General features: G+C 40.6%; 1 protein-coding gene across 1 annotated transcript; it reads right to left on the bottom strand.

Moving 5' to 3' along the window:
• Positions 1 to 4,889: 4,889 nt before the first annotated feature.
• phf24 (PHD finger protein 24) lies at positions 4,890 to 32,874 on the bottom strand. The gene is made up of 8 exons (XM_070989188.1): positions 32,279 to 32,874; positions 21,840 to 22,267; positions 20,095 to 20,280; positions 14,671 to 14,749; positions 13,828 to 14,030; positions 12,377 to 12,543; positions 7,750 to 7,827; positions 4,890 to 6,337 (listed from the first exon to the last, which is right to left on the bottom strand). The coding sequence occupies exons 2-8, from the start codon at positions 22,263 to 22,265 to the stop codon at positions 6,241 to 6,243; spliced, it is 1,236 nt and encodes a 411-aa protein (XP_070845289.1). The 5' UTR covers positions 22,266 to 22,267; positions 32,279 to 32,874; the 3' UTR covers positions 4,890 to 6,240.
• Positions 32,875 to 55,510: the final 22,636 nt, after the last annotated feature.

The following is a 55,510-nucleotide window of genomic DNA, read 5'->3' as shown; positions in this document are numbered from 1 at the left end:
CAATAATAATAATAATAATAATAATAATAATAATAATAATAATAATAATAATAATAATAATAATAACAATAATAAAACATACAAAAACAAAAAGGAAACAAAAAAACAACAGCTAGGAAAATGGACAGTGCTGCTAAATATTTTTATATTGAAGCTGTAAATATACATACAGACATACATATTATGTGTGTATTTCCTTTAGGCCCATTATATAACTTACCGGCCATTGATAATGAGAAAAGAGTTCTTCATATTTACATCTGTTAGCTCATGCCAAAAATTTATATCAGCTGCCGTTATTATCATCAGCTAAATTCAGGCTCCGGTTAATAAGAAAACATAACATTTTTGTGCCATTCTTGGTATTTACTGAGTTTGTTCAGCAATGCAACATGCGCAGTGAATAAGTGCAAGTTGCCATTCACACAAAAGGTCTTTGGTTGCTCCTGAATGATGGAGGTCCAGCAGTAACAATGCCTTAAAAGATTACCTTCAAAATTTTGTTTAATGTGAGTTCTGTATTGCCATAAATATCATACTCATTACTGATGAAATGATGCAGAAAATAGCTCATCACAATTTCAGGCAGCCCAGTCTGATCCCAGGACAGTGCCAAAGCTCATACAGCTGCTGTGGTCACATTGTCCCTCAGCAGTGTTGTTGTGCCAGTGCACCTGTCAATAGATGACGCCGATATTTTGTCATGGCAAGGAAAGCACAGGTGTAATTAATGACATTAATAATGTTTCCATTTAGAGGCACCAGCAAGTCACAATGCATAATACCAGGGCTCTGTAAGTGACACACCTAATGGAGTGCAGCCATGATCGATGATATTAGTTACACCTGTGCTGGACCAGTTTGTCCATGTTCTTATTTCATGAGTATTTATTTAAAGTTGTTTCTTCTGCAGTGCAAGCTGAACAAGCTGCTCTGTTGCTAGCATGAGAGGGGTTAATTATCTTACAGTAGGTCTTTCACCTCATGGGATACGCTTCAGTGGCTTCTATTACAGTATTTTCTGTGAGCAGAGTCGTGTTGAGCTGCAGCAAAAGCTCAAAAAGTGTTTATTCATCTTTGTTTTGTTCCCTCACCTTCATTCCCAAACTATGCCCATTCTCTTTTCCTCAAACTTCGACACAGATTTAATAGAACTAATGATGTGCACCCCCGCACGGCACTCCAACATCCTCCAGACACAGGGGGCAGCAAATGCTAGAGGCTTTGGCACATAACGAGGAGCTAAATAAAAATGTGTCCAGCAGAGATGTGTGAACTGAAGGGAGGTTCGCTTCCACTGGACCGTTTAAAAACAAAAGAAACTACATTTCACGTGGCCCTATTATCGACAGTGTCACAGCAGACACAGCCCCAAATTATGGCCATGGTCACAGCTGATTGCAGTACACAGATGTCGGTCCACACCGGGTGTTCAATTACAGAGATTTAATTTTTCCCTTCACAGCGTTTATGCCTTGCAATAAACAGCATATATTGTTGCTTTCTCCTCAGATGGCTTCTAATCTGGCAGAAAATATCATTGAGAAACGTGAAAACAATAAGACTATTATGACATGATGCAACAATTTATATGTGCATGTTTTTTTGTGCAGATAAGAGGAGAAGAGAGGTGTGTGCCATACAACGCTTTTACCACAGCGCGTCAATATTTCACCACATTCAAGTTTTAAAAATCCAAGAGCCAGCCATGTTAGACGACCGTCCTGGAACCAGACGGCTGTAATTGGCTCACGTCAGCTGAGGAGACTGAGTGGGCTCCAAGGAAGAAGTTGGCCTGACTGGTGGAGGTGGGATGTGATGTTTTTGTTGCATGTGGAGGTGGATTTAAAAATGGATTGGAGGGATGGAGTTGGACGGTATGGCGTGTTGTTAGTTTTGATGTGTTGAAAATGTCGATGTGTCAGTTGGCAATGTTAGAATGAGGACTGAAGTGGGAGTGGGTAAACCCTGATACTGGATCATTTTATGACTTTAAAAGCCGCCTTTTCTTGTGCCAAAAAGGAGTAAAGCTGCAGCAAAAACTGAGAGAGCTCTCCGAGTTTCATTAGAAATCCTGTACTGCCTCACAGACCTGTTTATGAACTCCGTGATGTGACTGATGCACTGACATTTTACTGTGGCTCCGCTCTGGCACCACTTCCCCAGAGCCGTGATCACACCGCCACGGCTGTTTACCATTACTCATCCCTGCTGAGTTGAAGCCATCACACAACAGTGGCCAGCCGCACCACAGCACCTCGGCCAGCAGCTGGCCCTGATACACTCTCTGTAGGACAAGCCAGATAACCTTTATACTGAGCTCCTCTGGATTACACATGGGGGGTGATGACTCACACTTGTTGCCTTGGTACTATTGCAGGCTCACATCTGTGCATGCAACACACTTGTATTCATGCACTCTTCCGTTGTGAAACCCTGAATGGAAACTTGTTTTATTAAAGCCTTGAAATGGGAACATTATTGGATTGTATCATCTTAATATCTCGGCTTTAGTGTTATTCTGTGTTTTTTCTGACTGTTAACAAATCCCATGAGAACCAAAAACCAACAGTGTTGGATGTTAGTCCACATCTCAGCATGCTTTCTGACATCCCCACCTTTAAAAACAACCTTTAAACACTTTTTTAAAAAAGCACAGGAAATCTTGTTTTTTGAGGCGGATGACTAAACATTCAGTGCACTCATGAGTATTTACTGCAGCAAAATGGTGTATGAGGGATTGATTGAAGACCACAGTGGCCATGTTCATGATAATGAAGAAGGGAAATTATCAGCAAGTGCACCCCTGTTGCTCAGTGATGTGTTTATGGTCGCAGAGGAATCACCTACCACTTTGGCTGTATGGACAACACCTGTTGGCATGCTCAGTTCATTGTTGGTTTTGATCCTTTAATGTTATTTGTTGACTATAAGAGCAATGTTGATTATTGCCAGGCTTATCCTTTAACAGCAAAACATGGCAGCACAGATTCCATAACTTGTCTGTTTACTTAGTCTTTCACACTGCTTGCTTTAAAGCTTGATCGGCCAATTAGTCTTACACCTTGTCACGATTTGGCACGGTCTACTACAAGTTTAAATGAACTGGAACGTCTTTGTTGAACGGATGGTTCCACTGACAACGTCCATCAAACTGACTGGTGCAAACACCGCAGCAACATGCGCAGAAGATCGAAAATGGATTGTGTAAAAGGTGAGAAACTTTCGCTATTTTGAAACAAAAGAAATGACAGAAAAATGTCACTTGATTCCAGAAAATGCTTGAAATAAGTTGATTTAAATCAGTAAAATTTCAAAATTCTTCCACCATACTTGTTCATTTGATTACAGTGCACATTCTAATTTATTTATAGACTTTTTCAAGCTTTACCACATAGTAAATTAATAATAAAATAAAGAGAGAGAAGAAAATTAACAACGAAAAGAAACCCATTTTAATGACTTTCTCTGCTTTATGTGCTGCTGCTTTCATAGATGAAAGACAGAGCCACGCGGCTTGTCATCAAACTGGCAAGTCTAATCTATTTTCAACCCTGTTCAGTGTACTGGGCCTGTAGACTTAATCATACGCTGTATATCCCAAACGGTATAAGGGCTGCATCTCAGGGCTTAAAACAATCTTTCCCATTAGCCTAGTAATTCACAAGGCCGATTGGGTGGGACAACTTTGGACTAATCCAGAGCTCAAGTTTCACATTTGACTCAGCGTTTAATGCAGCAATTAGCCCGGTCAAGAACATCATCATTGTATCTGTTATGAAACAATTACATAACATCCTCATCTAAGCTGTTTTTCTCCCACGCATGCTCTTTCATTCTTTGTGTCCTTTTATCTCAATTTCCTGTTTTGTCTCTGTGCGTCTTTCTCTTTCTCTCTCTTTCGACTGCATGTGTCTTTCTCGCTCCCATTTTTTACTGTTTGACCTTCAGTTTAACTTTTGGGGAGATGCTGCTGCTGGACTTTATTTTACAGATGGTTAAAAAAGTAGTACAACCTTCAGGGCAGCAGAGGTTATAGCTACACTGTGAGTACAACAAGTATGTTTTCCTTCTCTGTTTCACTTTTTAAAGCTTTACAAGGCTTTGAGGCAAGGCACCGTTCAAACCGCAGTCTATGTCCAACCGTCTCTCTTCCAAACCCTTAAGAAGGTGACTTCTTGGCAGTATGAGAAACACTCAGCTTCTTCTGCTACACAACTGCCACCTCTTTCTGTCTGCCTTCTGACTGAGACTTCATGAGTTAAGTTTTAAGGGAAAGTCCTTTGCCCTCTGTGGAATGTATAATCTCTGCAATCACATTTGATGAAGCAACCATGTTTTCTGTCCAGCCGCTCGGAATACTCAAAGCGAGGGAGCTGATAACTGTCTGAATTTTAAACAAGTGGGAGGTCAGTGCTACTTTAGTGCCACTGTAATTGACTCTCCGCTAATCCCTGCCCTTGAGAGTTGGTTAGCTGGAGTGGACGAAGCTTTACATTTGCATTAAAGCAAACAAATAAGAAAGAAGACTGAGAGGTCTGAATACGGCATCTTATTCTCTAGTGTCTTGTAAATACTGGTGCCTATGTAGGAAAATACTGCCAGCAAGTGGTCAGATAATTAAATTCAATGCATTATTGTTGAGCAATTTTCAGTGGAAACATATAAGGATAATATGCTCATATCATTTACAAAATTAAGTTGTGCAATTTAATGAATCAATACAAAGAAATCTGGCAATTTTATATGTGATTTTGCCTATATTGGCATGTATTGTTAAGGAAAAATAATCTCTAGATTTCAACTATATTGTCCATCCCTATGCTGAATGTTTTTGTTGGAATTCTGCTTAAAAAGGGAGAAAAGACCCAAGTTTCTCAAGAAGGAGAGTAAATGTCATGCATTTATTTGAGCGTTGTGACATATTCCTCAGACAGTCAAGCTTCATGTGATAACCATACTTTATTCACTAAGAGGACCTGCCATTGACCCTTTGTTACATGGCATAAACACTACATGAAGTTGTACTTGTTACACTATGTTTCCAGTGATTCTGTGGGCAGTCTCATGTGCATTGAACTTGTTGTGTAACCTGACATTAGAGAATTCTCCCCATGTTTTCCAAAACAACTCATCAACAGTGCTTCTGCATACATCACATACGGCAAATGTTTGCACTACTTCTCCCATTGTCTTTCAGTACTTCATTACAGTGGTTATGTCACACAGTAGTCCATCTACATCTCTTTCCCACAGTGCAAATAATGACACTAGAACAGAGGGGCGGATGGTTCCACCTTGTCAAAGTGCAGCTCTGAGCACAACAGGAACAAAACAGATTATATGGCAGTATATACACGTCACTTACTGGGTTAGATTTCACTTCACATCCCTTTTCACAGTTAGTACTTCAGAAAAAACATAGATTCTTAGATGAGATTGGGGAAAACAGAGGATATATCAGAGGATACAGGAATAAATACAGCGTTTTAATGCATAATAATTTATACTGGTGTGAATAGCAGTTCTCATATAATATAATGTATGCGGATAGCTTTCATTCCTGTTTGGTATATGATCTGATTATGGCAGCTGAAGGGTTAATGTCCTCCCAGGTGCCTGTCCACTTGTCAAAAGTACCAATAATGAATCTGCATGTGCCTCTGTGGAGTGTGATTAACAATTTTGATGGTGAATAACACAATCCCATTACAGTAGCATGGAACTATTATTAGGACATGATGAGGCCCAAAGGAATGAATGCTTGAAAGAGTAACAGCCTGTCACACTAATGTACCCGCATGGAGAGCTGGAGGGCCATAGAGTGTGTGTTTGAGAGCTTGTCTGATTGTATGCATGATCTCTACACTCAAAAGTTTCGGAAATATCCCAGACTGACTGACTGGTCATGAGTGGGTAGTTGTCTTCCTCCTCCTATTTCTCACATTTGTTGGAAGCCGTCGGGTTTTGGAGTTGGGACCTGTGACAGCTGCTGTCACTTGAATCGTCGGTGTGTCAGTCAGCGTGCGTGTCGTCAGTGTTGTGGGTTTGAGGTGATGCAGAGGAGGAGAGATTATGTCGATGGCTTGATCTGCTGTCTCTCAGTGCTTCATCTAGTCCACTCAGTCGCCTTCCTCGTGTCATCGTGTCATCGCGTCTGTCTTCTCATCTGTAGACTATAGGGCACACTCTCTATCTCTGTCTCCCTCTCTCTGCTGGGGTGCAGCGGGGGATCCTGGACTATAGAGGCAGACGGATGTGCATGGCAGAACTATTGGGGCGTGCAGCCAAAATATAGATGGCACTCTCCCTTAAAAAGTCTGCCCAGGTCACTGGCCTGTTGAATAAAGAGAGGTTTATTATGGATAAGGCTGCAACACTGAACACAAGAAAAAGAGAATGATCTTGACAGAGATATTGTTTCTTACGGCTCCTATATTTTTCTTACTGTCAATAAATCTCATGGAAAGACCAAAACCAACAATGAAACAAATCTACTAACAAATATTGCCTCTGTAGCATGCATCTGATTTATCCCATTCCTCTGTGCCACAGACCTTCATTTTGTTCCTTCATTACCATGAACAAACACACTGAAGTTTATTTTGAGTCAGTCCTACATACACCATCCTGGTCCCATAAATGCTCACTATAGTGTGCCAAATGTGTATTTATCCACGGCTGAAAATAGTCCCCAACAAATGCAATGTTTACTCATGTTTGAGTTTGCTATAAACCACAGAGCCCATCTGTTTTAAGTAATTGCGTAGGCCTTTGAAAAAAAATAAAAGTAGATGAAGTATGTTTGACCTATTTTTAAAGATTTACTGGACATCTTTACAGGAACAGAAGAGCCATTTGACATATGGAAGCTCGAAAGTACTGAGAGACAAACAGAATAACACCAGCCATTTTCTGGCTACACTCAAAAATTTGATTCTGATCCTTATTTTTGCTTGTGACAACCAATATGTAGTTGTGCAAGTGTGATGCCACACAGCATACTCCAAAATTCTAATACAATACAGTGACTGAGCAGTACAAATTCTTTGGTAATGCCATTATAGTAAGTATCTGGCCTCTGCTCTGCTGTAATATGCCTCATGCTGCTTTGAAAATTCAGTTCTAAAAACAGTGTTTGTCAGACCTCTGTGGAAGCATGTTCTGCTAATTAGTATTCATCTTAATAAGACTCTCTTGTGTAGCTCTTTGTAAGTGTGGTTCCCTGAAGTCGCCTCCTGAAGTGCTGGTGCATTAGCTGAAATTATTGCAAAATGCTGTAAAGTGGCATGAAGAAGAGCCTCAAAAGTCATCGTATATCACAGAGGGCTTCATTATCTGGTGACAGAGAGAAAGTGCATTTGAGGTCATTTGCAGGGGCAGCCAAGCCTGAGGCAGGAAGGTTGTCACCATCCGTGCTACAGTCTACTAGTCTACTGTTTCACTCAGAATTAATCTCACTGTTGCTGCCCATACTCTCTTTGCACCTTGGGGTCACGACAGCCATATGTAGCCAGCAGGTCCAGTGGGAAAAGTCTATGCTTATTCTAACAGGGTGAACAATTTTATGTAAATTTCACTGCCAACTTGAGTCTGCAGGCCTGCAAAGCTAGTTACAGGCGAGAGCCTGTGAGAAAAGAGCTTCACCAAATTGGTATTTACTGCTATGGATGTTATAGTGTAAGGTGTCGCTAATAATTTTGTGACCCACCTCACACTCACTCACTGAAAATATAAGAGAAGACAAACCTGCTTTCATCAGTCTTGCTCCTTTCACTGCCAGAGCTGGCTGGACTGCTCTCGCATATGGGGCCAACATGACTTATACTGGACCAAAGGACAAAAAATAAAACAGAGGCAGAAAAGGACAAGTCAGCATTCAGACATTCAAATACAATCACTGGGATGGAATATTGTAAATAGACAAATTTGAGTTGCAGAGATGGACTAGCTGGCATTACGCTGGCCCCTCACTTGTTTTCAATCTTAATTCAAGCAATTCCAGCTGGGTTTAAGGCAGCTACTCGTAGCATTACCTCCACATCCAGATGGTGGAGATCGGACAGAAGACTTTCGTACATTAATGCCATTCTCTGTGACCTGTTTTTGTCACAACCAGTGTTTTCCAATAGTGTTTCATAACTAAATGACTTCAACATTCACATAGACTAGCTCCAACCGTGATTAACCCAAACACCTGCAGCATCTTTAACATGTCAGTCTAACTGCGTTCAGTTGCAGTCCGGAATGGCGACAACACTTGAGAACATGCAAGTCAGCCACTGCATTCTTCTCTGAGTCCAAAAATGTGTTTGATGTTTCACTGATCTATAATGTCTGTAAAATGTGAGATGTAATCATTACAGTTTGTCAGAGGTCATGAGGTGACATCAGATAACTTGTTTTGTCCACCAACGGTCTAAAATTCAAAGATAATCATCTCACTATCACAAAACAGAGAAAAGCATCGTTTGATCGATTGGCTGACATGACTAATTGAGCATCAGAATTGTTGGCGGTAAATCTTCTGTCATTATTAAGAATTATTGAAGATAGTTTCCTGACCAAAATCAGTGGGTTAGCACAATGTACACCTCTTTTTGATGCATAATCAGTGTATATTTTCAAATTTTCACATTTCACTAGAAACCCAAATGTCTTCCACACCTACATGAGTCATGAGTTTTTGATCCTTCAGATTCAGACAGAAGCTGTTCTGATGAACCTTTTGACTGACAGCTGCTTGAAAAACTCCTTTTCACCCTCACACAGTTGCTTGGTTATGTCTATAATGCAGCGATCAAAGGGAGCAGAGTTTTCTGACTCACTTGGTATTTGCCTTTTAATGGCTATGAAAGAGGTTGCCTTTTAGTGTTTAATGTGTGGACTTGACGTGCACAGTGCGCACTCACACCCTTTATATCCGCAGAGCCCTCTTACATTGATAAGTGAGACTTTTGAAGCAAAACTCCCCTTAAGTTAACAAAAGGCTTTCTTTTGATCCCTATAATTAGAGGCCAGCCTGAATCGTATCCATGCCTCAGTATAACAAGACCTAATCATATGAAGGGCTCACATTCAGCTCATTAAGCTTCATTCAAGGATGCATGCATCTGATTGCTGTACGTTCAGAAAGACTTCCAGTGTGGAGTTAAGAGGGTTCTCTCCCTTGTTTTAAGAGCGAGGGTTAAATTGCGAGTGAGATCTAAATCGAGGGGTTGTCTGAGACTACTTGAGGACTGCAGAGTGCTCGAGGGTGTTGAAGTGAGGGAGGAGGGAGACAAGCCGTGCAGCGCTGAGTCACACTCACCCACAATTCATAGGAGAGCAGAATTCCATGAGTCTGTGGGGAATGCCGCATGTTGAATAGGTGAGACGGATGGAATGGTACAGCACAAATTTGACAGCACAAGAGGTTACAAGCAGCAGCAAACACGTGCACACGCATACGTACAGAAACAATACATACACCCCAGTGGTGGAAAGTATACAATACAAAGGTACTTACAGGTACTTACACTTTCCATGTAATTCTACTTCATTCTCATTATATCATTTACTTCACTAGATTATTTTGTAGTTGCTAGATATTATGCAGATTGTGGTTTTACATTCAAACCATATGGTGAGTTTGCAAAATACAACGTTAAATGTTGCTTACATATTGTATGCATCAGTAAAAATAATCAGTAATAATAGTCAAAACTACTCCTGCAACACTCTCAATGGGGTCATTCTGCATCATGAGTACTTTAAATGTGTACTTTTACTCAATGCAGAACTTTCATTAATCAAATAAAATATTGTACATATTGCTCAGAATGCTTTTTCAACCACTGACAAACACACATAAACACAGTGGGTAAAAACAAATGCAACCTCATCAGAGTCAAACAGAGCTTATTTTCTTTGATGACCTCACTCTGATGAGGTCTGCCTGTGAGTATAAAAATGATGAAGAAGCGGTGATATTTTTTGCAAAATATCCAATGTATTGTGCAATGCTGAGTGTGATTCCTTGTTGCATGTTCTTCCTTAAATAGTAGAAATCATCATGTATAGACTACAGGAGATGGATACCATAAAAACAGCAACTGTGCAATGCAATCCAGTACAATTGGAATTCAGTAAAGACTCTTTTTTTGAAGATTGGGATGGTTGAAATTTGGTTAAGAATTTGTCAGAGAGGTGTTGGTTCAACTCTATGTTTTTTTTTTTTTTTGAGGCTGTACTATATCAGAGTTGCACCGGATTGCGTTATATTGTGAAATGCATCTAATATTTTGCCTCTTCTTTGATCCAGTATCAACAAAAAGCTTCACAAAGGTAATATTTGTTGCAAGGTTGTTGAACTGGATTATTCAGTCCATACCTTGTAGCCATGTCAGGCGCCAAAGCTTGACTGATCTCAGCCAAACAAAGCACAAACAGCTCAGCCTCAAGAGTCTTCCAAAAACATGTTCAAGTGAGTTCCATGTAAAAGTGAGCTTCGTCAATCTAATATGTGACAATTTAGTAACAGCAGGAATTAAGTCATACTCAGCATCAAACTGGCAGGCAGCTAAGTGCCTGCTAACATTGTGAGTAGCAGCACAGAATATATTATTGAATGAAACACATTAAGTGCCTTCAATATGAGAGGAGGAACTGGCTGCATTTGCTTTTCGTTTTTTACTATTTCTGATAAAAGCATGATTTAAATATGTTTGGCCTAAGAGAAGGAGAAACTCTATTTGAAAAACATTTTGTTGCTCATTACAATCCTTTGCTATTAGCAGTGTTTCGCTGCTGTGGGGATTTTTTTGCGTTCTGCACTGGTCGATGTGCCAGTCAAAAACAATGTCTGTGATTACTCGACTGAAGGCTCCTCTGCAGCAAGATAGAGAACATTTTTCAGTGTCACGTAATAGGGAGGTGAAGAAAACAGTCGAACTCAAAGTGACAGCCAGATCTCCAAAAAGGAAAGGAAAGGAAACACTGACACCTGCACATTCATAGCTGTGGTATTGGATTTGGCACACTCACCAGAGGACATGTTAAGTTATAAATGCTACTACCAGTGCAAAAACTGAATGAGGACAGGGTTGTTGAGATGAAGCTCATGTCATGTATAATATGCTAAGAGTGTAATTTGGGGATCTTTTTGAGTATTTACTCATTTGGTTTATGAATATTCTCTTCCCATTCATTGTCTTGAAATTGAATGCAAATGGTGCAATCAAGGAATGGTGCATTGGTACATATATGCCTGCATTAACTTTAATCTTCCTCCTGTGTCTCTAAAGCTAACATAAGCTTTGCTGCTTTGCATACAAAAACTAAGAAAAAACAACATTTTGTCGACAGTTACTTCAACAGATGCAGCAACTGAGCCCTGAGATCTCGGGAGGTTTTGAGTTCCCTTTTGATACCTAATTCATGTAGATGAGATTTACTTTATTGTGGTGAAATTACAAAAGCTTCTGTGTGGAAGCCTCATTGATGCACATTACTCCCTTTGTCAGAGGTCAGAGTGCATTGGTGAAATACAGCTAGTTAGTTAATTGGCCACCTCGGCTGAAACACAACATTGCCATCATTACCTTTGAAGTTGATATAATGAACTTGTAAGGAAACAGTTGCTTATTTACACATCTAGCAGTTAAGGAGCAGCATTATGATTCATAATGAGGATTTTGAACTTACTGAAAACAGCTGCCTGCTACAGCTAAAACAGCTGACTATGAAAACGGTAAGCGCAGCCCATGACTTAAAAAGTGGACCTGTGAAATCCAATTAAGTTGTGCCTCAAAGCCAACAGCAAACGTCTAAACAGGGCATTTTGACTAAGAGAGACAGATCTAGAGTCGTTGCTAATTTGGGTTCTTGCAGGTTGCAACTGGACAGAAGTCTGAACTGAACATGTTTTCTGTTGTTAAGCACTAATGCTGAAAACACAGAAGGCTGTCTAACTTGATTTTATCATATGATATATTGGGCAAGTAAAACAGTGCGTCATCTGCAAAGCAACGAAATTGGGCACTGTTGATGTTGATTATTAACTTGACCAGAGGAAGCATATGGAATGAGAAAAGAACACAGCTTGCTTCCAGTCTTTTTTCCCTCTGTCTCTACTCTCTAAGCAGCTAAACGTTGTTTCCCTCTGCCAGCTGAAGTTTGCAGAAAGACGAGATCCTAACTTCCCAAACTCCTGCCAGACTTATCCATAGACATATGCTTCCTAACTTCCCAAACTCCTACCAGACTTGTCCATAGACATATGCTTTTTATCTCAGTCTAGACAGAGAATACTTTTGTTTTCTCAAAGCTTTCAAACTACTGCTCTCTTCTTTGAATTTTTCGACATACTGACTGGACTGTTCTTTGGTGTGCTCACCTCACATTGCAAGACTGCGAGTCTTTGTTGAGCTTCTGGAACCAGGACTGCTGGGTCTGCCGGCATTCTGCTCTTGTGATCACGCCATCTTTATCCAGGGCCAGACCCAGGAACACTGACCGTGCCTTCTCTCTCTCCTTGCCGGTCAACAAACGCACCAGTGAGTTCTAGGAAAAATAAATCCAAACAGTGTTTAGGAGTAGGTGGCCTTGATGTACTCCTTCACTTATATTAATTCCATTCCCTTTTTATGCTTGTTATTGCTGTGATATTGCAGCCTGGAAAAGGTATTTTTAGGGCTGATTTCTTTGGTCTGAATCAATAATTCTCAATCACATTAACACAATCTGACATAATCTGCTAGCTGTGCTAGCAGAGTCACACATCATCCATAAATTGCACATTTAATCTCCCAAACCAAAAACAAAGCCCAATATTTAAACTTCAGTGTGGTGATCAAGTGACAATAAAAATGAGTAATTCTGGCAGGTAGATGCAAGCATTTGGCCCTGAGCCTTTCTATCAAATCAACCTCAGCATAATATATTCTTTGACCCATGTTCCTGCTTTCTCTGCAAGGCTGTCTCGACAGTAATTTGGCAGACCAGAGGAAGGTATGCCTTTGCTAGACACTCAGTCAACCAGGCTTTATGACACCTGCCTTCAATTGTAAGCTAAATTTAGAGTTCCGCACTAGGACATGACAGTATAACAACAACAAGTTTAAGTAAGGCTCTTCTCTTTTTGAAAAACACAGTGTATATTATGTAATGCATTGGTTGCTGTAGTCTCTGACACTGTACATGAAAGAATATAAACACCATTGCTATAAATATCTGCAACACAATAGTTTATTTTAGTGAGACAAGGCAAACCTCATCCCTCTTAATAGTTACTCTATACCACAGTGAATGAGAGAATGTCAACAGATCTACTATGAGTAATTCCATGGCCATGGATAGTCTGGGCCAATTGGTTAAGAAGGTGTGGATTGAGATTAGCAACCTATGACACAGGTGTGAGGAGCCTGGGCCTTATTTGGCTCATATTTGGCTTGTGAATCTCTTCTTGTTTAGCTTGATGTTGCCTCACAGTGCAAACAGCAGATATTTCAATACTCTGGAACCATATTTCATGGTGTTAAGAACAGAAAAGTGATCATAAATTTGAATGTTTCAGTGATTATAATGGATGATGCTTTGTATCTGGTTGTTCTTAGCCTCCTCTATAGTGCCTAAAAACACCCCAAAATCCCAATATTTTTGCTCCAGTTTGTTCTTGATATATTGCTTTGCAAGTCATCGTTGAAATTGAAGGCATTACCAATGAGGAGGAAATCTGATGATTTTCAGAGAGGCATTAGACGCTGTAGTGAAATCAGGGAGTGTATACGCTGTTTTCTAGTCATATTTTGAACATATCCAACTTGTTTCCTCATTCTAATGCTTTACCTCTGTGCGAAGCTTCCTCAACACTGCCAGAGACTCGAAGTAGAGGAAGTCGGACCATTCAATGTGACCCTTCTTCTCAGGATCCAGGGCTGCAAACTGGGCCAGGACTTCCTCCTCTTGTTCGTCAGTCAGGTCTTTGTCAAACTGCTGTTTGGATGCAAAGTGGCGGTACTGCAGCAGCTCATCTGAAACCAGGCATGACTCTGCAGTGGCAAGGAACAATTCATCACATCAGACCTAATTAGGCACCTAGCAGTCTACCAGATATAATTAACTTATGGTGACTCATTCTGTACAAAAGCAAGACCACCTCCCACAGATTGACCTCCATGCAAACAGTGTGTGAAAATAATGCAGTAACTCTCTAAATTTTTCATTTGACTTTGAAACATCTTTTATTTTTTTGAAAATAAAAACACAAAACATGAGGTTGGAAATAGAAGTCTAGGAGTCTACATTCTTGGTGGTTGGTGGTTGTGTGAGGCTGACCTTATGGCCATGAGCTGCATGCTCATGCTAACATGCTCACAATGATGATGTTAACATGCTTATCTTTAGCAGGCTTAATATTCATTGTCCATCATCTTAGTTTAGTGCGTCATTATTAGATTATAAATCAAAGTTTGATCTAATGATGGTGCAGGAGGAATATTGAACCGTTATCATAATTCAGATATATCAGTCTGGACCAGTGTGGTGAACTGTCCCACAGACGAATATTGCCATCATTAAAAATATATTAGCAAATTCCCTAACTGCCAAATGTTTAATGAAATGGACATTGTGACCACATACTGCCACACTTTAACAAAATGGATTTTCTACCTTGATTGAGTGGCTCACCTGGGATGATCTTGCACTGCTTGAAGGTCTCCATGAGGCTGTACATCTCTTCTTCTGTTAGGAGTAGATTAAGGTTATCCTGCAGAAAAGGGGGAGATGAGGGCAGAGAATTACCCTCAAAAAAAGTGATGCTCAGTTTCTGTTATAGTCAAGTGGTACATTACTTGATGTTTAATAAGTGAGTGCACTCTAATTATGTGGAGTCAGTCCCAGATGTGCCCCCCTGCAATTACCCATAAACATACGAAGTATTGGATTATGAATCCATTTTAGCAATATTCTGTTTCCCAGGTGATTCACATGGTGTGCTGCTCTAATTTTAACACTCTCTTCATGACTATATTATTAGTAAAAGAAAGCCAGAAACAAAAGGCTGAATTCCAGTTCATTTCAGATAAGACATTTAAGTTCAGAGTGCCATATGGTTTGATATTTGAAAAACATTCATGTCTGTTTAACTTACTTAAAATACACAAAACACTGATTTAAATCGAATATGTATGTAAATGTATCAAAATGTTATGTGGCTGAATTCAGTTAGTCTGCTTCAGTTAGAGCATTCAGTCAGAGTTATGGGTGCGCGGGTGTATGTGTGCGTACGTGCATGTCTGTGAGTCTCTATATGTCTATATATGTCTCTATGCATTTATGGGGGCGGGAGGGCTGGGTTTTCTTTTCTTTTCTTTTCTTTTTTCCTTTTCTTTTTTTTTACTGTTTTTAGTCTCTGTGTGGCACTTTGTGTTGCTTTTAAGTATTAAAAGTGCCATATAAATAAAGTTTGATTTGATTTGATTTGATTTGATTTGATTTGATTTGATTTGATTTGATTTGATTTGATTTGAAAATCAGCCTGAAATAAAGATGTGTGTAATATACTATCTATATTTCTTGTCAGTCTTGTATCAGGAAGTCCACAGGCAAGGAAGGAGAAATTGATCTAAAAATATTTGTATATTATTTATACATTATTTATCAGATAAGTGGCGCGATGAAACTTTGATGATCCCTTTGGGATTATTGAGGTAAGTCAATTCCAGTTTGTTTACATAGACTTCAACCACTGTTGTAAGCTGCCAGGACTTTATAAAATCCATGTTATGAAATCTACATGAAAATCCACAACAGCCCACCCAGAAAATAAATAATTAAATGAAAGGAAAAAAACACCCTCAAGCTCAGTAAATAACTGCAATGGCAGAGTGAATAAAAAGCAGATCATTATAGACAATCATTAGACATGCTAAAAGGATGCTCTGTGTGGACTTTTGGTGAAAGAAAATTCCAGTGCAACTGTTTGAGATGATTTCTTGTGCGTCATGTTATCATGACCAATGTAACAAAAAAAAAAAACATGACACCAACACTGAATGCTAGATTTTTGCTAAAAATACATGAGGTGAGAGTTCAGGGAGCTGATCAAAACACGATTCAAACTGAACCTCGCCCTCGCCCTCGCCCTCGCCCTCGCCCACGCAGTGCCCCTGACTGGACTCCACACCTATCACACAGCCTTTTCTCTGCAGAAACGTTTGATTCACCTGCAAACCAACAAGGCCACTTGGCCTCATTATAGCAGCCTCTGGGAGATGAGCATGTCTGCCAACAAGCTGTGTGATGTCATCCTGCATTTCTTCAACCTGTCATCAAGATCACAGTAACTGCCAATGAGTGCATACTGTATGTCTGGCTAATTATTCATTTATTTATTTGCACTGCCTTGCCTCTTTCCTGCTAATATCAGGGTGCTGCAAGTGGGTGGTTTTGCTAAACTTACTTAATAAATCTGAAGCACCGCACTTGATACAGAAATCTCATTCAAAAGAAACTCGCTCATATGAGTTTCCATCCATTTGTGCGCCCACTCGTTCAGGATTAACCGACACACATTCACTCCTCGTGGCCACTCCAAGGTCAAAGAAATCTAAAAATGAAATGGATAATATGCTCACGTCCTGTCTGCAACACTCAATTGCAGGGATGCAGTCTGGGACACCGTGTCCTTGTTTAAATTTTGATATATGTATGTCATTTTAACAGAGTGGCGCTATTAGTATGAAGAGCCTTAGCTGAGTGAGAGCTATGTCCACGAAGGGCCGCTGGTGTCACAGTGAAAAAGTCTATGCTTTCTTCCTCATTGTTTTGTACTTGTCCTCTGGTGGCTGCTCTCAGAAGTTTTGCAGTTTTTTCTCCAAACACAGAGGCTTTTGAACATGGACGCATTTCAAGAAAGGACAGCAAGTTCAGAATAACAAAGAGCCAGAGCTCCACCGATGACAATGCCTTCAAATCCATTGACCATCACAGCTTGAATGTATCTCGCTGTCATCACCAAACTCCTTCATTGTATTTCTTAATATTATCATTATTATATCTATTACAGTGCTGTGTGCTGCATCTTACTGATGAAGTATCCATGTATCTGTAGGTGTCTATCATTCAAAAAATGAGATGAGCATCAACAAGAACAAATAAATAATCGTGCTGTCATCAGGAAACTGCTTCCTTTCTTTGTTTTATGGCATTACTGACCATCTCTAAGCTGCATTGTTCTTGTGCCCATCAAGCATTACCCTGAATCATACCAACTGTCTGCTATGGATGCTATAATTATATTGTTAGGTCAAAAATGAGTAACCTTAAAAATGATTGACAACATCTAGAAAATTAGTTATCTGGGACAAAAAAGGTCCCTTGGGGAGAAAGTATAATAATAACAACACATTCTAATCTTATCCTGGCAGCTTCCATTAATAGATATTTCAGACTGTCCTGTGAAAGTGTTTGTGGTGTGTTCAAACAGCTTTAAATAATCCAAATTTAGGCTAATGCCAAAGCAGGAAGTTTAAAAAAATTATTCTTCTTATTGATTTCAAAGCTGCAAGAATCAGTTGATCATCACCTCCATGTGCAGCAGAAGTAGGTGGCTTTTTTCTTTTTTTTTTTTAAGCTCTGATAAGTTTGTATACCAGCTTCCCAGAAATCTTGCAGCTAAAGAGTCAGATATTTTCTGCAGGAGTTAGTGGAAACGAAGCAGAGCTAAAAGGAGCGTGAATATCAGACTTAAATCCATCATTGCAGACACAAAGAGCATTCAAAATGAATGCTTATCTTGCTCCATGCCGCTTACACATCCAGCATGTCCGTTATGAATGCACTTTTCAACTTTGACTGAAACATGACCCCAGGATCCAGCCCCAAGCATCCAAAAGAAGCCTGTCCTGTAAAGAAGGGTCACTTGTGGCCACGAAACCCTCCTGCCTCTCATTGACTGACACTGAGCCATACATGCAGCAGTCTGCTTTGAAGGCTGACTGTAAATCCACATTTAAAGGAAACTCAGTCCATCTGCCAGTCTCCAGCGCCTGTGTGAAATTAAATGTCAGATGCAACAGAAGGGGGGATTTGTAACAGCTGACTGATGTGTGCTGACAAAAAAAGCCGGTTTCTTTGGTTATGAGGACGAAAATTCACTATTTAAACAAAACATTTCTCTCTCTCTCACTCCCTCACTGGATTGTTTCCTTCCATTCCTGTTCCTCACACACCAAAGGAGGCAGCCAAACAAAGAGGACCTTTCAGTGTCCTTTCTCAGATTGTGCGAAAACATCACCCTCCAAGCACAACTCTGGCAAGTGATTTTGCTTCTCAGGGCTGGCGAAGGACAGCAAAGCCCCTGCTCCACATTGAAGGGTCCTCCAGCAAAAGCACCCTTCAGCTGTTTATGCCTCGATTAAAACAGAGTGCATTAAGCCTCGAACAGGGCAGTGATCACCAGAGAGTCATCGGTTTTGGCATTGGCCTTGATTTCCTGATGAGAAGCTGGATGTTTGTTTTTTTATTGTTTTAAAATTGCTGAAAACTGCTTACGGGATGTTATTTGAACTCTGGCTGATTTTATTTCCCAACAATAACTGAACTTGTGCAGTAAAATAGCTGCTGTCATACATGGAACATGTGTGGCAGCTCAACTGAATGCTAGAAAGCCAAATGAAAAAGCTCCCCGTGCCAGACACCAGACAAACACTGCTTGATGCATGACTTTCCAAAAAACCTTGGAACAGGCACACACTGTGTGCCAATCTGTTGCCTGTCACAGCAGGGATGATCCATATTGTCATACATTTAAAAGAAAATGTCATTTGAAAGAGTGTAATTTTCACATTGCAACAGCCACAATTCTAATTATAATTTACACAATTAACAGTACACTAACAAGCTGCAGCTAGCGAAAGTTAAAGGCAGCGGCAGTTGATTTGCTGCTACTGACGACTGAGAACGGGCAAACTCACTCAGCTGTGGCTCATTAATGTTGCTGACTCTGTCACTGACACTTTAATTCAACAGCCACTGTCAGTGTTATCAGTTCCACCTGTGCTCTTCCTGTCAAACAAGGGCTGCAGGCTGCTGTCTGTGCTCTCTGCATGTCTGTGTCTGTACGTTTACACCAAAGATGGTTTTGTCGAAGGAGAAAATCTTCTCTGTATCAGCTTTGATGTTTGAAAAGGGGATAGGGAATGGGCTCTGTCTCACTGGTAGCTATAAGGCACTTCAGCAGTTGTCTAGTGTCACCTGGTAAACAGGGTTTTTGGAATCTGCCAATGAAAGTTCTCTGTGAAGCTAAAGCGGCTACAGAACTGAGCTGCCAACATTCGGTGTCAGTCAAGTGTCAAAATGTCGTTAGACAGCAATTTGTCATTGTTATTAATTTGACATTCCTTTAATTGACTGGTTTAAAAAAGAACTCTGAGAGGACTTCAGTGACATGCAAAGTTGCATTTTATTTTATTTCATCTGGTTGTATTCATGCTCAGCTTGTGATTATGCTTAGGCAAGCATATTTTATTTAATACCAGGTAGATCACAAACAGACTTTGTTTAGAGAAAGTCATTATTTAATGTCTACTATTGGTCAGAAAATTCTCGTCACAATTTCATATTTTCATCAAATTATTCAGTCCCGTTGTGTTTTTTAATGACCAAAAGAACATTTTCATGAAAGAAAAAAAAAATTCTTATTTACCAAATTTAGTTTTTTAGTATTCTCTGTAGCATTACGATGTCTTGAGTCATGATGTAAAATGTTTTCACTCACAAGCTGCTGTAAGTAAAGTGAACATTTGCTCCTGATCTTGGATACGTGTGGCGATGAATGCTCCCAGTGGGGTAGTTGTCTCATTGTTTTGAGTGAGAAATGGGATGAAATGTGACAAAAAATGATCAGATCAAGAAGAGAGAGAAAGAATCAGGCTTGGGTTTGCTGATAACCGGGGGGATGATCATGATAACCCACAGGCCAGTGCAACAAATGTTAACACTGATGCCCACATGGTGTATTTTTTAGTATACATCCATGCGTTCACATTGATGAAACCTACATGTTTGTTGTCCAGCAAGAGATGGTGGCAGTGAGCAGTGCAGACTTACACAATAGTAGCAGCTCCAGCCAGTAACAGTGTGGGCTGTATCTCTCATCTCCTGCAGGGCCTCGGCACGCAGGTAGCCCAGCTCCCTCAGGCAGCCGTCGTGGAACACCCGAGTGCAGATCCTGCAGGGGTACAGGTCGTCGGCCGTCCACACCTCACACACGTCACACATCTCATCGCTGGGCGGCTGAGGTAAAAACATCAGATTGTCATATGCATAAAGATGTTTGTTGCAAACTTGATTAACCATTTGATTTGGCAGACATGAGGATTACAAACACACACAAACAAGCAGTGTTTTGTTTCCTATCCATCAGAGCTCTGAATGACAGGTCAGGAGGCATCATGCATCAGTGGTAGGAGTGTGGTTTGATGGTGTGGTTGGACGGCTACTGTATAACGTATGAGTAGTTTGTTCTGTGTTCTTTGCTCATGGTCTTTGATAGCCGATTAAGACAGCATCGCCCCTGATATGAAGACTGATATCTGTGTCCTTGTCTAACATGTTCACCGTCAGTCTTTCTCCTGTAGACTCCCTTTAAAGCCAGGATACACTCGGCTGTCAAGCCAGGAAAAATGAGTGCAGGATGCTTGACTGGTTAACCATGCAAAGACATTGTCAGTTTCCATCCTTGCTATTTTTTTTAGCTCTTTTTCAGCGGTGTACCATCAGCTTCACGGCTGTAGACACATAGTAGATGAGACCTTGCCAATTTTTCTCAGTCACAGCTTATTTTAAGTTATGGCAGACCTCTTGTGACTTAATGACTCCATTTACATTACACTACATCATCCCAGTCAAAATGAGGTCTTGACTTTCAACAGGGAGATTTCAGGTTTTTGTTTGTTTGCTTTAATGTTGAGGTGGAGCATTTATCTCAAAACAACACAGTGATGTACAACTGTGCGATACAACTGTGTCATCAGCGTAACACTGAAGTCACAATATGTCTATGGATGTTTATGGTTGAAGGAAGCACATATGAGGAGAAAAGAAGTGGTCCCATATGAGGAGAAAAGAAGTGGTCCCAAGATTGACCTTTGAGGTAGAGATGACAATTTAGTGCCAAAGCATTGGCCTAATAAGATCATAGCAAAATATTTCTTTACTCGTTTAGTTCAGGTTACAATTTTTTGTTCAGCTTCAGCCTCTCAAAATCCCCAAAATACAAATCTATTATCACTGCAAGGTATATGCTTTTATTTCTGTTTCTTTTGTGAAAGTGCATCTTCGGAATGTAACAAGTTGCCAGGCAATGTTTACTCTCTGCAAAATAGAAAACCTGATGGTGTCAGTGCTCCTGTGAACTCCATACCCTATTAGTCAGCGTCGCCCTGGATATGGTCACCTCTCTGAGCCAGCCAAAGCAGCCCGCCCACAAGATTCACGCTGTGAAGAGTCCTCGTGCACAACAGCAACACATCTCACAGCTAGTGTGGAAATAAAAAAAAGCCTTGCACTCACTTTCTCACCTTCAACAAGGGTTTTTAGATAAAGCTTAAGCGTCAGCCTGGCTGAACTGCTTTATCATAATGCCTAACTTGAGGGAGGAAAAGAGATAATACGCTGCTGTTGCCATGGAGATTCTTTGACATCTCGGAGACATCTCTTTAATCCCAGGCTTTGGGGATTTATAGCGTGTGTTTTGTCAAAGTGAAAAGTATTTTTACTATATCCCTGATTCAAATAACACCCTGGTCATGAATTCTCAATGACGCGTACAAAGATCACAAGCCATTTAATACCTGCTCTTTCTTCTCCAGATCCACCTCCACAGGCTGATCATCATCAGCTTCTCTTTTGGGCCTCACGAACGCAGGTGGTGTGAGCTGATGGCTCTTATCAAGATCTTCAGGCTCTACTCCTTTCCCATCCCGTAACCTTGACCAAGCCTCCTGGTTGACCTTACACTCATCCCTGGCTGACGCCGAGGCCTGCTGGGAGGTCGACGGACCAGCGGTACTGTCTGTTTCTTCCTGCTCCGCCTCTTCAGTGTTCTTCTCCTCAGGATTGGCTGATGGTTTGGCAGTGTCTTTGCCTTCTTCCACTTCTCCTTCTGCCTGTTTGGCTGTAGCAGGACGTTCCTTAATGCCCGCCTGGAATGCAGAGACGACAGCGCTGCATTTCTGCACCCTCTCCACCTGCTGCTTCTTTGACATGAGCACTCCCATGGCTACAGACAGATGGAGAGAGAAAGAAGGAGGGAGCAGTTAGACAAGTGCACTGCATTAACAATTTCTCATAACCTTGACTCACAACAGTGCAGTTCTTATGCGAGATTTAAGCCTCTGAAAACTTGAACTCTTTAACAAACTCAATATACTGTTAAATATTCATGATTAAATCAGCAACAATAAAGGTTAAACATCCCTGAGTATCATTTACTGGGAGATGAACCCTCAAAAAGCAGCTAATCTGCTTCATCAGGACTGCGCAGGTGGGGTTTGATCAGTAAGACTGGCACAGAGAGAAAATAAAAAACAGAAATCTCTCACACACCACCACCAGAACTGTTCTAATTTCAGCAGATAGTTGTGTGGGACCATGTCTTTCATAGTAAGAAGCTGATTGAGAAAGTAGGTTTTAAGGGAATACATGAATACATTACACCACCCCTTACAGATACAGCTGGTATGAGATTTCAAATCCGAAATAAGACCTTAGGGACCCTGCAATGGTGGCAAATGTTTAAGACAACATAAGCATGCCAGTCGATGTTGCCTTCACATACAAATGTTCCTCTTCATATCATCGTGAGAAAGGAATACTGTACAAATCGATGCAGAGATCGATATTTTTCTCTAATGTGTCTGTGGATTCCCACAACACATTATATGAAGGATGCCATGCATCTGAACGCCAATAAATAACTGCTCATCAACCTGCCAAACCTAAATCATTAAGATTTATGAAGGGTTGGAAGGTCATGCATCCCCATCATCTTGACAAATGGATGAAGGGAAAAAGAGAAACATTTAGGTAAGCACAAACAAACATTTAGTATATACATACAGGCTGTGTGTCTCTACCAGTTTGGGTTTATTTGTCTGCATCTCTTTCAGCTTTTAGGTGGTTCAAAATATTGAGTCTTTTTCAGTGTATGTTTGCCAATATCCAGTAATAGATACATGTGAGAGTAGAATAAAATGTCTCCTGAGCTGCACGCGGTCGTCGTCTTGCTTGTTTAATGTGTAGTGCGGTCCACAGTGCTGATGCGATGTCGCTGTTTTAGTGACTTTGTATAGCACTAATGACTGACCTCAGGCTGTTTGTGTATGAATTCTGAGGTTTAATAGTAGGAGTGGGGTGACACTGCATGACTTTAGCATCCTTATGAATAACTGGCTGCACTATCAGGCAATAATTGAATCATATCAACTGAACTGAATTTTAAGTGTTGTCATTAACATATGTGTGTGTGTGTGTGTGTGTGTGTGTGTGTGTGTGTGTGTGTGTGTGTGTGTGTGTGTGTGTGTGTGTATACATGTGTGTGTAGATATACATACATACATACATACATTCATGCAAGATATACAGCTATTCAATATGTATGTGTTGTTGCATTAAAAAGTCGGAAAAAAAGAAAAAGACTTGTCAGGGCCCCAAAAAACAAATGCCTGCCCAGTTCCTTTCCTCTGGCACTGGGGTTGGCCTTCATCCCAAAACAATGTGGGTAAATGGAATTTTGTTTTGTGGTGCTCACAGCACTGACAAAAGGCCAGCAGTCTGTCTTTCCACAAGCAATGTCACAGTTAGTTTCACTGGATCTACTTCCTACCAAAGAAATAGACCCTGGAAAAACGTAACTCATTGTCTGCGTTTCCAGCGCTGAAGATGAGACTTCATTCACTTCCATTATACTGAGTAGTGTCCAACATTTCTATAAGCCCATGTTTTGTTTTGTTTTGTTTTGGTTTGGGTTTTTTTTGTTGTTGTTGTTTTTGTTGTTGTTTGTCTTTGTTTCCACCAGTGTCTCAGTTCAGAAATGCTCAAGGGAGCTTCAATTTTATGCTGAGTGAGGTGTTATCCCATTCTAATTTCCGAACCAAATTTCCTAAATTGGTCAGGGATTCATTTTGGTGTGACCTTCCTCCCTGAGGTCACCCTCTCAACCTGCAGCCCAGCAAGAAACATCACCTGCTTTCCTCCTGCTAAATTAACCTCCATAATTATGTCAGGAGTCCAGATTCTGCTCACAGTTCAGAGAATCCCAAGGGAGCTAACCTTTGCTGTGTGGGCTACAACATGCCGAGCTCAGCCAGTCGTGGATGCACTCTGACATTACCTGTCCTCAGTTCCAGTTCAGCAAATGAAACAACTCAAGATAAGATTAGGTAAGATCAGCTTTATTGATTCCCCGAGGAGAAAATTAACACTCTCACTGAGTTTTCAATGAGTTTCTGCTGGTTTTCAAAGCAGATACTTGCCGCCTGCTGAGAATTTGTCTTAAACACTAAGAAATTATAATTTTGACAATGTTATTGTTAGAACTGTTCCATTTTGGTGATATTAGAGTGAGGTCTATCAATTCACACTGTATGGATGGAACAAGCTATGTAAACTGATATGATTTTTCTGGACCTTGGCACTCTTTCCTTTGACAATTCCTGTATTTGTAAGGAGCCACCAACCAAATATTCTCCAATAATTGGATAATTCCTAAAAATATTAACCAAGATCTGATACACTATACAGCAAACTTTGGAAGACAAAAAAAAAACATGCATAAATTGACTTAGTCCTCATTTCCGCTTAAGTGAGACACAACCGTGAATTCCATTATTGAAAAAAGGAGCCTGTCATGGATTCAAGTTGATTACATGGTACTTATGGGACATGTGTCTTTGCTCTCAAATGCAATCCCATCCATCCACGCTCCACATAAGTGCTTGTGTGAAATTCAATCAGGTTTATCTGAAGTGCAATGGGAGTCATTGCCGCTCTCTTCCTCCCAGGCTCAGACTCTAATAGTCTGCCAGCCCTTATGTTCTCAGTCTGCTGGTGGACTCATGCTTCATAGAGTGGAGAAGATGCAACACTCATTTGTATCACACAGACTTCAGCAGACATGGCACTGTCTCTGTTTTCAGACATTTAAACAATTGGGGGGGGGGGGGGGGACACCTTGAGATACAAACTGTGAAATCACAGTTACAAGAAATGAAAATTGAAATTTTCTTTATTTCTTTTTTCTAGTTTGGTTTCGTGATGCTTTATTGATTTTTGCACTGAATATCTATTGTGCCTGGAGTCTCTCTCGAAGGAGCTCAAAGGTATAGGAGTATTAATAGGCGCATAGCACTCCTGTTGGGATTTATCAGTGTTGTCCCATCAGACTAATTTTAACCATGTTTTGAGTATGTTGCATGTCCATACTGGAAAAATGACAACATTAAGTATACTTCGTGTAAAATGGCAACATGCTCACAGAAATGTGTTGTTGATGGCATTGTTGCTCAGTCCAAAATAATAATGGAGGAGGTCATTAGAGTTAAAAAATAATAATAAATAACAAAATAAATATGGAAAGTAATTGAAGAAACAGCTTTTACAAGGTCTCTGTATACTGTACCTACCAAGTCTTGCTCTGTGGAGACACTGGAACACACAGATTATCTTCCTCAAGGACAACTACTTCATCTAAAAGGTCAGTGTTCCTGGTAACTATGCCCTCCTGCAGTCTAATAAATTGCAGTAGCATGCCGAGAATATACAATGATTAAAAAAAACACATATGCAGGCTGTGCAGTGGAATACTCAGACTGTTATCCTAACTGCAGGAATGACAATCAGCTCAGTGGGTTTAGCACAGCTTAGGCTGAAAGGTTCGGTCCCATTATTTTAATGCAGGAGTAGTGTGGATTGGTTTTTGGGTAACAGGGAAAGGGGAAATAATGGAGTTCACAGCAGCAGCATCCAAATGTATCTGCCTGAAGTAGCGTCTCTTTCTGGAGAGTATCTCTTTCCAAAAATTCTGGTTAAACAATAATAATTGATCGAGAAGGTGAGCTGGACTGGAAACCTGTGGAAAGAGATGGGAGGGTGTCGTGCATCAAATGTCACTGGCTAGAGCTGATCCAGGAACATCATGATAACTGTGTATGGTATACAGTATGTACTATATCTTAACCTCTCAGCCACCCCAACATAACAATTTAAGCAAGAAATGTATGCAGACACAAAATGTTATGCAGAACTGCCTGCACATCTGCAGCCTGTGTCCATTTTGGAGTATATCCTTTTGGAGTATATTCACATAAAGAAAGCCACTGGTTCTTAACCTTAGGGTAGGGGCCAGGGGTCATAAGACACATCTGAATGCATAAAATAAAACCAAATGAGAGAAGACAAAGAAACACTTTTGGTCCTTTCTTTTTTTTTCTTGTGAGATACAGGGAGTTTCACCTCTTCACGAACATCTGAGAAGGAAGCATCACTCATGACAAAAGATCACAAAAGCATCACAAGTAAGGCCAAAAGGTTGGGAAGCTATAATGTAAACTCCTGAGGAAAGGCATCTGCAGATTTCATGGTAATCCATCCAACAAATTGTTGAAACCACTCTCTTAAAACTAATTGTCATGGAGGCACAACAGGAAAAGTCAGGATATCACCAAAGGGATGATATTGGGTTTCATTCTGTAGGAACCACGAATGTCTGTCATGGCAATTCACCAAGTACTTTATCAGTCTGAACCGAAATGGTGGACTGACTGACTGACCGCCAGACTGATACTGCTCTCCCTAGAGCCACACTGCTAGCATGCTGTAAAAAGTCAAGATAGCATTGGGTATTTTTTGTTTGAACTACTTGAATGTATAAAGCTAATACATTCACAGTGCAGGTCATCACAATACAAGATGGCACGATCATTGTACGGACTTAATTATCCGCCAATGTGACCTTCCAGTTCCGGCTCAGAGCAGTGCTGGCACAGACATTAGACAGCGACAGCCTTTAGATGCCAGAGATGCCTGCGAGGACCAGCTTGTAAACTGTCGCCTCTTTCAAATGAACCCAAGGAAAAATGCGTGTTTGAAAGCTTTCGCATGCTTCAAGGCCAGGCTTAAAACAATGGTATGGTTGATATATTCGATAAACGCTGGTGCCGCAGCTGGATCCGCAATTACCGTGCAGTGCCGATAATGGACCATGGCCTTTTAAATGAGATAATCAACAATAAACAAATTGTTCTTTAATAGCCAGCAAAGTGAATAGGCTTCATAAACAGTAGGGGGGAAATAAGAAACAATAACAATAAACTAAGTGCTATTACAAGCCCCAAGGTTTTGTGCGCTCTATCAAATCAATGTCAGGAATAAATAGCTCAAATTTCCTTGTCTTTTGAAAGTCAGGCGCTCATAACTTGAAGTCACAGTCTCATTTCCCCTCTATAGAACCAAAAATATATACATAGATCAAAAAAGCAATGGTTTGCCGCCTTCAAACAGAGCAGGAAGTGAAGCCACTGCCGATGAGATCATACCAGAGCACACAGACGACCCTGTCATTTTCAGGTTAACTTATGAATTTTAAATAAGGGTGCTATGTTGCTTTTTTTTCCTCCATGCACAAGTCAATTCTGACACAAATGGGTCAGTGCCTGGCTTTGATACCTCAGTTTATTAGATAGCACTGAGTAACCTGCCATTTACGGCTGCCTTGCAAGCCTGAGATCCCAAAGCTTTTGACCACAAACCTGTCAAACTGCTTGACCCTTTTCCTGCCTGACAGCAGTATCCGTGCAGCTCAACACCTGCGTGCACTTCACACTCACAGGAGAGACGGATGATGCGTTCGTTTTCCATCCATAACTCCACTCGAGTGAGAATCTACAGCAAATAGTTTTTGAAGAAGACGCATCTTTGTTGATCAAACGGGTTTTAAGAGCTGGAGTCTCACGTTTGTAGTTTTGGCTGTCATTCCTAGCCTTATAATGAGATTGTACTCGCCAAGATGATTGCTGTGATCTGACAACGCTAAAAATATACCTGAGGGGACAAGAAAACAGTCAGCTGATCATACATATTTTAAATACAGTACACCCCCTGTTTCGCTAAATTATTTGGATGATAAAATTGAGTGATTGTAAAACTGTAAAGCGATCATCCCAACTATCCAATGTAAACATCATTACACTTTAAAGACATTATATTTAGTAAGCAATATAGGATTTATTTTTTTCAGTAATGAGTAGCGTGAGGGATTATAATTTGAGCTAAGTAGATATATTACAGTTAAAATACTAATCCCAGAACTGCCGTGTTACTTTCATGGATGCTATCAGTTTGGTTTGTAGGCTAATTGACAGACAGCGCGGGGACTGGAAAAATGAGCGGACTGCTAACCTGCTAACTGTTAGCAGATTAGCTAGCAATTAAACTAAATTCATTTTGTTTAATTTAAACTCTGATATTTGAATTTTAAATTAAACTCAGACCTTTAACTTAAACTTCAATGCAAGTGGGTTAGTTAGTAAATATATGTTTGGTGTTCTTAGCTAGCCTGCTAATGTTAGCCACTGATAAACCCAAAGGGATTAATCATCTGGCCTTGTTCACATCTGAAAATGTGTTGTATTTTTTTAGTTTTTAGTTTTAATTTCTACACATTGATTAGATATTATGTGACATGAGGTTGTAATAAGGGATTATTCTAGATATTCTGTCAGCTTCAAATAAAGCTATTTCGATCATGAAGCTGAAATATTCCCTTGTTTACAACCTGTGTGATCATCTGACTGCTTGTGTTTTTTTCTTGATCCATCACACATAGTGATTTTTCCCACATTTCCTGATCTCAGCTTTTACTTTGGAGAACGCAGTGTTATCACAGACACAACACAAAGGACAATCAAGACGACAAAGACCAGACATAAGTTGTGACGCATGGCAAATGTTCCTTCAAGTGCCAAATGTATTAAAAAAGTGATGCCACTAAGGCTCAGCAGTCACCCACATTCAGCCTTCATATTACATTTGAGGGCAATACAGCCGAGGAGGATGGGATAAAACTCCCTCAGGCTTGACATTCACGAGGATCCTGCAGGAGCAGCTGCATCTGCTGCTCTGCTCTCCTTCCCGGACCCCTCTGAATGATTTAAATGCCCCTGGATAAAAAAAGATGTGGACCAAGGGAAGGAAAACAGGGCCAATCCTTGGGGCAGAACCTGACATGTATAGCCCAGAAAATGTTATTCTGTCAAGCTGCACTGAGACAGAGTATACTCAAGATGGTGAAGTACATCAGCAATCATTTTTATGTCTTATGTGACTAGAATTTTCCTACATTCATCCATATTCCAAAGTGAAAACACCAGTTTTTGGAGGTGTATACAGAGAAGTCAGTCCTTCATTTTATTTCCCTATATTCTGAAGCACTTAATATACTTTCTGCATATGAGTCTAATAAACATTTTAGACTCAATTTGCATTCAGGCTCATGATTCGTGTCAGCAATTGACTGTGACGAGCTCTCAAATGATGAAGCTCTCAGGAGCATCTTGGTTTAATTAAATATTGATAATTTCTGAGGGAGGTGGCACCAAAGTGCTCTTCAAATCCTTGTGATTTTTTCTGCTCCTCTGCGTAATCCTTTTGTAGACCGTCCACAGTTCACTCATTAATTTAACACTACTAGACCATGGCGGGTGAAACACACTCGTTCGACTGTATCAGCTCACAATGACAAAAGCATTCAACGCGCTGGGTTGACGCCCCGTCATGGCTGTGTTTATGAAATTCTTAATTCGACCTGAAGGTTATGCATCTTAGACAGATGATAAAGAAATCTTGTTGCTTTTGTCACACAGACTGGTGGCAAGAGCTGAGTATATTATGCTTAAACAGGAAATTAATCTTTGGTTTGAACTGGATCCATTTTCTCCTCTAAGCAGCGGTCTATTAGAGGCCAACAGGGACATGTAAAGGTTCATATTAGTATTCAGTCCTCTGCTGTCCAAGTGTCACCATGGGGATGTTATTGAGATCTACAGGAGCTCATATAACAGCTATTAATCAGTCTGCGGAAAAAAGTCCACTACCACTAGGAAATGTCAGTGTCGACACTTGGTCAGTCAATTCCTTTGCTGAAATATATTCTTCTTTCTTGTTGTGTATAATCTGTCGCCATTATGTAGAGGGTCCCTTTTGCCGGCCAGCTGCCACTGAGAAAAGAGAAAAGCGAAGAGGATATTGCTTTGAGATGCTGCAAAAGGTCACCATGATTACGTGACCGGCCGCCATGTTCAACAATTTATTTAAAATAACTTCACCTTTAAAGATGGAGGTTATAATGGAAAAGTTCTCCAAAGAAAACTGAATTTGGTGTGTTATCAGAAGAACAACAAAACGCAGGATTCACAAGCAATGGATGTTTTCTCCATAACTTATTTGGCAAAACAGCCATAAAAAAAGTACTTTTTAAGAAACAAGACTGCTTTATAGGGTATACTTTCAATAATCTCAGGAAAATGTGACTAGTGTTTCACAAAAAAAAGGCAAACTTAAAGTCAAGTAAAAGTTTTTTGTTCCTTCTGATCCCTTTAACCTTCTTGCAACTTTAATTTTATCATAGGGGCCTCTTGAGTTGCAGATGGCCAGGTTAGGAGGGGAACCTCTCCTTCACATGACATACAAAACTTTGAATCGGCAGTTGTCGGTGCATTATAGACAACAGATCATAAGAAGACCCCATTTTCAAGCCACATTTTGCCCAGCACACTGTTTTACATACATTCGTAGAAGCATGAGAAGGATGCTAATCTGTATGTGGCCTTACTTGCATGTTATGTGTAGCCTACTGTATGGTTCCCTTCCCAAAGCTGTCGGATGTCACTGTTATGTGGTGATTAGAATCCCAACCAGCCCTCCTTTTCAGTCCTTGTTTCAGAGGGGGGGAGCGTGGTGAATGGAAGCCCCACAAAGCATGCCTTTTCATGGGAATGAATCCACCCTTTAGCCGAAGATCTCACCCATGGACCAGGGAAGCAAAGACCTGGAACTAATTACACTAACGAGTTCACTCTGATCCCTGTAATAGCGAGTGAGTGGAATCATTAACAGCCATTTAAAAGATGCAGATGGACGTGCACTTGGACACATAGAGCCAAATAAATCAAACACAAGAGCTTAAGTATGGTTCTCTTGATGCCGTCTGGTCTGCACTGGTGAGATTCCTAATTTCTTCTACATGCTTTGAAACAGCAACTCTCCCTCTGGCATGTCATTGCCTCCTCTCCCGCCTGAGCACAGCAACATTCTCCACAAGAGCGCAAAAGGCTCAGCAAATGCATATGGGGGTTTTAAATTCAGCTTGTGAGCAGACCCCCCCCCCCCCCCCCCCCCAAAAAAAGTGTCTGAATGGAGGAGGAATTTAAATCTCAATGCATCGTTAGGCTGGAGACATCACGTTGGCATTCAGGCGCTGCCAGGCAGAGAGCTTGTGCCAGCCAAATGCTCTGAGAGAGTCTGACAATAACCACAGAGCAGGCAGCAGTGAAGCAGCTCAGGCTGCAGGGATCTGTCACAGACTGAGGAGCAGGGCTCACTCCAAGGATAACACCGAAACTGGCTTGTTTGTGCACCTGTAAGGGTTAGAATCTAACAACAACAGGGCTGAAAACAGACACTGGTGGAGGGCTTAATGGACAGCAGCGCTCCCCTTTGGGACAGTGCAGGGAAAAGTGGACAGAGCAGCTGGGGATGGAGCAAAGCACACAGCACGTCTGCTGCAGAGAGGAGCCTCAAATTCAGAATTATCCAGCCATGCCATGAGTTGCAGGATCTCTCACTGAAACAACTTACTCTTTAAGGTCATAGACAAAGCCTAGTGCTTTCACTATTATTCCCCCAATGACGCACATGCAACTGTATGGCCAAGAACTCCAAACCCTGTTGATGTTTCCCCCCATTTTTATTTGAAAAAAGGCAGCTAAAGCCACACAGAAGAGCGACGTGAACTCCTAACAACCGCGCATCCACACCCATGTGCACGATGACCTAAATATGCATCCCATACACGCATCTGTAATGAGGCTTCCCAGCATATCCACCTATACGAGTCCCGTCACAGCCCACGTTTGCAACATCAACACACACACTAAAAACTGGATGCAGATCGGCACGGTTTGTTATGTAACACAGTAGAGAGCAGTATAGGAAAGCAGGCTGCGTGTGGACTCACCGTAAAGAGTAAAAGGCTGCTGTTCTGACTTTGTCCTTTCTGTCTCAAGCCCGGCCGTCCAGCATGGCAAGACTTCGCTCGAATGAAGTATGTGCGCCTTTACTCGCCGCTCGGGAGCCCCGCGGAGAGATGAATGGCAAGGCAGTTTATTATTCCTTCCCCTCGCAGTCCCTCAGAGAAAATTTACAATCGGAAGCAGCTTCACCCTTGGCAGAAATAGAGACTTCTCCAGGAACGGCGGACAGCTCCGGTGCTGAAATCTTTTTTTTTTTTTTTTTTTTTTTTTCCTCTCCACCCTCCTCCTTCCTGAGCTACTCCCTCAGCATCTGAGGAGAGACAGCAGCCTGCTGGCAGTTGAGGCACAGACCTTGGTGCAGGCTCACAAGACGGCCACTGAAGTTATATCACGGATTTATAACCATCATATTTGCAGCCCCCTCCCTCCTCCCGAGAGCCCCTGCGAGTTGGTCGTGATCATCTGGGTTAATAACTTGTAGGCTCCTCAGTCTTGAACCTGGAGCGTCTTGATTGGACGCGACCACCGCGACCCTGCACTTGCACAAAAACAATGACGTGAGGAAAGATGCTTCCTCAGCAGCCAGTTACTTCACGCAGCAGCTGAAAACGCAATAGGGGATCATTTGGAGCACGGGGGAGTGCAGCTCCAAGGTTTCAACCTCATTTGTGTCACATATTCACAGCAAGTAAAGCCTGGAGTCAGGATTTTGCATGTGGGACATGGAGTGATCTTGTGCATGCAGAGCTGCATCTGCACAGTGCAGATTAAATGAAGCGCTGTGATGGTGAGAGAAGAGTGAAAAAGGTGAAAATCTGCCAAAGAATCGTATATGAGTTTTGAAAAAAGTGTTGTTCTCCTTAAGCAGCAGGAAAGATGCAGCATGTTGCATATCATAGTCCTTTGATGTGATTAATATATTACCACTTGAGCTACTTCTGGCACAGGCCCTGCAGTCAACAGCAGATGGGATCCAGGAAATTATTGAATAATTGCTGATTTGACTATCATCAGTGTTATTACTTTTGTTAGAATGACCCACTGAATACTGAACAGTGGCCAATCAAATAATTGATTAATAATGTAGATTGAAAAATATGGGTCCACAACTGATTATAGGCCATACTTATGCATTTTTTAAACAATGTTCTATTCAGTAACACAGTCAGTTGACAATGGGCTTAATATAAGAATCTCTCATATACATAGTACTGCTATTATTTTTACTACTGATTTCTTCCTCAGTTACTTTTTGGAAGTAGTTAGAAGTGTTCAACACCCAAAGATGTGTAATTTACATTGATATCAAAAAGACAACAGGTAAAATCCTGACATTTGAGAAGGTGGCATTCTTGCTTATTGCTGGTTATGAATAATCTGTGCGTCTGCTACACCATCAAACAACTCATTAATTTAGTGCTATGTCTCAAATACTTCTGCAATATAATGCAAATGTCTACAATCGTGCTTCTCAGTGAAAATGTCAACCCCCAAATGATATGTCAGTTCTAGTATCATACAAGGAGATTTATTTTGCATGAAATGTTATTTTTTTTGGCTCATCATGTTTAGTGATTATCAATCAGTCATTCATTAATGACTACACAACCAATGTCGGTGGAATATGCTTGCAATATGGTGGGTAAACTCGACTGCACAGTGTCAGGAACATTACACATAGGCAGATATCAACAGACAAAATCCACATGCTGCAAGGCAACAATTCCCAGACAGTATTTACAAGACTGATGCAGGGGACTTAAATACAGGTATAGCTACGTCCAGCAAGGTTACTGAGCAGTGTTCAGAATCCTTATTGCAGTGGGGGAACACCCGTTGTTAAAACAGGATGATTTGGTGGGCAGGGACCTATGACAGCTTGTACAGGGACCCTCCGTGCTGCCGTACCAAACTGTTATGGATGAGGTTGTGGTTGTTTTACTGAGATTTCTCTGAGCTGTCTTGGTCTTTGCTCTTTTTTTTGGTAATGTGTTCCATATTGATGGGTTTTTTTTGTTTGTTTTTTGTTTTTTGAGTGTGCTGCTGATGTGTGTGCCAAGAAATTTGAATGAGTCATTGATGGTAATGTGTTCTCCTGAGACACATATGGGGGTTTTGGTGAGCCTGAAATCTATAATGAGTTCTTGTGTTTTAGAGTGTTGAGCTGGAGGATGTTATGAAGGCACCAAGCAACTGCTTGGGTGACCATTAATACTAAACAGAATAGCATAGCAAGCCTGGACACATCCATAGAAAACAAATATGTATGTGTTGTGTGACAGCTCACAAAGGTAAAAGCTGAGTCAGCATTATTAAAGCAGTTTGAAAGGCGGGCTCTCCAGTGGCTGTCCACAGCAGGGTATATGGTTAATGTATGAACGACTATATGCACCATGTCCCACTGTGTTGTTCCACAGCCTGCTGGTTCAAATGGAAGCCTATGCATTATTGATGAGGACGTAAGTGCACACTGACCCATTGGTCTTGAGGTGCTTGGCCTCTTTTCTTAGCTGGAGGGAAAAGGAAGAAATGGCCAGCTATGGTATGTCACACGGGAAACCTGACCTGTCACCTGCCTGCCTGTGACAGTTTTTCCCTGTAGTCACCTTTGAGCTTCAGAACACGAATAGGATATGGATTTTTTTTCCACGTTTGTGTGAGCGGACTGCAGACTTCTTGTTCGACCAGGGCAACACAATAAAACAAGCCTAAGATACTTAACAAACTCTTCTTACAATTTCTGATATTCAACAACCTAGCTGTTGCTTCATCATGATTAAAACTCTTTTTCACTTTTTTTTTTTAATCTTTTTTTGATAGAAATGGGCTCTAAATGAAGACAAGTAGGCAAAGCCAAGCTTGGAACATTTTTAAAAGAGGAATTAGGCTGGGAAAGCAAATAGCAATGGCCCGAGTTCCTCTTTCAGAATAATGCTCTCAGTGGTGTAGTCTGCCACTATTAACAGTCCATTCACAGTCCAGGTTCATTCATACAGTGATGGCATTCCCATGGATTTTGGAGTTGGACTTCAGAGCACTGCAATCAGCGCCTTTTCAGCACTGAATTGCTCTCCCTGCTGAATGAGAACAATGGACATCATGGCACCTGATTGGCGAGCAGGATTGCACCTTTCACTTCACAGTTCCTGTGGTGATTCACCGCAGGGGCACCAATTGGAGAAATTAGTCCTTATTCTGTCATGTTATTTACCTCCACCGTGATAACATGTTGGTTCAATATGTAGGAAGGGTGAAGTCTTGCACATTAGCTTTTTAAATTATTTACAGTGCTTTCAGGTTAAGAATTAGTGAGCGTTGGAGGTGCTGGTGGGGTAGCCTGTCCCCTCCTTCCATTCTTTGTGCAAAGCTAAGCTAACTACCTGTAGCTTCATGCCTGCAGCTGTATATTTACTACAGCTGGGATAAAATTCTTAAGTACTGTGATTCGATATTACACGTTTGATTTTTTTAATACAAGACCACGGGAAAAGTTGAATCATGCACTTCAAGAGACTGTATGAGTCATATTTCTACAAACAATGGACATTATGTGGCAGTCATTGCTATATTATATTATAAATGGGGTAAATAAAGTATTTATGAAGAAAATGTTACATCTAGCTGCTCCTGCTCAAGCTAGTGTTATAAGAAAATAAGGATAATGATATTAAAAATGGAACGAGCCACTGAAAACTGCATGAATTTGAACTTTAAAATTGTTCTTTCACTTTGCACTAAACCAAGTGAAACTGAACCAGCAGTGTAACAAAGTCAGAATTATCATCTCAACGTTGTTCATGACATTATGTTCCCCTTTCCAGAAACACTGTTTTGATTTCACAGGATTCATTCATTTAAATAATAAAATACCCCAAAAAGAGGAAGTCAAGGAGGTGACAGTTCTTATCTAACATAGAAATATTTAAAAAAGTTGCAAAATACACACAGGACCATAATGCTTTTCTCATAAAATATATATCTACGGCATAAAAACTTTATCCATTCATTATCCTATTTCATCCAATATTGGTTTGTGTACACTCTTCTCATATTGCATTCCAGACGCTCTTGTTTCATTCTGTTTTCTTGTGAATTATTCATGACTTACTGTGGGTTCATGTATATACAGCATGTATACTTCCTGTATTGTGCTTGTATTTCTTTGCAGCTTTACGGGTGTCTTGCTGCATCCAGGAGGCTGCTCTTATCAGCACGGAAAACCATTTCAGCCCGACACCTGTCCCCCATCATATGACCTCAGTCACTGTACCACACTCTCTCCATAATGTGTTGCTCTGTGCTCACACGTCCTCTTGGATCAGCCTCTTTCAGGACATGAAAGGGGCTGAATATGTGACAACACTGAAGGGACAAACACCATTGTATTCCTTTTGGTTGGACGCTTAAAGAGAATAAAGAAGGCAAGTACTCCAATTCTTTCATGCGCTTCTGGAAACATAACAGGAGGTTGCACTGAGCTCGTCCAAAACCAAGGAACATTTCTGCTAACGCTGAGTGGGGTTACACAAGCAGAAATCGAGCCTAACATCTTGTTTGTCCCAGTACAGAAGCTAAGCAGCCAAGCAGGGTCATGTTAGAAGGACATAAGAGTCTGATATTATATTTTCTCCTATCACACTTCCAAAACATAGGTCATCAGTTGGTGAGGAATGTGACTTTTTACCTCAGATATGCAACTTTAGCCAGTTGTTAGCACAATATGCAGCCTTCAAGTGCTAATTTATTCATTATTTTTGTGTGTGCTGTGAATTTTGGCAGTAAATCTGCCTCAGTTGTAGCTGTTCACTGCGTAGGCCTGTGTGCCACACGAGAATGGAGAGCTTTACAAGCTCAGCATGAGTAACTAAGAAGGGGCAGGGCTTCACAGATGAATTACATCATAGCTACACCATGACAGCTTTCTCTCCTCTTCTTTCCTTTTCCTTTGAATATCCCACATTGTTAGACAGTGATGTTGTTCATGTCTGAGGCTTTCAAAAAGTCCTATTATTTCTGGACCGCAACGTTTTTTTATTCCACTCACATAGCCGAACAAAAAGCAACAAACAAGCTGAAAGATACACAGGTCAAACATGCTCAGTGCCCAAAGGCAGTGAGAACTGTGAATGCAAAATAATTTAGGTATCATAAGGAATATATTAAGCCGCATTATCTAAACATTTATTCAGCATTTTAGAAAGAGCTTGACTGCAGGGGTTCAGGATCAGGCAGAGTGAAGGCTGTGGGTGAAATTCAGCTTGGTTTGATGTTCCAACATGATCAGATTAACTGGAAGATGACTCAGCGCCTCGCCTCGGAACACAATGTGGATTAGGAAAGAAAGACTGTCGGAAGTTCAGGAACTATAAATATTAAATATAACTCAAATTATGAAATGTTTAACACTTCATTGTTTGAAAAATTTGTTGTTTTCTTATCCATTGCAACTTTTGGCCTTCATTATAGCTTTCATTATGACCTGTATAACAGCCTCATGATGCTAAGGAATATTTATTCATCAAGACACTGATGCTGTATCCATATTGTCACATGTCATCTCCCTCCGCATGGCTTTAAAGGCTGTAGGCTGGAAAAACCTGTTGATGCCAATACCAACACTGTTGCCAGGCAACTGATCAGTGTTGCAGCTGATTTCGATTCAGTCCAAATTTTCCAAATTTCTGCTCCAAAGTTTAAAAGTGTCAGGTCAAGATATTTAAAACAACTTGTCCTATACGTATTTGCCTCTCAGAGGAATAACACTGAGCCACTGCCGTCATGCCACTTTGTCATAGGAGGATCAGTTTGTGTTGATTTATCATTCCTGTTGTTTCATGTACGGACGTTGTTAAATAAACTTCTGTTCTGAAATTATGTGAGATGCACAGACGCCTTTGCAAAATTTACTGCTTAAGAATTGTACCATTTGCAAGCACAAATAATCTCACATTCAAACTGTCAGGACTCCAGATATGCTAATTGGGATGTCTCAATTTTGTTTGTTGGTTTCTGTTTCCATGGTAATACATCACATGTACAAGCCATTTTAGTGGAAATGAATTAACACCTCACCAGCTCCTGTTTCTGACCTTAAACTCCAAAATACAACTTTTTGTGCATTCTAAAATTGCACATTTTTAAACTCTAGCAGTAAGAAAAGAAAGCTTTGTGAAGCAGCAGACCAGGTTGCCATTTCAAAGTAAACAGCTCATCAACATGAGCAAAAAGCATTGGCACAGGTACTCGAATATCTGAGGGGGAGGCAGTTGTGAATATCATACACCTCCTTCTTGCAGGTGAAATCTGTATTCAGCATGTGCCTGCTGTATAGCTCATGTCCTTAAAGCGACAGGAAACAGGTTATTATGATATTGCAGATTGAAGCCTTATGGCCTCCTTAGATTATTAAAACTGGTGCTCTGCAAGTTGGAAATTGAATGACAGTTAAAATTCAAAACTTAAATGCAGGGTGCCACACAGATGGTGATTTCTGATCACCAGCATGATTGCATTACCATAAATTGGTGACATTAATATTAGCTGTTACAAGAAAGGGATGACAGCTGTGCCGATGTCCATTTCTTTTTTCTTCTATTTTTTTTTGCACAGAATGTAATTAAAAACATTCCAGCTGGGATTTTCTGAAGTGAAGTCAGGCCAGGTTATGATGCCACATCGCTGTATGTATGACATTTGGCATCGAGCCCTAAATCTAAAATAGCGGCTTTTATCGTGCCACCAGATGCCAGAAAGTCTGCAAGGAATGAGAAGCAATGACGTTCCTACTAGCCCCATCTAGGACCTATTTAATGCTATTTTGTCTGTACTGTGGCCTCCAGTCTCAAAGCAGCGATAAAAAATCTTTTCATATTACAGTAACAATGGATCACATGGTTAATGTACATTAAAAGGGTTGCTCACGGTAAAGACCCCACAGAGAATCAACACCTGGCAGCATTATAGCTGCTAGTCATAGCCTCCTTCAGCTTTCATTGTTCCGGTTTTCAAGCTGTCGTGTTTTGTTTACTCTAACCACTCACTGCAGCATTGTTTCTAGACTCAGCAGGCAGTTGATTTCAGTCGAAAATCCCCAAATGAAGGCTGCACATGGCAACTGTTTGCTATCGAGTTCAGCATATCAATTCTGAAAGTGATAATCTGTCAGCGTTTTGTTTACAGCTCGATTCTGTTGCAGCCAAGTGATCATAAAATCAGTTAATGCGGATTTAAAGACACATTTGTTATCATAAACATGTCTCTTCCTGCACATTTCTTTAGCAATATTTCTGCTGATTCACCCTGTTGACGGGGGTGTAGACATACAATGCATCCAATCAAATGGGGTTCTGCGGAGATGAACAGGCCTCTACAAGTGACGGACCTAAGCATTACCCCTGTCCCCAAAGCACAGCAGAGCCCAGAGTAACAACTTTGGTCATCCTTCCATTTTTTTTATGCCATCTCCAAAATCTTAATCAAGCCCTTGGCCATATCGTTGTCCAAAAGTTGTCCGATGCTGCTCACATATTTGTACAGCCCATTAAATCTTGAAATGTTCCATATTATCCCTGTATTGTTATTGAAATATAAGTATGGCTGTATTTTGTAGCTTTAAACTGACTTTTTGTACTCTTTAAGACTACCTCTAATGTCTCTCCTCTGGAGTAGCTTATCCCCTGCATGATATGATAGAATGAAGTGGTAATTGGATTTCCATCCACACGCTGAAATCCGACAGACTGCTGCCAAACGCTAATCTCTTATCTACCTGTCCATCACTGCATGACAGTATGACAAAGCAGAGATGAAGAGCACTGACTAATCTGGAGCACAGCTGCTCTTTGTCACTTCGTGGAGCTCATTCAGTTGCATGTGGCTCACCTCCTGACTAAGCACAGTTGGTGTGATTTTATCCAGATGCTACCTGCCATTTGATGCTCCTCTAGCATTCCCATCAAACTAAGGCTTCATCCAAACACAGTCCTTTCTCCTCCTTTTCAAACTGGATCAGAGGATTCACTCTGACAGACAGAGCGTTGTTTACCTCTTGGTTCAGAAAATTGCCCATCACGTGTTACAGGATTTTATCATTTCCTAAATTGAATTGAAATGGTGCACGTACATGGCCATTTCCTCAATCCTCGAGGTTGACGAATGATTAAGAGATGTTTTCCTTTCCTCAGACAATTTGACGTCTTCGTCTGACAATGTAGATTCATGACCAGATCTGACAGAGCCCCATTATTCAGCATCACTCCCAGGGGCTGACACAGTGGACCTAGCACCAAGACATTACGGACCGCAAGCATCCATTAGGACCAAAAGAGGGGGGGGGCAAACACAATGTCTGACAGCTTGAGCTTTTGAGTTTAATTAAATGTGTCACAGGTTTCTGCCTATTTATGGCCTGGATGGAGTAATAGGGACAGGCTGTAACTCCTGCAAGCACAGCAAGAAAATCTACCTCATTTATCTCCCACTGTGAACACAGAGCTGCATATTTTCAAAATGTGAGCACTCAGATGGCAGTCATGTGAAGTAAATTGTTCCAGAGAAGATAAGGGTGATAAGGAAGAATATTGTCTGTCAGCTCCTGTTAACAATATTGTAATCCTTAAAAGAAATGCTGCTTCATCTCTGGGATTCCTTCAAACTGGAACTCCAGAGGCAATATTTGCGAATAGACACCAACCAGACGCCACAGAGCCATGTCGCACATTTGCGTTGTCTTCAGATTGGACCAGAAAGATGCTCAGACCATAATAAATCGTAGGGAGGCTTTGTGGATCCATATTAGATTTGTCTGTGCATTTGCAATGAAATGAACTTGATTGTCTGGCAGCGATAATCAATCTATGCTGAAAAAAGGACACATTATCCCAGCAGATTCAGGAGCAGCATAAGCTTTTGTCTCTGATAAAAAATTGATCTGTCCTTAGGCGTACCAGCTGAATAATGTATTTGAGGAGTGATAATCATTCATGTCTTGTTTTTACATTATGGACTGCTGTTACAATTTGAGAGGGAAATATGGTGGGCTTTATCTATTTTTTTTTTTTTTTTTTTTAACATTCCCAACTTTTATGTTCTTCACTTGCTTTCCCTTTCTTTCACCCCTTTGATAGATGCACGTTCGCGCTGACTCATCCTCTTTTCCTGACTCGAATCTAGTTTAGCCTGGTTTGTATTGACAGCCTAAATTTGAAAGCTGCTTACTTTTCAATTTCAATTGTTGATGCAATTTTGTCACGAATCACCTGTAAGAACAGAGGCGGCACCTGTGAGTTGAAACAGTGGGATTTTGTTATTTGTGTTAAACATTATGCACATTATGTGTCACTGCACTGAAACTCAGTTCAGACAAAATTTACATTTAATCTTAATTAATGTAATATAGAGCAGCTGCATCCTGTTTGTGCCTGATAGCAGAAATAGTGGGAATGACTGTAAATTCCCTAAAAAAGAGGAGATGTGTCTCTACTCCACCCTAACCTCTGAGTATTTTCTGCTCACTCCGGCACACGTAGAGATGTAGTGTGATCTGGCTACCAAGGTAACCTGCTTCTGCTACTGAGGGCTGTGAAACGACTTGGCAGGGTTGATTAATTAGACATGAAGTGACAGAAACAGAAATGACATCTGAGACCACCGCAAATGACAGACAGACTCAGGGTCAGCATCCTTTCAACTAACAGTAGAGCCTCTGAAAGTTTTCAAAGAGGTTTCTGTCTCTTGTTTATTTAGAGAAACTATTAGAACCAATTCCACACTTGACATCTTCATCTTTTTCTATATGGAGGTTAATTTCTGTGCACTCCCAGGAAGGCAGTAATGAAAGGAAAAGCCATTAGCCGTGCTTATAAGAACCGCCTCCCTGCCTCTCTTGCAGATCTCAGAAATAATAAGTAGATAATGTTTAGAGTACAAATGACAGTCCATATTTCCATGGCAGCAGCCCAGTAGAGCATTTTAGCACAATTTAATATTTGATAGGACCCCATTCTGTAATGGAAACCCTGTGTTTCAGATGTACCTGATGGGGGGATGATCACAATAGACAGGATGTGGTCAGCAGGCTGGATGTGAGCTACAAAAACATGCAAACTAACCACAAGTCATTTAATTGAGTCAATACATGTTTGTGGAATGTGCTTGTGGGTGAAATTCAGCTCTAATGGCGTCTAAAGGATAGATAAACACTCTATCGCTCTATGGAAATCATCACATATCTGTTCTTTTCTTAATTTCAAACCTTTTTTTCTTCAAGTCAAAAGCACCTCGTGGGCATTGTGTACAATCCATTGCCAACATCCAATGCATATTAAAACAACCATCATTCAATGTTCAGTGAATTATCATACTCAAATAAAAATGTAATTGGACTTCTGTACGGCTGGAGAAGGAGGGATATGACAAACCCATTTAGAAATACTGATGAAAAACAGACTGCTGCAGGCAAAACACAGCGTTGCAATGATCTAATTACTTTCTTCCGCACATCCTCAACAATTACAGTACAGCTGCCTCCCCAAATCACTGAGTATGTTAATAAGTAAAATATCTCATGCTACAACTCTATTACATGGAAACAGTGAAGTCACAGGCTGAGCAGGCTTGCTAATTGGAGCGCCACAAGAAGTCCTTGTTTATTACAATTTGTCTGCTATTTAGTTATGATGTATTATATCTTACTGTTTCATGATCCAACTAGACAACGTTAATTAAAAGAATAGGTGGTACATGATTAAAGCCTACCTTGACAAGTCTACATCCAATGCTAATGGTTCTGTGAGGCTGGACTGCGGCAGTGCTTGAAGCTAAATGCCAATATTAGCATGCTAACATTCTCTCAATGACACTATTAACATGCTGACATATGTTTACAATGTTCACCATCTTAGTTTAGCATGGTACCATGGCAACAACTGCTAATTAGCAGAAAACACAACTTGCCCCTTAGGCTGTTGGGAATGTCATTAGTTTTGCAGGTATTTGGTCAAAGTGTTAGTAAAGTATCAAAACACTGAATATCCAAGACCAGTTAGGCAACAATGAAAGTTTAAGATGAAATGAAATATATTAAGTATAAGTATGTTTTAATTGGTGTAGAATAAGTGAAAATAAGTGTTTTTGTTGCCTTAGAACAAGCTCTTTATGTCTACAGAGGGAGCAGGTCCTCTTCAACAGGGTCCATCATGTTGTGCCGCCATCTTTCTACAATAGCCCAAACACTGGCTCTAGAGAGTTCGCAGCCACCATAGGTCTTCTACATACTTGAAATGGGAGGGTGAGGCAAGGGATATTCAGTTGGATACAATCTGCACTCTCACCACTAGATGGCAATAAATTCTACACACTGGTCCTTTAAGTATAGAATAAAACATCAATGTCACATTAAAGTTTAATACTCCAAATGGGCATTTTCAACATCACCTTTTTCCAGGTGAGATCCATCCACTTGAAACCAGTGAGAAAAACAATCAAAGAAAAAAAAACTCAAATCACAAATACAGTAATCTCTCATGTGAAAAAGCAGAATTGTTCAATAGAGAACCTCTCCGATGGTAAAAAGCTGATTGAGAAAGTAGGTTTTCGGAGCCTTTAATATCATCATTCATGCCTGGATATACTGTGGCTCACAGAGCTTTGTAGCAGTCTTTTCAGCCTCAGTAAGCATGGTGTTTAAGGATGCAAGGATGATCACTAAAATATATTTGAGGACACCTTTGATTGTTGATGCAGAGCCACACATCTGATCAAAATATCTAATGAATGAATAACCTTCAAAGTTTCCTCTTGCCACTTGTAACATGAGAGTGGAAGTTCTGGCCACAAAGCAGGAGAGAAATTGAGGATAATGACGACATACTGTCATTATTCACAAACACCTTGGCGCCTCACTCTATCAGCCGTGATGCTCTCATGTACTTGAGTAAGAAAGGCGTGCTTAGCTTGCATGCATAATTAATCGAGTCACTGGGTTAGATGAAAGACGGATACTCTGTTGTGCACAATGAGGAGCGGAAAAAAAAAAAAAAAACGTTTCCCTTTGGCTGGGCCTTAATGTGAAAGGAAATGGACTGCCACTTATCGCAGATGTACTGTTATAGATGTCTTGCTTCTTGGGCAAAGCCACTCTGGCTGTTGCCAAAATGGATACACAATGGTCAAAAGGTTAAGAGGGAGGATTTATAAATAGGACTGCATATGAAATCATATACAGAAGATTTAAGCATTAGTTTGATTAAGAGTGCCCGCTGGGTGAGGCACTCACCATGCTGCTCGGTCTTGAATTTGAAATTGGTTGCGTGTCGTCCCTCATTCTGTCAAAATGTCAAATAAAAGCAGCAAAGACAAGAAGAATGTTTTCTAAGTTACTACTTCCAAGTCATATTGTCTTTAAATCCAGTATTCTTTTTGGATCAGTGTGGTTTTCTCTATGATTTAATAGAAAGAGAAAATACTCTTAAGACACACGTTCACAATACAATCAGTGATGATTTTTTGATGAATAAATATCAATTTGATGTCAGTTTTTATAGCAGCATAGCTGGTTTTTTTTACAGACATGCAGATGTATCTGAACAAAAAGCTGACAGATGCTCCTTGCATTGTTTCCAGAGCCATTTCTGTTACTTGCATCATAAATACACATTGCTTTTGATGAATGTCCACAGACACAGACAGGCCTACCTTTTCACCTGTGGCATTTTGATTCTGTGATATCTTAGTCAAAGTCAAGAGATCACAGCAGTGCAGAACTGTTCATCATTCTCTGATTCATCCTGAAAGTTTCATTTGGTATTATATTGAAGCTGCTTTATTGCTGCTCTATGTAATCTATCATCTTTTTTGCCCAGCAGCTCTATGCAGGCTGTCTGTATAATGCTGCAAAATGGAGCGTGGATGCAAGTTAGACAGACAGCTACCTGAAGTATTTTCCTTCACTTCTATCAGCAGCGTCAGATTCACCGTGAAGAAAATGAGCTGTGGGCCCCTGTGGACCCTCTCAGTCTCTGTGCCTTGTGTATGTATCATGTTGCCTTTAAACCTGAAATAACAAATTTTTTGACCACATGGGGACAGTGGAAATAAGCTGTTCACACACATCTGATATATTGTGGAAATAATGAACTTGCTAGAAAACAATTGCCTATTTACACATCCAGCAGATACAGAGAATATGGGACAGAGTTGTGTTTCTGGCCACCAAAACTGGCTATAATGCGCTCCATCATATGGTAGAATAAAAGATAGAAACGATACCTCTGTATGGTCAGGTCAAAAATCATTTTTATTATCCCCTATGACACTCCTACAGATATCTGATGGACAGTGTCGATTTTTGTCTTTTGTGCTTTACAGTCTCATCTTTCACTGATGGTCAATTACAGCATATTAACTGTAAAGAGGAATATAGGTTTGATGTTTTTTAAATGTGGGTTACCTCGAGTAATGTCTCAGGTATTCCTTTCAACAGCAATCTTCACCAGGAAGGTAATGCCTGAGAGCCTGAGAGGCAAAACCCAGCGCAAAAAATTCCAATCCCCGATGCTCATTAAGGTAATTACTTTGAGAGCATGTTAATAAATGGAGGCTACTCAGATGAGTGCATTAACATTTTGGTCCACTCAGATCTTCTCTTATCTGGACTACAGTGGCTGGACAGTTCGAGGTTCGACTCAATAAGAAAATCAACCTGAAACTAAAGGTGGCAGCTCATTTATATTTTTGCATTAGAAAACCACCAATACTCCTTTGCTGGAATAACCGTGTGGAGTTTGCTGTGCGTCAGTTAGTGTGAGGTGATTTGATTTGAAGAGCTCGTTTCCTTATTCAGCACAGACAAACGTCTTCACTGCCTCTGCACAGATACTATAATGCAAAGTGATGCACTTGCTTTGTATATTGGTGGTGCTTAGTATGTGATTCTTGGAATGCTGTATCATTCAGTGCCATTAGTGGATACAGTATTCCAGGTATCACATACTAAGCTAACCACACTGACCTTTCTTGTCTTGTGCTTTTGCAGGAAATGTTCCGCTTCTGTTGAGCTACAAAAAAGATTTAAAAGAATATGATTGTATATCTTGAGCTGTCCATGCATGAACTGGTGGGAGGTTGTATGTCATCTTCACCAGTGACGGAGGTATGGAAACCCTAGAATAAACGCGGTTTGAGTTTTGAATGCATCAGAAGTGATTCTCAATGGCCTTGAGCTTTTGTTGTGAATTGAATACAAGCATACACCAATATACAAGGCAATTGTATCTCTTTCCATTATAGTATCTGTGCAGAGGCAGTGCAGATATTATGAACCAGCCCCTAGATATTGTAACCATGGGGTCATAAAACCCGATGCTGGTGTTGAGTCTACAATTACAGGTAGCTGACTTAAATGGACCTGAGGCCATAAGTTTTGCTATCGAATCCAAGTTCAGAGTCACCAATCATTAAACGCCCCCAGTCCTCAGACAGAAGTATAAAACTTTAAAACAAAGTTTTTCCTCAATGTAGCAACTCCCCACATATTTTATACGTACCTATGATGATTTAGTAACTCTCTCTGTCTGGCTTTAACATGCACCTTGGTTGAGTGAACCAGAAACTGCTTAACTAAAGAGTGTAAATGCACTCAAGGCACACTCAGAAAGGAGACTCATCTGACCACACAAACCGCCTCCAGAGGTGGTCAAGGGCATATTCGACCACGTTAGCAAGAGCATTGAAAAGCACTGTTTCTTCTTCTCTGTGCCACATGATAGAGCAATTTACACAAGCTGTTCAGACAGTAACAGGGCTTAAGTGTTTGTCAGGGTTTTGTTAAATGGAAGAGACAGGGTATTAACAACAAATATTAGTGTTAAATTGCTGAGGGAAAGGTTAATGCCACGTGTTAATATAAGACAGATGCATCTGATCTAGTCCCAGTTGAGGGACAGGATGCACGTTATGTCAGGTATAAGTGAGAGAGTGTGGCCTGGAGGCACTACTATAAAACCTCTCTTCACCATAAGTTGATTTAGCTGCTTAACCTGTGGGAGCCTACTAATCAGCAGCATCTTCAAAGCCTGTCAACCATAGAGGCCTAAATCTTCCTCCAGATGTGTGCTACAAGAAAACTGTTTTGCATTAATGTTATCAGACATGTTATCTGCTCATCTCAAGCTAAACTCAGACAGTGAATAGTGTTACTTTGAACAAGTGTGTGAATCTCAATCATCAGGCTGCTCTGTAGTGGAGAGCGCAGCTGGTTGTTATACGCCAAGTGAGCAAGAACAGTCCATGTCCATGAACAGCCGCTCACCAACAGCCAACTCCATCATAGAGGGAGTCCATTACCACAGTCACATGGGTGAACTATATCAGTCAGGTACAAAACAAGTAAACGGCGCCTAAGAGAACACCATCTGTGACCATGAACACTGTAAGCTACACTTCCAAGATGGCAACAGCTGCAGCCTCAAGGTGCGCCCAGACAGAGAGTAAGTGAATGCTCACCATTTGACAGCTGGATGATTTGTGTTTATTTTCCCCAAACAACCAATGCACCTACAGATGTTAGTCATAAGCTAGCCAGCAACAGACGCACCAGCCCTGTTTGTGGGAGTGTGTATGTTTGTGTTCACAAGCTACAGCTCTTTATGTTATTTCCCTCCAGTCACTCTTCATTTCCCCTCATCTCTGAAGCAGATTCATAAAGCCACAACAACAACAACAACAACAACAGAAACTAAATACAAATTAGCGCTGGTTTGACACCCCGTTCTTTAGAAAATCAGAATTAAAGTCTCTTCATATACATATCTCTTAGGCTTCTTTTGTGAATATTATGCATCCTATATCCATTAAATTGATTTTATTCTAACTTTCTAGTGCCTCTTTCAGATCTACAGTTGTAAAAAAAAATAAATAAAATAAATAAAAAGTCACTGCTAAAAATGCCAACAACAAGAATACTGTTTTCAACAGTAATAACTGTCACTGCAAGATGAAATAAAGGAGTTAAAGCTTTCTCTGGCCAAAAAAAAAAATAAATAAATAAAAAATATTGGAGATGTTTTCAACAAAGTAGTAACAAGACTGACTGGAAGAAAAGAAACACTGTCCTGCTCTCTGTGTGAATTATCTTCTCCTCGCTGTAGTAAATCTCACTAACTGTATTGATCTTTGTCCCATCTGGAAATAAGTGGCTGAGGTGAGGGAGCCTCCACCATGTTGTTTTGCTCTCACATCCGTCTTTGGCATCTGTTGGCTGCCTCCAGCTGCAGTGATAATATGAATGCGATAGACCGCTCCTGGCCATGTTGGCCCAAGTCCCCAGTGCATGGACTTATACTGAATAAATTCTACTCAGTCTGCATGTCAATATTTGAGACAGGCTCAGATTTCAGAGGGCAATCCCAGGCATGTGCACACTGGTTTGTGTGTCTTTTTCTGTTCTCCAGCTTGTGTTTTTACAGCTTCTGAGTGTTTGAGATTACAAGAGGTCTACTGGAAACCAGGTTTGACTTGTAAGCTGCTTGTAACAGCACACACCCACATCCGGATGTCAGGGTGATGTTCTTCATATTGTGCACAAGGACAGCGGTCATGTTGCTTCTGATTGGTGACCATATTACTTTTCAGGACAACATATAATTTACATATTTTATGCCTATATGACCATTAGGCTAAAATGTATTATTTATTTCAGGCATGTGGATCTGCACTAAAGATTTCCAGCAATACTCATCCCAACTCATCCCTGTAGTGCTGCCGAGTTTATTCATACCAAAGTCAGATTTCTGACTATTCTGGAAATGTTGTCATTCTGAATATAGCCACAGCACATCGTGATTTTATTATTATTACGATTTTTATTTGACTGATTTGTTCCTTTAATCCCACATGGAGTTGGATTAGATCACAGTAAACCCAACAAACTGACTGTGTCATTTAGTGTCAATGCATTTAGATGAAGATAGTACAGACACCAATTACTGTCTACTTTGTCTGCATCTGTGGGTAAAAAAATGCTGCTCTCCCAGCTTTTATTTTTCTTCAAGTAGATGTAAAGAGTCAACAGAGTGACCCTTCACTTCCAGGCCAAATTCAGCACAGGTCACACTGACCTCATCTCTGAACCCTCAAGGACTTAACCACATGGTGAGTGCTTGAGTGTGAGAGCCTGCATGGGTCGGATATTGTGTAAATTGGAATAAGATAGCACACTGTAACATATCACGTTACCTTCCATGTTTGTGATTTTTTTTAATGCCTCTGGACTTGCCCTGGTAACCCTGTGTTTCACATCACAACACTATGAACTGTGGGTTATTTCCTCAGGGAAAGTCAGTTGAAATGTGGGCTTCCTAAAATTGTGCATAAAGGGCTCAAAATATCTGTGAGAGAGCCCTGATGCACTTGATGCTCTGACAGTGGGACAGCCCTAAGCTCTCACACACTTAGCAGAAACGTGCCTCAAAGTCTGCGAGTCTGTGAGTGTGGACGCTGGGATTAGGCCCATCTGTTCTATGTTTGAGTTTGCAGTGAGAAGATTCAGAATGCCAAAGTGAGTGAGAGAAGCTTTGATCATTATGAGCATGAGAATCCCTATTTGCTGGCTCAAATGTAGTTACGCATTTCCTTTTACAAAGCTCTCAAAGGTTAACTTGCAACAGCACTCAAATTTGCTTTGGGTTCTCTCAAGTCTTTTGTTGTAAGTATGCTTCCATATACCAATACCCATGTCACGACTTTTCATGAGCACTTAAGGGAGGCAGGAGGAAGTAAGCACCCATTTTCTTTTCAACCTAGACCTATAATATACTGACCAGCAGTAAGATAAAACATTTTATACGGCTCACTGCCCCTGTAACCTTTGGCTTTCAGTGGTTCTAAAAAGCAAGCATCACTCTAAAAGCCGACAAGCCTGACTGTTAACAACATGCCAGCGGGGTGTGAAAAGTGCATTTTAAAGGTTGACAAAAGAGATGCAAGCCCTTAATCACACTGGGCAACAACAGCAGCCTATTCTGGATTGTCTGTCTAATTGTGGATTTGCTAATTATTCACATCAAACCTTGGCACAAACAGCATGTGCACCCTTCCCTATCACCAGTGAAAGTTGATGAGCATCATCATCAATTCTGAATCCTGCCTCAGTGTGCCAGTGTGGATGTTATCCTTTCTGCTGCCCAAACGAATTAACCACTGGACACAAAATCAGGGGATGCTACAGGAAGCAAGAAGCTGTCATGAAATGAGCTCGACACAAAATTCACATCAAAGTCTGGCTACAATTCACTGTCACGGTTAAATCAGCTTTTGAGATGAAATGCTTCCGTGGAGTATCGCTTGTACATCCAGCTGTCAGCCCACCTTGGATCAAGGTGAGTCTGCCTTCCCTGTGGGTATGTCACTAACACTGACCACTTATCAATAATTCTGCTCGGTTTACAGAATCCCATCAGGCCTCTGCTGTCACATTTCAGCTCTAAAATAAGATGATGTCTCATGATGCTGTCTTTGTCCTTGTCTTTATTGTGAAGGGGATTTCTCTGTCCTCTTTGTGTACCTTCAGTTGTTTAATCAAATACCCTTAACATTAAACAAAGTTTTATTTCTGTTGATGATCTCATCAAAAATCTACCTTTCAAACACTGGCTGCCTGTAGGCTGGAAAGGTGCCTCTGAAAAGTTTGTGGACTGCTTGGATTCACAACAGTTGCAATGGATTCCAATAGCAACCCAAAATTATATCAAAAAAGGAAGTTCCCAAGCCACTCCTAACCCATTTCTCCACTGTCCATCCAGGTTTAGTGCCCATAACAGGGCTCTGCTCTCCTCATACCTTTAAATCTAGTGTATTTAGCAATTTATTACAAAAGCAGCAACATACTTGAACATGCACATCAACTTCAACAGCCCTGGTTTATGCAATTTACATATATACCAATATTAATATATACCAAATATATGCCAAAAAGTGACATTTTGGTTGCCTGTCTCAGACTTTTAGAGCTTTTAGAGGACCATGTTCTTTCCAAAATGCACCCATAAAAAGCATCCTGCGTAGTCTCTGAAGGAAGACAGTGTCCATCCCACCTTGGGTGGATGATACATTAGTGCGCAGAGGTTGCAGATGGTGTTGTGATGTGGTGGTTGAAGAGCAGTCCATGCCTTCATCCATTAGCTTAATGTGTTCTTTTCCACTTAATAGCCAATCCCTTCAATGCCCTAATGACTACTTTGTCATGTACCCCTCTCTTTTCACCTCTCTGTTGTGTTTGGCAAGATGAGACAGAAAATATTGCACTGTATTAGGGAGTTATGCTTCCCCTAACAGCCAATAATGGGTCATATTCCTTTGTATCATGACCTTTCTCAATGCCCTTTGGGTACTCAGAATAAGAAGATGAAAGGCAGTCTAAGGTTGCAGTCTTTTTTGCTTAGGAAGATCCCTTATACTCAATGAAATGACCCCAAAGTATCTCAGAGGCAGCCAGGATAAGAGCTGGTCAAATTCTCTCAATGCGTGCTTCAATGCTTTCTTTCTTCTCTCTTCTCCTTTGGCATTGGATACACTGGACCAGCCTTTGCAAGGAAAGCACGTAATGCAGTCTCACACTTCTTGTTGCACAATATTTAAAGCAATGCACCATTCAGCACCTGCACTATTACTTTTGTAGACACATCCAAGTTCCAAGTTCATGTTAATTCTCCTTAACATCTTTCTCTGATCCTCATAATGTTTTCCATCAAAGTCAAGGAAAAGTGTTATTATATTAAATAACATATAAAATATGTTATTTTTTGATAATTCAATCACAGTCGAAGATGTTACAGCTGACTGTGTCATCATCATCGTCATATATTTTAGCATGCTTTTATTCTCCTCCCTGTACCACAGGCGTACCTAACGTACACTAACTGGTTTGATCTTTCTGAATATGACTGGGACCATCAAGTAGAAACTGCAAACTGATAAAGAAAACACAGTTCTTAGAATTGTGAAAATAAGTGTAGTGATGGTCACAGCATTGTTGATGAGATGGCAAAGAATATTTTTATGAAGATGAAAGTGAAAGCAAAGTAACTGACGAAATCCCAGCACACATTAACAGTAAATATGATTCAGTGTGTAATCAGTGAGAGACAGAAATCCATCTAGAGTATAAATGAGTCAGATGCTGTAAGAATCCAAAATGAGAAAAGCATTTGCCACACACACAAATGACTGTGAAATGGAATGGAAAATTATTAAATGAGTCCAGAGTTGCTTTATTTATTACAGTTTCCAGTCAGACCTCAATATGCAAGGCCAAACCCAGAAACAGACAAAATGATTTGTTGCACAGTTAAGTTTTCAGTGAGAAATATCCCGCATGTCCCACTGGAACTGGAACAGTCCTGATTCTGATTTTGCATTCGTTCATGTGGAAGTGGAAGTGTCTTTACCATCTAACGGCATCCAGTAGATGTGTCGCTGTATTTGCTGGCATCTGCCGCATCCACAGCAGCATATGCCTCCCAGCTGTCATTGCTGCTGAGAGGTCCAGAGCTCACTGCTCCAGGTTTCAGATATGCAAACGTGATGATTAATCATGCAAGGGAGAGACATTGCACATTTAATGGTAAACGTGAGAATATCCTGCTCGGTAAATATGTACTAATATACAGGATAGCATGCTCTGAAAATAAAATAATAACAGCTTGGTCACAGCTGGACATATACGTTATTCAAACTGGGGTTTTAAACCTGGCAATGAAACCAGATGAGAAGGTTGTCAGGCATTCCCAACTGAGGCCTCTTAAATGCTGTTACGATTATTACTTAGATTTTTATGATCACTTTCATCGAAAGTTTATTGCAAACTTTGCTGTAATTGGACTGTTGGAAAATACTGTATGCGTTGTCTTGCATGGTACTGAACTCTAAGAGTCATGATAATCATACACCATAAATGTTTGTGTTTCTATCTAAAGCCTGCGTTTATGCTTTTTAGCCATGCGAGAGAGGCGGCTTTAGGGATGGCTCAGCAACCACTGAGTTGATGAAATTTGACATGAAATCAACTACTGGATGATGTCTCATGCCACCAAGAGCATTGCATTTGTGGTTTTGACGACTGGATGGATTGGCATGATATTTTGTAGACATTTATTTTCCATTCTGAGGATGAATTTCAGCAATGTTGGTGGTCCCTCAGCTTTTACTCTCGGGCCACCCTCAGGTCAAAACTTCAAATTTGTCCAATAATTTGACTTAGGACTATTGCACTAGCAAAACTAATGACAAATGTTAGCATGCTAATGTGCCAAACTAAGATGATGAACATGGTGAACATTTTACCTGCTTAAAATCAGCAGTTTCAATCAAAACTTGAATCACAGCAAGAGGACATACACCACCTGCTCCCACACACAAAGAGACAGCGCTGCCAGAAACTACAGGATGTCTGAAAGTAATGCATGTCATTAGCCAGGTTCTGCCTCCCATTACAATCCAAGTTGTCCAAGTAGGCAAGAAATGCACTACAAATGTTTGACAAGCTCTGCAGGGATTACATTATCAAAAAATGTTTTTTTGTTTGCACGATCGAGACTATTTCAGTGAGCCACCCCTGGAAGCACTGAGGTGAGTAAGATTTTTCTTGGCTCAGCATCAGAGATTGTTGTGCAGCTGTAGACAGATGCATGTTGGAATCAGAACAGCTCTCCTATTATGTTAACCTGGAACATACCACCACCTGTTTTAGTATGTCTGTTTAGCATGATGCTAAAGATTCAACTTCTTGTCTTTAACCACTCGCTCAGTGCTCACTGGGTCCATCTGTTTGTCATCTAAATCAATGATATTATTTTTATTTGGTCTGTTGAACTGGAGTTTAGAGGAGATATTGCTGCCTCATGTGCCTGAGGCAGTGGAAAAGCATCTGAAGTGAGCTTGTATATGTGTGTGTGTGAGTTCATGCTGGGGGAAGCCTGGGATCTCAGGAGACGAAAAATATTTCCCCAGAGAAGAAGATGGGACAGCTGAGACTAATTTGCCGGATTACCTGGCAGCTGGGCGAAAAGTAACTCGCCAAATAACCCAAGAGTTTTGCTGTGTAATTGCTTTCATTTGCAATTCATATTTATGTGTGTGTGTGAGAGAGAGTGTGGGTGTGCTGTGTGTGGGTGGGTGTCTGTGTGTGTGTGCACATGTGGGACCATGCATTTCACAGGTGTTGTTGGCTGCAAAAACGAGACTACTTTTCTTTCAGGGCATGTCTCTTCGCTTTGTGGAGCTCGGGAGTTTTCTGTCTGCCGGCATGTGAGACAGACAGTCAAAGCAAGCAAATTCAACAACATGCATCTGAATGAGGCAAAAGGTTGTCTTTTTTTTTTTTTTTTTTTTTTTTGCCAAAAGAAGACAAGCAGCACCAGGGTCAGTTGTTCTGGCCAGGTGAGAATCCTTTTTGTTGTTTTTTGCAGTCTTTTGTTGCTCCTGTCCCAACTTGCTTGAAACGTGTTGCTAACATCAAATTTCGAAAAATAATGCTGACGAGGTAAAACATTAAATGTGTTGTATTTTTGTACTGATTTCCATTAAGTATATGTCAAAAAAAGATTAAATTATCAAATTCTGTTTTATTTATGTTTTGCATAATAGAGTGCTGTAAAATAATCTATTAAAACTGATCCATACTCATCATTATGAGTGAGAAATAGCACTTTTTATTCAACTGAGCTGCACAACAGCCACAAAGTGGCGTCCACTCAGACATATGTACAGCTGTTTACAGCTGCCTGATTAGTGGATTATGGCAGGTTGGCACACCGTTAACCTATGATAACGCAGCATCTCACAAACAGGTGGTGCCTTGCTCCTTCATGTGCTTGTTGTGCTTGTCCATTCCTTTAACTGCTGGAAATGTTGGTTGGTCATCTGGTCTCCTCTGACACAACTGGATGATGTATTGGGTGGCACAGTGTGTGGTTAGTGGAGTCAAACAGTACGGGTTCTAACTACATATACAGTGCAATCCATTGCTTACGATATGGCATTTTGTCCCTGTGTGTGCATGCAAAAACCTCAGTAATACTACATTAGTTATACACCTACTGAACACTGCCTCTAATGTTATTATATTAACTGATGGAAACTGAAGTCAGCAAGTCAGCTCCAACTACTTTAATTTAGGAAATTTGTCAGCATCACCACCCTCTGTTAAACAGCTATGTCAGCTA

This window comes from Chaetodon trifascialis, chromosome 20, assembly GCF_039877785.1.
Source record: "Chaetodon trifascialis isolate fChaTrf1 chromosome 20, fChaTrf1.hap1, whole genome shotgun sequence".
Taxonomy (NCBI): Eukaryota; Metazoa; Chordata; class Actinopteri; order Chaetodontiformes; family Chaetodontidae; genus Chaetodon; species Chaetodon trifascialis.
The sequence above is the reverse complement of the archived record's forward strand: the minus strand, read 5'-3'. Positions and strand labels throughout refer to the sequence as shown.

What these genes read in the sequence shown, in the direction of transcription:
- phf24 (XM_070989188.1), bottom strand. Translation starts at nt 22,265, where the DNA reads ATGGGAGTGCTCATGTCAAAGAAGCAGCAGGTGGAGAGGGTGCAGAAA. An exon ending in ATCTGGAGAAGAAAGAGCAG is followed by an intron (nt 20,281 to 21,839) that starts GTATTAAATGGC and finishes TTTTTACCTCAG; the next exon opens with CCGCCCAGCGATGAGATGTG. An exon ending in TCGCAGTCTTGCAATGTGAG is followed by an intron (nt 7,828 to 12,376) that starts GTGAGCACACCA and finishes CCTTTGGTCCAG; the next exon opens with TATAAGTCATGTTGGCCCCA.